Source organism: Mesoplodon bidens, assembly GCF_964165515.1.
Source record: "Mesoplodon bidens genome assembly, contig: HAP1_SCAFFOLD_854, whole genome shotgun sequence".
Lineage (NCBI taxonomy): Eukaryota > Metazoa > Chordata > Mammalia > Artiodactyla > Ziphiidae > Mesoplodon > Mesoplodon bidens.
The window spans coordinates 61361-133449 of NW_027671622.1; the positions used below are offsets into that span (position 1 = coordinate 61361).

Below are 72089 nucleotides of genomic sequence, written 5' to 3' on the forward strand. Positions count from 1 at the left end.
CTCCTCTAGAGACCCCTTCTCCTCAACACACACACTCTCTCTCTCTCTCTCTCTCTCTCTCTCTCTCTCTCTCTCTTTCTCTCTCTCTCTCTGTCTCTGGGGATGTGCCTTCTCACAGAAGCTCAACCACAGAGATGCTTTAGGGACTGTGCCCAAACTCCTTCATCCCCAGCCTCTCAAGTTTTTGCTCTGATCCCTGGCACCCCCTGGAGCTGTTCCACCTTTGGAACCTTTCCCAGGTGGCAGGAGTGCCTAGCACAGGGGTAGTGACCTAAGTCTGAGCACTGGCGACCCTAGAAATCTGTAACACACAAACATTTTATTGAGCAGTAAGGGACCCCAGTGGGGACAGAAAGGGCTGGCAGTAAAGGAGCATGTGAACCTCGGGGCAGGGTGCATGCTGCTTGACTCTCCATCCTGTTCTTGCTTCAGGGAGCAGGTCCACCATGCTCCAATCGCCGGTTTTTGGGTCTGGAGCAGCCCAGCTCTTCGTCCGAACTTTCTGAAGAGTGCTTTCGTTTGGGAGCACGTCTGGGGACTGGCTTCACTGCTTCCACCTTTGCTGGTGGGGCCAAAGGGACATCCCCGTAGGCCCGGTAGCCACCAACCAGGCAGTATGTCTCCCCATGCCAGCCCAACTGCGTTTCTCCACACCCTCGGTAGAGGACATGGTAGTGCCCGGGTGTGGGAGGAGAAACGGGAGCCACTGCTGCTGCAAAGAAAATCAGAACTGATCAGTCACTTGTGCTGTGCACAGTCTCCTGCCACAGTTTCCCCCTCTCATGTCTCTCCCAGTTTCTGGCTGAAGACCTTTAATGTACTTGACATCCAAAACACAGCCTTGGCCCATCACCTCTATGAGTCCCTAGAGAAGGGACACTGGCTGCAAAAGCAATCCCTAGAGCCTACGGCTGCAGCAGATGAGGAAGTCTCTTCACCGTTTCCAGGGAAAACAGTAGAACCCGAAAGAAATTGCACTCATGATGCTCTCCATCTCTGCCTTCCACAACAGAGAAAACATTTCTTGCCGTCTGTCACTTCTGAGGCTTTAATGGAAATGTCTTTCAAGTTTTGGAAAGAAATAATCTAATACAAATCTGTTAAGAACCCCTCTCACCTTGGCAACCCCTCTTGGGCCCCAGTTATACTGCCTGTTTCAACCACACTGAACTCTAGCCCTCTGGTACTTTTATCTAGATGAGAACAAGGCTAAATACTGAGGCCGAGTGATCAGGAGACTCAGAACCGGGGTCTGGGTACCAAGTCTAGGCTCACATCAACGCAGCCTCCTGGGACACCATCTCCTCAGCCCTCCAGTCTCATTAGCACTTCACCACCCCCCCCTTCATTCTTCCGGTCTTCCCATCAATATGGCACCACCCTGTCCCCGAGTACTCAGCAACTCAGTACGGGATGTGTCTGAGGGGACCGCTAGAGATGTCTGCATGACAACACAGAGGTGCCTGGGTTTGAAGGTGTGCTTCTAATTGTGGCCCCTCTTCCTCAAACTGCTCCATTTACCGTCTGCCAACAAAAATGCACTTGTCTTTTGCTGAGAGGCCACTCAGGAAAGGGTCTGAACGGAAGCATCCTGTAGCCCAAAGGGGAAGGCTACATTATAAAGCTTAGAACCGTCCTGCACACTTGTCCAGGGATGACCTTTCACTTGTCCTCAGCAGTGAGCCCTGTGGGTCCCTGAAGGTGTCCCAGGTCACTGGTATTACTTACATGTGGGAGTGTGCTCAGTTGTACATAGTTGGCAGGCCCCACAAAAACATGTGCCAGCCAGGTGAGGTGGATTGTATCCCACACCTCCTGTGGAGGTGGCCGGTCCGGGTGTACCTGCTGCACTGCCCACCCAGGGAACAGAGCACAGGGTTGAGTATCTATAGCCTATGACGTCAGACATGGGCTCTGACCGTCAGAGAAACTTCCCACCAGTTCTCCACCAGGTACGAATCTGCTCGGTTGTCAGTTACCATGGAATCTGTTACCATGGAATCTGTGAGAAGGCCTGCGAGGGCATCACTACCCAGTGAGGTCATATATGGAACCTGTGACTTGAGGGGCAGGCTTCAGGAGGAGGGGCAGTTTTTTGGAGGAGAACAGGGTAGAGGCAGAGGTACTCTGCCTGGCCCCTCACAGCTGGGCCTCCCCACCAATGCCCTAGTCTAGTAGACACCCCAGGTGGGGCGTGCTGGTGGTCTGGCACAGCCCCAGGGGCCACAGGAGGGCAAGAGAGACCCGCATTCTGTGATTGGCTTGAGAGGCAAGATTAACGTAAGAGACAGCTAGGTTGTATGGCGCTTACCCTAAGAGGCAGAGATTTGTGTGGACTGGGGAATCAGGGAAGGCTCCTTTGCAGTGGGCCTGAAGGACAAGTGAGATTTGGACCCATGGGGAAGAGAGGGAAGACATTCCAGTTTGGAAGAATAAAAGCAAAGACACACTCTTCTCGACCTTGTCCTGCCCCCAATATAAATTCCTAGCACCCTGAAATTTTTACAACTGAGGACTTAAAAAAACCAAGAGGTTAAGGGGCCTTCGCAGTGGTACACAGGTAGTGGAGAGGTGTTCTGCTCAATGGTTAGGTTCATGTCGGGGCTCCAGGTTTACAGCTGATAGGAATGTGAGGACAAGCTCCTGCCATTTCAAACATTTCCAAGTGATACTGAGAGAGATGTTAAAGGTGCAAAATGCGGGTGCTGAATGACCTCACAGAGTGGGAATGGTGGGCCCATTTGAACATGAAATTGAAAACAAATTCATGACAAAAGGACATAATACAAAATGACAACATAATTACTACAGGCCCCTCTCCCCTAGAAGTAAAAGTCATTAGAATCCTCTCTCTCTCCACCATGAAAGAATGAGATAAAGACTCAGCAGCAGCCCCCGTGAGAAACATGGTCAACAGTGTGAAGAGGTGTTACTAAGACGATTTGGTCCACCTCAGAGAAGGAAAGAGACAACTCTGCCCTTAGCCTGATCAGGCCCACAGGAAGCAAGCACATTTGGGGCAGCCTCTGATAGTGTGGCAATGAGAGAGAACCTTCTTTAGGAGGGGACTCCCTGTTGCCGACCCTGAAAAAGCAAAGATGGGACATTCGTTTAATGGGACTGTTGCAGAGGCGTTGTTCCCAGGAGGTAGAGACTGCTTCGACTACCATTTTAGAGGTTGGGCCACCGTGGTTGAGAAGCACAGCACCTTCTCTTCCTAAACTGCTTGAATCAGCGGGTACACGTTAGGACAGACGAAGTCAGGCCTCATTGGAGCGGACTGCCTCTGGGAGTGGTAGAATGTAAGCTGTGAAGGGGCATGCTCTGGAGGAGGTTTGTCATGGCAGGTGGGCCAGCATGAGACCATTCAGATTCTCCACGGCTCCAGAGATCACTTGACTGGGAGCATCCCTGTGATGTGGCGGGGGGACTCCTACCTTAACAGGACCTGGCTGGGCATCTGGGGAAGGCGGAATAAATGGTTTTATTAATTTACGAGAGCGAGAGACTCACAAAAGCACTGAAAAAGACTTGTACCTGGATTCTTGAGCCAACCCTAAGAAAACTTATCTAGATCTGGAGTAGGGCTCTGGAGGCTGCACTTTTAAGCTTCCTGGGCAGTCCCACCACAGTGCTCCATGGATAGAGTGACCAAATTATTGTGTGTTCTCGGTTGCTTTGGGGAGTCAAAGTGGGCAATATTAAAAACTGCAGCAGGCATACGTATAAACGGAATATTCAAGGCAAACAGAGGTGTATAGTTATTCTATGCATGAATCAGGTTTGGGAAAAGCTAGCCTGGTGGTTAAAAAACACAACCCTTACGACAGGCAGACCAGATTCTGTCCTACTTGCTTGTGTGATTTTGACCCAGTTCTTTTATCTTTCTGACTGTTTCTTCATATGGAAAAGAGCTATGGCTGTACATTTAGCACAATATTCTCTTTTGGCAAAAGTTGCTCTGGGTCCATTTGTGTTCTCTGCAACTGAATCCTTTCCAGTGTGCAAGCATTTTTAAGTTGTTTGGTGAAGTATTACATTTGACTTTCAACTGTTCATTACTTTGGGCAAAGCTTATGTAGTGCTGCAGAGACTAGAACCTATGCAGAGATAGTGAGAGGATGTTATAAGCTTATTCTGCCGGTTGATACAAAAGTTTAACCTTTTCTCCTCTTCCTCCACCTGCCGCTAAGACATGAGAAAGAAGGCAGAGCCTGGAAATGCACACCAGGCAATACTTCTGTGTCAGTTTGCCTTTTATTCCTCTGCCAGTACTTCCCAGAGAGATTTCACCAAAAGTGCCTAAGCTTGCCATGGCCATTGTTGGGAAGAAAGTTTCTCTCTATTGCTAGTCACATCCCCTTTTCCTTCTTCTGGGGGCTTAATGGATGTTTGGGGGCAGGAACTAAAATTTAAACTAAACGGTAAAAAAACACAGAAACAAAAAACAAAACAAAACAAAAAACATGTGTTCTTTTTTTTAACATCTTTATTGGAGTATAATGGCTTTACAATGGTGTGTTAGTTTCTGCTTTATACCAAAGTGAATCAGTTATACATAAGTTCCCATAACTCTTCCCTCTTGCGTCTCCCTCCCTCCCACCCTCCCTATCCCACCCCTCTAGGTGGTCACAAAGCACCGAGCTGATCTCTCTGTGCTATGCGGCTGCTTCCCACTAGCTATCTATTTTACGTTTGGTAGTGTGTATATGTCCATGCCACTCTCTCACTTTGTCATGGCTTACCCTTCGCCCTCCCCATATCCTCAAGTCCATTCTCTAGTAGGTCTGTGTCTTTATTCCTGTCTTACCCCTAGGTTCTTCATGACATTCTTTTCTTAAATTCCATATATATATATATATATATATATATGTGTGTGTTAGCATACGGTATTTGTCTTTCTCTTTCTGACTTCCTTCACTCTGTATGACGGACTCTAGGTCCGTCCACCTCATTACAAATAGCTCAATTTCGTTTCTTTTTATGGCTGAGTAATATTCCACTGTGTATCTGTGCCACATCTTCTTTATCCATTCATCCGACGATGGACACTGAGGTTGTTTCCATCTCCTGGCTATTGTAAATAGAGCTGCAATGAACATTTTGGTACATGACTCCTTTTGAATTACGGTTTTCTCAGGGTATAGGCCCAGTAGTGGGATTGCTGGGTCATATGGTAGTTCTATTTGTAGTTTTTTTTTTAAGGAACCTCCATACTGCTCTCCCTAGTGGCTGTACCAATTTACACTCCCACTAACAGTATAGGAGCGTTCCGTTTTCTCCACATCCTCTCCAGCATTTATTGTTTGTAGATTTTTTGATGATGGCCATTCTGACCGGTGTGAGGTGATACCTCCTTGTAGTGTTGATTTGCATTTCTCTCATAATTCGTGCTGTTGAGCATCTTTTCATGTGTTTGTTGGCCATCTTTGGAGAAATGTCTATTTAGGTCTTCTGTCCATTGTTTCATTGGGTTGTTTTTTTGATATTGATCTGCATGAGTTGCTTATCTAGTTTACAAATTTATTTATGTTTATATTTTTTGGAGATGAATCCCTTGTCAGTTGCTTCGTTTGCAACTATTTTCTCCCATTCTGAGGGTTGTCAGAGTCCAGAGTCTTCAGTGTTCCCCCAGTATCCAACTTGGACAAGTGTACAAATAGTGGTGGTCTAAATGATGTAGAGAGATGAATAGCGGAAGTAAGTATTGAAGGTAAAATTAATCGTTCAGTAACATCACATAATTAATTTTAAGTGTCCGTGTTATATTTGGGCAGAGTTGTTCAGTTGGCAATTAGTTAAGTTTGTAAGAGACTCAGGAGAGAGAGATGTACGTTTTAGGTCAAGATCTGTGATATATATGGTGGCTGGAATCACAAGAGTAGATGAGACCATCTATCAAGGGCAGAAGAGAGCTTCTGAGAAATACACATCTCTTGGCAGAGGGCAAAGTGAGAGTGCCCAATGAAAGAGATAAGGATGTCCAGAGGCAGGAGGAAGAAGTAGCAGGTTAAGATGCTACTGTTGTTAAGGTGAAAGATTTTTCTGAGATGACAAGTTTGATCAACAAAATCAAATATTGCTGAAAGGTGACAGAAGGACCAAACAATATTCACTCAATTTGATCACAAATTAAATGTTGGTGAATGCAATTCCAGTGCAGATAAGTAAGAAGAAAAGAGCAAAATTGTGTGAGTCACGAGGTACATAAAGATAAGAAAATACAGACAGTGAGAATAAATACAATTTTTGATAAACTGCACTGTGAAATTAGGAAGAGAGAAAAGGTAACTAGAGAATTACTTGGCATCAAGCAAGAGTAATTTTTAATGGGAGGGGGGCAGCTTTTTAATGGGAGGGGGCCAAAATAAAATCGCTAAAGAGGAAAACCTTAACAATCCCAATGAGGTGGGAAAATGAATGGAAGATACTGAGGAAGTGAGAATAGGTATTTATAAACTATGTCGAAAAGCTATTCTTGGACGTAAAGAGAAGAAGGTAGTTTGGGGTGTTTTTGCTTTATAGTCTGTGTTTTCTCTGTGAAATAAAAGTTTGATGGGAGGTGATGTCACCTCGAGATAGCACTCATCAAATATCCTATGTGCTTATCTACATTTTTCATCCTCCTTTGTAGTTCAACTGTTTTCCTTTGATTCGTTGTGGCCAGTGGCAAAGAAGCAGAATCAAGTGTATCACTTCTGAGCTGAGGTCATTAGGAGCCAGTGTCCCTCTTGTCTGGTCCTCTGCTATTGTGACATGGGAGGTCAGATAGTCCAGATGACGTGGCTGCAAGATGGATCAGGACCATGTGATCTGTAAGGGCTTTACTCAGTAGAGAAATAACGTACTCGTATTTTCCACTGAGATTCCTGTGTTCAATAGATCTGCCTGTGAGAGCTCAGAGAGCATAGCGAAGGCTGAAATGACAAAGACAGAGGGAGAGATGTTGGTAACAGATGGAAGGCGCCTGGCAGATAATATATTAAATGGTAAACAAAGCTGCTGGAGTAAGAGAGAGAGTATATAAGAGATGAGAAGAAGGCCAACTGTCTGTAGTATCTAACGCTAAGGAGTGAGGAGAGAAACAACTGAAAAATAAAAATAAAAAGAATGATGAGAAAGAAGCTAGGTGGTATGCCAACAGAAATCATAAGATTGCTATAAAACATAAAGGAAGGTAGTTTTCAAAGAAGCGCCATTTAATGGAGTCAGTTGTTTCCCAAAGGCAAAATGCTATGGGAACTGAAAATAAAGCATCTGATTGGATGGCTAAACTTTTATGAACAAAAGTGGAACCATTTCAGGAAAGTCATGGGAGAAGATGCTGTGTTACAGTGGGGAGAGTAATCAATGTATTGTGAGGAAAGTTGCCTTCATTTGCAAGAAATGCCAATTAAGAAGTGAAGAGAGCATTTAAAGGGAAGGGATAATGTAAGAAAATCAAAAAAAAATTTAAGGAAACTTGAATAATTCGTAGACAAAGAGGGAGGTATTAGTGAAAGACTGAAAATCAGAGAAAGCTATCTTAAGTTGTTGTTATGGACTGAATTGTGTCCCCCGAAAAATTATATGTTGAAGCCCCTCCTAATTTGACTGTAGAAGATAGGAGATAGGTCCTTTAGGGAGGTAACTGAAGTTAACTGAAGTCATAAGGGTGAGGTAATAATCTGACAGGGACTGATGGTGTCCTTATAAGAAGGGGAATAGATTCCAGAGATCTCTCTCCCTCTGCTCGTAGAGGAAAGGCCGTGTGAGGACACTGCAAGAAGACAGCCGTCAGCACGCCAGGAAGATTGTTCTCACCAGAAACCAATTCTTATGGTATTCAATACCTTAATCTTGGACTTCCACCCTCCAGAACTGTGAGAAAATAAATTTCTGCTGTTTAAGTCATTCAGTCTATAGTATTTCACTATAACAGCCCAACCAGACTAATACAGACCTTCATGTACACTGCAATATACAGAAGCTAAACAATGATTGTGAGCCTGAGATTCCATCTTGAACAGAAGTGTAATGACGCTTGTGGTACTCACAACTTCTCGAATTTTGTCAGAAAGATGTGAAAAAATGTCAGTCAACCAACGGTTCTGATAGTGGATATTTTCTTTATGTGTTTGACATAAAGCAGTGTCTGACAGCCTCCCTGATACCCATCAGTATCGCAGTTTTGATTCTGTGGCTCCAGTTCCACATGGCACCAAGGTGCTGTGTACTGTCCATTCTTGGGTTTTTGGGTGCTGTACCTATTGCCAATAGGTGGGTCAAACCACTGGGGCTCTTCTGAAGTCCTCCCTAAATTTGGACCCAGCTTCAGCTCCAAATCCGAGTCTTCAGAGAGCCCAGGCTGAGGCTCGCCTGCCACAGTAGACACATTGGCTAATGGGTTGCACTGCAGCACCCACTCGGACAAGGGCACCATCAGGATGCCACCGTTCTTCTTCTGCAGGGGTGGACCCGTGGACAGTCAGCTTGGCCCCCAGCACAACCAGCTGCCTGTTCACTCTCTCGGCCCCTGTGAGGAAGGTGTTCAGCCCTGGCTTTGAGGTCAGAGTCATGTCCTCTCTGGGTTTGTGTGAATGGAGGAGCCGCAGCCCTGGTCTGGGTGGTGTGTTGGCCCTGGGTTTCCGGGTTTGGAGGAGTATCTTACCACCTAGACCCCCACCTAGGGCTGAAGAGTTCAGGGGCTGTGGACCGTGGGTTTTGGGGGCAGAAGATATTTAACCTGGCGTTTGAGGAAATGGAGGGAGAAGAGGCTCAGGTTCAAGGGCTCCTGGTTTGAATCTCTTGCTTTAGGTTTGAGGGCCAGGGCAGTCTCTCACCAGAAGCTGCAGGATATCATCAGGAACATTGCGAGTGTTCTTGCACATACCCCGGGCAGCTGAGTGGGAGAAGATGACCGGTGCCTGTGACACTTGTAGGGCTCGCCGTGTCACAGCATCCGAGACATGGGCCAAGTCCACCATCATGCCCAGGCGGTTCATTTCTGCCACCACCTTCTGCCGGGACAGGATGGGGAGAGGGCATGAGGGCTGCATTTATCTTGTGTGTATTTATCTGTAGGGAACAGGCGGGGCTGTACATCCATGTGGGGCAGGGTATGGAAGCTGGGTCCTTACCTCGCCAAAGCCGGTGAGCCGACTGACATTGCTGTAGAAGGGGTGGATACCCTTTGCTGAGCTCTGTGCCCTGCAGGATGGCCAGGAGGCAGTCTAACTGGTGGCCATGACTTGGCTACAAGAGCGTAGAAAGAGGTTCTGTCGAACCGTCTACACCTGCAGCTCCCTGGTGCAAGAGGAGGGACCCAGACTGGACTGTGCCTGGCAGTAGGAGGGCCCTTCTGGGGATTCAGTCTTGTTCTGCAAACCTCCATTCCCCTCCCGACCCCAGGTTCAGGGCTGGATCCCAGGGGTAAACTTGCTTTGGGCCCAGCGTGATCTTGGGCAGACCCCTGCCTCACTGGGCCCTTACCACCTGCACTGTGCTCACCAGGGCGTGTTGCAGGTGTGGGTGAGTGTCACGTAGTGCACACCCAGCGCATAGAAGGTACGCAAGATGGAGAGGCTCCTGTCCAGTGAGTGGCCGCCCTCCACACCAATGAGGCTAGCCAACTTCCGGGTGTTGTTGAGAGCTGGGGGCAGGTAGGTCAGATGATCATTTTCAGAGGCAGGGGTAGCTAACTGAAGTCCCTAACACCTACCACCACCAGTCTCTTTACCATTTTTTTTTTGTTTTTTTGGCCGTGCCGCGCAGCATGAGGGCTCTTAGTTCCCCCACCGGGGATCAAACCCGAGGCCCCTGCAGTGGAAGCGTGGAGTCTTCACCTCTGGACTACCAGGGAAGTCCCCCGTCTGCCTTTAACTGAGGTCACAAGCTCCAGCTCAGAATAGGAGGCACACATGAGGCAGATGAGGTGAACTTGCTCCAGGGTGAGGCGCACAGCATCGCGTTCGTGGGTCCGGCATGGGACGTAGGCTCACCAGAAGTGAGGGAAGGCAAGGGCTTAGTTTGGGCTTTGGAGCTCCTTGGGCTTCTCATAGCCTCCTCAGCTGGCACAACACTCACTGTGCCCAGAAGTCACATGTAATGCGTTGCTTTTTCTGTGGTACTTGGATGCCCGTCAGGTTGGCTCACTGTGACCCCTGTTCCCCCAGCATCCATGGCATGGCACTTTCTAGGTCACTATGGTAACTTAGTTCCAATGTGACTAACCTGTGGTCTCTGAGGCCCCCAAACTGCCCCACATTCCCCAGCAGCCATGGTGGCACCTTGTGTGTCCCTTTGGTACATGGGCACCCACGAGATCATTTTTTCAGCCTGTCCAAGCTGGTCTGGCCATGGCTGAAATTGCACAGATTAACATCCTGTAGCCCGTGGTGGTAAAACTGCCTCAGGACCAGGGGCATGTCGTTGTGGCTGGAGGGAGGTCAAGGCAAATAGGTGGGCTCCTTAGGTCTTGGGATCAGGCAGGACACATTGCCTGGCCTGGGCCAGCCTGTGGGTCCCCCACCTCCCACTGTCACACAGACTATACTAGGAGCAGCTGAGGCCTGGGCTGAGGGGTTCCCACCAGGGAGGGGATGACAGAGAAGGGGAAGGGCATCCATAGATGATGGAGAGGACATCCAGGGGTGGTGTGAGGGAGCCTCCCCACTAGCTCTGCATGCTCCGGACCTCCTGCCCTCCCCGGGGCCAGGCTAGGCACCCAGCGGCCCCCAGCAGCCTGCACACACTGCAGCCACCCGTCCACAAGCGGGAAGTCCCGCATCAGGGCCCGCGTGCGCTCCCGCGGACTTGGGGTGCTGGAGGTGCCCGGCGTGGTCTTCACCGGTAACCGGCCGCAGCAGCAGACCCAGCAGGAGCAGCAGACACAGCAGAGGCCGCTGGCTGAGTGCGCGGGGACCATCGAGGCGGGCAGAGGCGGGTCTGAGGGGGCGGGCAGTGGGGTTCTGCCTGTCGACACAGGGCACCCAGCGGCGCGGCCTCGCGAGGGGGGCGGTTTGAGGGAGGGGATACAGAGTCACAGGACCCTGCAACCCGTGCGCAGAGAGCCGCGATCCGGGAAGCCCAGCAGCCACAGGGCGGCAGTGCCCTCCCGCCCCCTGCTCACAGGCAGCTCCTGCGGGCTAAGCTAAGTGGCCACTAAGAGGCTAAGTGGCCTCTGCGGAGAGCCCACTCACCTCCCATCGCGGGTTCCCTCCACCCCTGCCCCTCTTCCCACTCTCACTGCTCCGAGGGGGCGCCCTAGGTTGCCCTCCCCGGCCTGTAACCCTCCTGTCCAAGCTGGGGTGCTTCTCTCAGAGGGCCACCTTCAGCCCGAGGCCTCCCGGGAGCACACCTTGTCCCCATCTGCCTGCAGCCGGCCCCGCCCACCCTGAGGGCTGCGTGCCAGTGTCTCTGTGGCCACAGGTGCTCTGGGCTCCCGGTTTCCCGGGACTGGGCCATGAGGGCTTGTGTGGGGAAAGAGAGAGTTTCTGGAAATGGGGGGGTAACCATGTGAGCTGTGGATTCAGGAAGGGGCCCTCTGCCCCCGACCTTCTCTCTCCACCTACTTGACTCCCCAACCTGCATGACCATTCTCTGGGGACTTCAACCAGCACCTGGGAACTATCAGGAACCTCCCCCACTTCTGTCAGCCAGCCTCAGGAAAGAGAGCCCTCAGGAGCCGCTACACCTCCCCAGGGCCTGAATAGAGGGACTTTGGGGATGTGAACTGAACGACCTTCTGGGGAGAGTCAGCGACCCTTTTACTCAACAGAGCAGGAACCCAGTCAGCAGGCTATTTGACTGGAAGGAAATGAAGTGATTTCCATGGCAGCAGAGCCCCCACCGCAGCAACCTTCCTCCCAGAGCTGCTGGCTGACCTTCTGGCCAGGATCCCTCCTACCTCAGCGTGGAAGGCCCGGCCTCGTGGAGAAGTATAGGTTCTGAGGAAAGACCTGGCACCTGGGTTCTGCTGCTACACTTGCCTTATCTCGTGGCCCTTGTGGCTCTAGCTTTCCCAGAAAGCTCAAGGGCTTAAGTGCCTGTGCTTACTCAGAGGCCACACGCCATTCCCCATTTCCAGCCTCAGGCCCTCCCCCTAGCTGCCTCCTCTAGAGACCCCTTCTCCTCAACACACACTCTCTCTCTCTCTCTCTCTCTCTCTCTCTCTCTCTCTCTCTCTCTCTCTCTCTCTCTGTCTCTGGGGATGTGCCTTCTCACAGAAGCTCAACCACAGAGATGCTTTAGGGACTGTGCCCAAACTCCTTCATCCCCAGCCTCTCAAGTTTTTGCTCTGATCCCTGGCACCCCCTGGAGCTGTTCCACCTTTGGAACCTTTCCCAGGTGGCAGGAGTGCCTAGCACAGGGGTAGTGACCTAAGTCTGAGCACTGGCGACCCTAGAAATCTGTAACACACAAACATTTTATTGAGCAGTAAGGGACCCCAGTGGGGACAGAAAGGGCTGGCAGTAAAGGAGCATGTGAACCTCGGGGCAGGGTGCATGCTGCTTGACTCTCCATCCTGTTCTTGCTTCAGGGAGCAGGTCCACCATGCTCCAATCGCCGGTTTTTGGGTCTGGAGCAGCCCAGCTCTTCGTCCGAACTTTCTGAAGAGTGCTTTCGTTTGGGAGCACGTCTGGGGACTGGCTTCACTGCTTCCACCTTTGCTGGTGGGGCCAAAGGGACATCCCCGTAGGCCTGGTAGCCACCAACCAGGCAGTATGTCTCCCCATGCCAGCCCAACTGCGTTTCTCCACACCCTCGGTAGAGGACATGGTAGTGCCCAGGTGTGGGAGGAGAAACGGGAGCCACTGCTGCTGCAAAGAAAATCAGAACTGATCAGTCACTTGTGCTGTGCACAGTCTCCTGCCACAGTTTCCCCCTCTCATGTCTCTCCCAGTTTCTGGCTGAAGACCTTTAATCTACTTGACATCCAAAACACAGCCTTGGCCCATCACCTCTATGAGTCCCTAGAGAAGGGACACTGGCTGCAAAAGCAATCCCTAGAGCCTACGGCTGCAGCAGATGAGGAAGTCTCTTCACCGTTTCCAGGGAAAACAGTAGAGCCCGAAAGAAATTGCACTCATGATGCTCTCCATCTCTGCCTTCCACAACAGAGAAAACATTTCTTGCCGTCTGTCACTTCTGAGGCTTTAATGGAAATGTCTTTCAAGTTTTGGAAAGAAATAATCTAATACAAATCTGTTAAGAACCCCTCTCACCTTGGCAACCCCTCTTGGGCCCCAGTTATACTGCCTGTTTCAACCACACTGAACTCTAGCCCTCTGGTACTTTTATCTAGATGAGAACAAGGCTAAATACTGAGGCCGAGTGATCAGGAGACTCAGAACCGGGGTCTGGGTACCAAGTCTAGGCTCACATCAACGCAGCCTCCTGGGACACCATCCCCTCAGCCCTCCAGTCTCATTAGCACTTCATCACCCCCCGCTTCATTCTTCCGGTCTTCCCATCAATATGGCACCACCCTGTCCCCGAGTACTCAGCAACTCAGTACGGGATGTGTCTGAGGGGACCGCTAGCGATGTCTGCATGACAACACAGAGGTGCCTGGGTTTGAAGGTGTGCTTCTAATTGTGGCCCCTCTTCCTCAAACGGCTCCATTTACCGTCTGCCAACAAAAATGCACTTGTCTTTTGCTGAGAGGCCACTCAGGAGAGGGTCTGAACGGAAGCATCCTGTAGCCCAAAGGGGAAGGCTACATTATAAAGCTTAGAACCGTCCTGCACACTTGTCCAGGGATGACCTTTCACTTGTCCTCAGCAGTGAGCCCTGTGGGTCCCTGAAGGTGTCCCAGGTCACTGGTATTACTTACATGTGGGAGTGTGCTCAGTTGTACATGGTTGGCAGGCCCCACAAAAACATGTGCCAGCCAGGTGAGGTGGATTGTATCCCACACCTCCTGTGGAGGTGGCCGGTCTGGGTGTACCTGCTGCACTGCCCACCCAGGGAACAGAGCACAGGGTTGAGTATCTATAGCCTATGACGTCAGACATGGGCTCTGACCGTCAGAGAAACTTCCCACCAGTTCTCCACCAGGTACGAATCTGCTCGGTTGTCAGCTACCATGGAATCTGTTACCACGGAATCTGTGAGAAGGCCTGCGAGGGCATCACTACCCAGTGAGGTCATATATGGAACCTGTGACTTGAGGGGCAGGCTTCAGGAGGAGGGGCAGTTTTTTGGAGGAGAACAGGGTAGAGGCAGAGGTACTCTGCCTGGCCCCTCACAGCTGGGCCTCCCCACCAATGCCCTAGTCTAGTAGACACCCCAGGTGGGGCGTGCTGGTGCTCTGGCACAGCCCCAGGGGCCACAGGAGGGCAAGAGAGACCCACATTCTGTGATTGGCTTGAGAGGCAAGATTAACGTAAGAGACAGCTAGGTTGTATGGCGCTTACCCTAAGAGGCAGAGATTTGTGTGGACTGGGGAATCAGGGAAGGCTCCTTTGCAGTGGGCCTGAAGGACAAGTGAGATTTGGACCCATGGGGAAGAGAGGGAAGACATTCCAGTTTGGAAGAATAAAAGCAAAGACACACTCTTCTCGACCTTGTCCTGCCCCCAATATAAATTCCTAGCACCCTGAAATTTTTACAACTGAGGACTTAAAAAAAACAAGAGGTTAAGGGGCCTTCGCAGTGGTACACAGGTAGTGGAGAGGTGTTCTGCTCAATGGTTAGGTTCATGTCGGGGCTCCAGGTTTACAGCTGATAGGAATGTGAGGACAAGCTCCTGCCATTTCAAACATTTCCAAGTGATACTGAGAGAGATGTTAAAGGTGCAAAATGCGGGTGCTGAATGACCTCACAGAGTGGGAATGGTGGGCCCATTTGAACATGAAATTGAAAACAAATTCATGACAAAAGGACATAATACAAAATGACAACATAATTACTACAGGCCCCTCCCCCCTAGAAGTAAAAGTCATTAGAATCCTCTCTCTCTCCACCATGAAAGAATGAGATAAAGACTCAGCAGCAGCCCCCGTGAGAAACATGGTCAACAGTGTGAAGAGGTGTTACTAAGACGATTTGGTCCACCTCAGAGAAGGAAAGAGACAACTCTGCCCTTAGCCTGATCAGGCCCACAGGAAGCAAGCACATTTGGGGCAGCCTCTGATAGTGTGGCAATGAGAGAGAACCTTCTTTAGGAGGGGACTCCCTGTTGCCGACCCTGAAAAAGCAAAGATGGGACATTCGTTTAATGGGACTGTTGCAGAGGCGTTGTTCCCAGGAGGTAGAGACTGCTTCGACTACCATTTCAGAGGTTGGGCCACCGTGGTTGAGAAGCACAGCACCTTCTCTTCCTAAACTGCTTGAATCAGCGGGTACACGTTAGGACAGACGAAGTCAGGCCTCATTGGAGCGGACTGCCTTTGGGAGTGGTAGAATGTAAGCTGTGAAGGGGCATGCTCTGGAGGAGGTTTGTCATGGCAGGTGGGCCAGCATGAGACCATTCAGATTCTCCACGGCTCCAGAGATCACTTGACTGGGAGCATCCCTGTGATGTGGCGGGGGGACTCCTACCTTAACAGGACCTGGCTGGGCATCTGGGGAAGGCGGAATAAATGGTTTTATTAATTTACGAGAGCGAGAGACTCACAAAAGCACTGAAAAAGACTTGTACCTGGATTCTTGAGCCAACCCTAAGAAAACTTATCTAGATCTGGAGTAGGGCTCTGGAGGCTGCACTTTTAAGCTTCCTGGGCAGTCCCACCACAGTGCTCCATGGATAGAGTGACCAAATTATTGTGTGTTCTCGGTTGCTTTGGGGAGTCAAAGTGGGCAATATTAAAAACTGCAGCAGGCATACGTATAAACGGAATATTCAAGGCAAACAGAGGTGTATAGTTATTCTATGCATGAATCAGGTTTGGGAAAAGCTAGCCTGGTGGTTAAAAAACACAACCCTTACGACAGGCAGACCAGATTCTGTCCTACTTGCTTGTGTGATTTTGACCCAGTTCTTTTATCTTTCTGACTGTTTCTTCATATGGAAAAGAGCTATGGCTGTACATTTAGCACAATATTCTCTTTTGGCAAAAGTTGCTCTGGGTCCATTTGTGTTCTCTGCAACTGAATCCTTTCCAGTGTGCAAGCATTTTTAAGTTGTTTGGTGAAGTATTACATTTGACTTTCAACTGTTCATTACTTTGGGCAAAGCTTATGTAGTGCTGCAGAGACTAGAACCTATGCAGAGATAGTGAGAGGATGTTATAAGCTTATTCTGCCGGTTGATACAAAAGTTTAACCTTTTCTCCTCTTCCTCCACCTGCCGCTAAGACATGAGAAAGAAGGCAGAGCCTGGAAATGCACACCAGGCAATACTTCTGTGTCAGTTTGCCTTTTATTCCTCTGCCAGTACTTCCCAGAGAGATTTCACCAAAAGTGCCTAAGCTTGCCATGGCCATTGTTGGGAAGAAAGTTTCTCTCTATTGCTAGTCACATCCCCTTTTCCTTCTTCTGGGGGCTTAATGGATGTTTGGGGGCAGGAACTAAAATTTAAACTAAACGGTAAAAAAACAAAGAAACAAAAAACAAAACAAAAAACATGTGTTCTTTTTTTTAACATCTTTATTGGAGTATAGTGGCTTTACAATGGTGTGTTAGTTTCTGCTTTATACCAAAGTGAATCAGTTATACATAAGTTCCCATAACTCTTCCCTCTTGCGTCTCCCTCCCTCCCACCCTCCCTATCCCACCCCTCTAGGTGGTCACAAAGCACCGAGCTGATCTCTCTGTGCTATGCGGCTGCTTCCCACTAGCTATCTATTTTACGTTTGGTAGTGTGTATATGTCCATGCCACTCTCTCACTTTGTCATGGCTTACCCTTCGCCCTCCCCATATCCTCAAGTCCATTCTCTAGTAGGTCTGTGTCTTTATTCCTGTCTTACCCCTAGGTTCTTCATGACATTTTTTTCTTAAATTCCATATATATATATGTGTGTTAGCATACGGTATTTGTCTTTCTCTTTCTGACTTCCTTCACTCTGTATGACGGACTCTAGGTCCATCCACCTCATTACAAATAGCTCAATTTCGTTTCTTTTTATGGCTGAGTAATATTCCACTGTGTATCTGTGCCACATCTTCTTTATCCATTCATCCGACGATGGACACTGAGGTTGTTTCCATCTCCTGGCTATTGTAAATAGAGCTGCAATGAACATTTTGGTACATGACTCCTTTTGAATTACGGTTTTCTCAGCGTATAGGCCCAGTAGTGGGATTGCTGGGTCATATGGTAGTTCTATTTGTAGTTTTTTTTTAAGGAACCTCCATACTGCTCTCCCTAGTGGCTGTACCAATTTACACTCCCACTAACAGTATAGGAGCGTTCCGTTTTCTCCACATCCTCTCCAGCATTTATTGTTTGTAGATTTTTTGATGATGGCCATTCTGACCGGTGTGAGGTGATACCTCCTTGTAGTGTTGATTTGCATTTCTCTCATAATTCGTGCTGTTGAGCATCTTTTCATGTGTTTGTTGGCCATCTTTGGAGAAATGTCTATTTAGGTCTTCTGTCCATTGTTTCATTGGGTTGTTTTTTTTGATATTGATCTGCATGAGTTGCTTATCTAGTTTACAAATTTATTTATGTTTATATTTTTTGGAGATGAATCCCTTGTCAGTTGCTTCGTTTGCAACTATTTTCTCCCATTCTGAGGGTTGTCAGAGTCCAGAGTCTTCAGTGTTCCCCCAGTATCCAACTTGGACAAGTGTACAAATAGTGGTGGTCTAAATGATGTAGAGAGATGAATAGCGGAAGTAAGTATTGAAGGTAAAATTAATCGTTCAGTAACATCACATAATTAATTTTAAGTGTCCGTGTTATATTTGGGCAGAGTTGTTCAGTTGGCAATTAGTTAAGTTTGTAAGAGACTCAGGAGAGAGAGATGTACGTTTTAGGTCAAGATCTGTGATATATATGGTGGCTGGAATCACAAGAGTAGATGAGACCATCTATCAAGGGCAGAAGAGAGCTTCTGAGAAATACACATCTCTTGGCAGAGGGCAAAGTGAGAGTGCCCAATGAAAGAGATAAGGATGTCCAGAGGCAGGAGGAAGAAGTAGCAGGTTAAGATGCTACTGTTGTTAAGGTGAAAGATTTTTCTGAGATGACAAGTTTGATCAACAAAATCAAATATTGCTGAAAGGTGACAGAAGGACCAAACAACATTCACTCAATTTAATCACAAATTAAATGTTGGTGAATGCAATTCCAGTGCAGATAAGTAAGAAGAAAAGAGCAAAATTGTGTGAGTCACGAGGTACATAAAGATAAGAAAATACAGACAGTGAGAATAAATACAATTTTTGATAAACTGCACTGTGAAATTAGGAAGAGAGAAAAGGTAACTAGAGAATTACTTGGCATCAAGCAAGAGTAATTTTTAATGGGAGGGGGGCAGCTTTTTAATGGGAGGGGGCCAAAATAAAATCGCTAAAGAGGAAAACCTTAACAATCCCAATGAGGTGGGAAAATGAATGGAAGATACTGAGGAAGTGAGAATAGGTATTTATAAACTATGTCGAAAAGCTATTCTTGGACGTAAAGAGAAGAAGGTAGTTTGGGGTGTTTTTGCATTATAGTCTGTGTTTTCTCTGTGAAATGAAAGTTTGATGGGAGGTGATGTCACCTCGAGATAGCGCTCATCAAATATCCTATGTGCTTATCTACATTTTTCATCCTCCTTTGTAGTTCAACTGTTTTCCTTTGATTCGTTGTGGCCAGTGGCAAAGAAGCAGAATCAAGTGTATCACTTCTGAGCTGAGGTCATTAGGAGCCAGTGTCCCTCTTGTCTGGTCCTCTGCTATTGTGACATGGGAGGTCAGATAGTCCAGATGACGTGGCTGCAAGATGGATCAGGACCATGTGATCTGTAAGGGCTTTACTCAGTAGAGAAATAACGTACTCGTATTTTCCACTGAGATTCCTGTGTTCAATAGATCTGCCTGTGAGAGCTCAGAGAGCATAGCGAAGGCTGAAATGACAAAGACAGAGGGAGAGATGTTGGTAACAGATGGAAGGCGCCTGGCAGATAATATATTAAATGGTAAACAAAGCTGCTGGAGTAAGAGAGAGAGTATATAAGAGATGAGAAGAAGGCCAACTGTCTGTAGTATCTAACGCTAAGGAGTGAGGAGAGAAACAACTGAAAAATAAAAATAAAAAGAATGATGAGAAAGAAGCTAGGTGGTATGCCAACAGAAATCATAAGATTGCTATAAAACATAAAGGAAGGTAGTTTTCAAAGAAGCACCACTTAACGGAGTCAGTTGTTTCCCAAAGGCAAAATGCTATGGGAACTGAAAATAAAGCATCTGATTGGATGGCTAAACTTTTATGAACAAAAGTGGAACCATTTCAGGAAAGTCATGGGAGAAGATGCTGTGTTACAGTGGGGAGAGTAATCAATGTATTGTGAGGAAAGTTGCCTTCATTTGCAAGAAATGCCAATTAAGAAGTGAAGAGAGCATTTAAAGGGAAGGGATAATGTAAGAAAATTAAAAAAAAATTAAGGAAACTTGAATAATTGGTAGACAAAGAGGGAGGTATTAGTGAAAGACTGAAAATCAGAGAAAGCTATCTTAAGTTGTTGTTATGGACTGAATTGTGTCCCCCGAAAAATTATATGTTGAAGCCCCTCCTAAGTTGACTGTAGAAGATAGGAGATAGGTCCTTTAGGGAGGTAACTGAAGTTAACTGAAGTCATAAGGGTGAGGTAATAATCTGACAGGGACTGATGGTGTCCTTATAAGAAGGGGAATAGATTCCAGAGATCTCTCTCCCTCTGCTCGTAGAGGAAAGGCCGTGTGAGGACACTGCAAGAAGACGGCCGTCAGCACGCCAGGAAGATTGTTCTCACCAGAAACCAATTCTTATGGTATTCAATACCTTAATCTTGGACTTCCACCCTCCAGAACTGTGAGAAAATAAATTTCTGCTGTTTAAGTCATTCAGTCTATAGTATTTCACTATAACAGCCCAACCAGACTAATAGAGACCTTCATGTACACTGCAATATACAGAAGCTAAACAATGATTGTGAGCCTGAGATTCCATCTTGAACAGAAGTGTAATGACGCTTGTGGTACTCACAACTTCTCGAATTTTGTCAGAAAGATGTGAAAAAAGTCAGTCAACCAACGGTTCTGATAGTGGATATTTTCTTTATGTGTTTGACATAAAGCAGTGTCTGACAGCCTCCCTGATACCCATCAGTATCACAGTTTTGATTCTGTGGCTCCAGTTCCACATGGCACCAAGGTGCTGTGTACTGTCCATTCTTGGGTTTTTGGGTGCTGTACCTATTGCCAATAGGTGGGTCAAACCACTGGGGCTCTTCTGAAGTCCTCCCTAAATTTGGACCCAGCTTCAGCTCCAAATCCGAGTCTTCAGAGAGCCCAGGCTGAGGCTCGCCTGCCACAGTAGACACATTGGCTAATGGGTTGCACTGCAGCACCCACTCGGACAAGGGCACCATCAGGATGCCACCGTTCTTCTTCTGCAGGGGTGGACCCGTGGACAGTCAGCTTGGCCCCCAGCACAACCAGCTGCCTGTTCACTCTCTCGGCCCCTGTGAGGAAGGTGTTCAGCCCTGGCTTTGAGGTCAGAGTCATGTCCTCTCTGGGTTTGTGTGAATGGAGGAGCCGCAGCCCTGGTCTGGGTGGTGTGTTGGCCCTGGGTTTCCGGGTTTGGAGGAGTCTCTTACCACCTAGACCCCCACCTAGGGCTGAAGAGTTCAGGGGCTGTGGACCGTGGGTTTTGGGGGCAGAGGATATTTAACCTGGCGTTTGAGGAAATGGAGGGAGAAGAGGCTCAGGTTCAAGGGCTCCTGGTTTGAATCTCTTGCTTTAGGTTTGAGGGCCAGGGCAGTCTCTCACCAGAAGCTTCAGGATATCATCAGGAACATTGCGAGTGTTCTTGCACATACCCCGGGCAGCTGAGTGGGAGAAGATGACAGGTGCCTGTGACACTTGTAGGGCTCGCCGTGTCACAGCATCCGAGACATGGGCCAAGTCCACCATCATGCCCAGGCGGTTCATTTCTGCCACCACCTTCTGCCGGGACAGGATGGGGAGAGGGCATGAGGGCTGCTGCATTTATCTTGTGTGTATTTATCTGTAGGGAACAGGCGGGGCTGTACATCCATGTGGGGCAGGGTATGGAAGCCGGGTCCTTACCTCGCCAAAGCCGGTGAGCCGACTGACATTGCTGTAGAAGGGGTGGATACCTTTACTGAGCTCTGTGCCCTGCAGGATAGCCAGGATGCAGTCTGACTGGTGGCCATGACTTGGCTACAAGAGCCTAGAAAGTGGTTCTGTCGAACCGTCTACACCTGCAGCCGTCTACACCTACCACCCGCCCTGGTGGCCAGCAGGCCCGGGGAAGCGGCCCCGGCCCCCGCTCCCACTCCCGCCCCCGGCCATGGCGAAACGGCGGAGGGGGGCCTTCATCCGGAGGGAGCTGTGGAGAGCCACACCGGCGGACAGGTGGCGGCGCCGGGGCAGGGAGCCGGAGGGGGCGGCCAGGTGCAGGTCGAGGGGCTCGCGGGCCGCACGGACGGCACCCGGGCCCGCGGCGGAGTCTGGGTCCGGGTCAGCCACCCCGGGAGCGTCTGGGGTGCGGCCGCCTTTCAGGGCCGCCTTCTGGCCGCATAGAGCGCCCCCTCTGGCGCGCTGTGGTGGGAGGGGCCGGAGGAGGTGGGGCCTGCAGCGGTGCCCGTCGGGGGGGCGGAGCTGGCGGCCACCGCCACGGGCGACTAAAGGAGAAGGCGGAGCCGCAGCGGGAGGCAAAATGCCTATGGCACCCGGTGTTCCCAGGCGGTCTCCCATCCAAGTACTAACCGGGCCCGACCCTGCTTAGCTTCCGAGATCAGACGAGATCGGGCGCGTTCAGGGTGGTATGGCCGTAGACGGGGGCGGGGGATCATTTGAAGGGGGTCTTGAAAGGTAAGAGTTCCACAGTGGCGACAGGGCATTCTGTGCAGAGGAAACAAGACAGACAAAGATCTCTATCCATTGACCTTGCTCTATTTTCTTCCAGCATTTAGCACCATCTGAAATTATATTTTTGTCTAGCTTCTCGTTGTTTATTTTCTGTCTCCCCCATGCACTCTAATTCTCCGAGTGCAGGAAGCAGGTCTATCCTATGTGCCCAAAAGAATTCCTGGCACATGGTGGGTGCACAGTACATATTTGTAGCATGGATGAATCAGTAGGCAGTCCAAGCAAAAGGGAGAGAACGGGATTTGATGAGATCTATAAGTACTTATGTGGTTTCATTTCAACCTCACAATTCTCCTTCCTAAGAAAGATGTCATTATCTCCGTCTTACAAATAAGGAAACTGAGGTAAGACAAAGGCAAGCAACTTGACAAAGGTCACACACCCAGTAAAAGGTAAAGCTGGCATTGAAGCCTAAGCTAGCAGGTTCCAAAGTCTGGACTGTACCACAGGAAGAGGCTAACAAAGGCCTGAACTAAGTAAAGCCGTGGGAAGGGAGTCAGAGAGAAGAGTTCATGCTTAAGAGTTGCTGGGCTTAATAAAATGGACCAGACGTGGCCACAGACTGAAAGAATCCCCTGCAGATTCATCTCCATCTGAGCCGCTAGTCCTGACCTCCTTCTCAATCTCATGGGGATGACAGAAAAAACATGCAGCATTGGCCGCTAACTAGCTGTTTAACTTTGGAAGCCTTAGATATCTAATTTCTCCAAGCATGTTTCCCCCACATGAAAAAAATGGTGACAGATACTAGGTTTATGGTTGTTATGAGATGATGCAGATGAAGCACCCAGGACAGTTCCTGGCCCATAGTAGGTGTTCAATAAATATTAACTTACTTCTCTTTCCCCATGGCCTCCTGCTATCTTTTGGTCTGGGAAATACTATTCCCAGGAGGAGGACCAAAGAGGGAGGAAGTGTTAGGAGGGCATCTGCTCTGGGGCAGGTATGGAAATGGATAGTCTCAAGAAGGTAGTGAGTGACAAGCCAGGCCTGGAAGAGGTGGGTGGATAAGAGGCTAGGAAAGTACCCAGCAGTTTTCTCTGTGAGGAAAACTCTGACCCCCCCCCCCTATAATGAAGGTTCAGACAAGCAACCAGAATTCCAAGTCATGTGCCCAGTCTTTTCTCTGCACAAAAGGTGTAGCCAGAGCTTGGTGAAGGGGAAGCAGGGGACCATTTGACTTGGGCCTCATACGTACAAATTTGGTTGGATTCCCAAAGGAAGTTATTCATCAAGTTATTATAATTTGGGGTGTTTAAAATGTTAATTTTTAACAGTTATCTGTGAGTTTAATTATGGATTGCACCTAGTAGTGATTTTCCATTTCTTAAAACATAATGTACACTGCTCTATACAAACTGTTTCCTGAAATAAACATGTTATTTGTGGACTCATTTTTAAAAGGGGTTAACTTATAAACAATTAAATTATACCACAAGTTTTTGTAACTGTCTTTGAATTTTCACATTTCCTATGTGTTGGAATTGTTTCAAAAAGAAGAAGAAGAGAAAAAGAGGCTTGGGTTTCTGGGTCTCTTCAGCTCAAGAGGGCACAGGGCAGTGGCAGCCCAGAGGCAGCCAGAGGGGAGGTGAAGAGCCTGTTACTGAGCTTGTTTACAGCACCACCTGGTGTTTATAACTCATTAAAATGTCACACTTCCTTGTCCTTAAGCCCTGGAATTTGCTGAGTAAAATCCCCACAGCTATTTTCTGAAGCCCTCTCTCTCAAAATTTCTTTTTCACTCACTTAAAAAGAATAAGGCTTATAGACAAGAATAACCCAAAACAGAAGTTGATGCCCCACGACTTTCCTTTGTTTTCTTTTAGCTTTGTGCTGTGGGACGGAAGGTCTGTATGTAATACTAGTTCAGACTGACTGAGCAGTGACTATGTGCCAAGCAGTTCTAAGTACCCTGCATGGATTAAGTAACTTAATTATTATAACAACTCTAGAGACAGGTATTACTATTACCATAAGCCCATTTTACAGATGTGGCTGCTGAGACACAGAGAGTTAAAGGAATTTCATAAAAATCACTAGAAAGTAGCAAAGCAAAGATTTGAACCCAGGCCTGAAGCCTTGCTTCAGTGTCCATGATTTTAAACACTGTTATGCTGCTTTTCCGTGTAGGTGCATGTTTCAAGAAAAGGTATCTTCTTAATTTTTATTTGGCCTGATATTAAGAATTTAATTTCCCTGGGTAAAGCTCGATGGACCAAGGATAAACAGAGCAGCAAACAAGTTAAAAATATGCCTTCAATAATCATCTGCTATATGAGGCATTAAGCTTCTCAGAAGCCTAGACCGCCCTTTAGAATGTCATACAATCCAGAAGGATGGCATACAAAACAACTTAGTGTTTGTTTATAACAAGGCTACCACCACCAAGAAAGCATTATAATCCTCTGTCTTTTTAAGAGTTCAACAATTTCAGATCTCTCCTTTTAAAGGGGTAGTAATAATAATGGCTACAATCTATTGAGTGCTTTTTTGTTTTTGTTTTAGAGAAGCATCAACTAGTGAAAAACAATGTGGGTTTGGGGGAATCATACTACCTGGGTTCAGATCCTGTTATTTTTTTTAATGAATTTTTATTGGCATATAGTTGCTTTACAATGTTGTGTTAGTATCTGCTGTACAGCAAAGTGAATCGGCTATACATGTACATATATCTCCTTTTTTGGATTTTCTTCCCATTTAGGTCACCACACAGCAATGAGTAGAGTTCCTTGTGCTATACAGTATGTTCTCATTAGTTATCTATTTTATACATAGTATTAATAGTGTATATATGTCCAATGGAATATTACTCAGCCATAAAAAGAAACGAAACTGAGTTATTTGTAGTGAGGTGGATGGACCTAGAGACTCATACAGAGTGAAGTAAGTCAGAAAGAGTAAAACAAATACCGTATGCTAACACATATATATGGAATCTAGAAAAAAAATTTTTTTAAATGGTTCTGAAGAACCTAGGGGCAGGACAGGAATAAAGACACAGGCATAGAGAATGGACTTGAGGACATGGGGAGGGGGAAGGGTAAGCTGGGATGAAGTGAGAGAGTGGCATGGACATATATACACTACCAAGTGTAAAACAGATAGCTAGTGGGAAGCAGCCGCATAGCACAGGGACATCAGCTCGGTGCTTCGAGACCACCTAGAGGGGTGGGATAGGGAGGGTGGGAGGGAGACGCAAGAGGGAGGAGCTATGGGGATATATGTATACATACAGCTGATTCACTTTGTTATACAGCAGAAACTAACACACCATTGTAAAGCAATTATACTCCAATAAAGATGTTTAAAAAAGTATTAAAAAAATAGTGTATATATGTCAATCCCAATCTCCCAATTCATCCCACCACCACCCCTTCTCCCTTGGAACCATACATTTGTTCTCTACATCCGTGTCTCTATTTCTGCTTTGCACATAAGATCATCTATACCATTTTTCTAGATTCCACATATGTTAATATATATTTGTTTTTCTCTTTCTGACTTACTTCACTCTGTATGATAGTCCTGTTTTTATTTTTAACATCTTTATTGGAGTACAATTGCTTTACAATGTTGTTAGTTTCTGCTGTATGACAAAGTGAATTAGCTATTCATATACATATATCCCCATATCCCCTCCCTCTTGCTTCTCCCTCCCACCCCTCTAGGTGGTCACGACGCACTGAGCTGATCTCCCTCTCAGAGACAACCTATAGGCGACTCAGGGGTCAAGCAGCAGATTGGACCACAAGACCTCTAAGTTGCTGCCAAACTGGGGATCTGGACCCATTTCCTAGTTTTGCTTTGAAATACACCTGAAGAAATGAAAAACAGGTGGTCGCCAACTTTCAGAGAATTGAAGTCTGTTTTCTTGCCAGTTATTTTTCTGCCACCATCAGTTTCCATAAACCCTATGAGGAGACATATGTCCTCCCTCATTCTTACAGATCCAGTTGGGTTGGAGATGACGGAAGTGATGGCACAAAGCCAGACACGTCTTAGCGCTCACTCCGCACTGTCACCAAATGGCCAGGCGTCAACCTTGAAGCACAGTCTCTATGCTGGTTCCTGCAGAGACAAGAAGAAAGAAGAAAGAATAGGCAGAGCCTTTGGACTTCAGGACTTGTGATCCCATTTTTGTCCTCTGTAGCCGTTAGGACTTGGCAATACAGCCTGAGGCCAACAATACTGCCTGGCCTCAGTGGCTGAAACAAATGAGGGATTTAGGTTTTCACAGAAAAGTGTGAAGAGAGACCATGCAGAGCTGGGATGCAGCTTCAGGATATGACCTGAGAGCCAGGCTCCTTCTGCCCTTTGGCTCCACCATCACTTCTGTGTTGCAGGCAGGAAAAAGGGAAGAACAAGAGGAAAAAGTGGTGTTCCTACCAGTTTCAAAGAGCTCTCCTAAGAGTCTGCCCCAAGGTTAGTGCTCTTTTCCCTGGCCACACCCTACCGCAAGGGGGACTGGGCACTTTGTCACCCAATAAAATCCAGGGTCCTCTTACTAGGGAAGTAGGAGGCGAGTACAGGGCAAACAACAGCAGTCTCTTCTACTTTCTCTCATGTCCCTCTGTCAGGATAGTGGAGATTGTACCCCGCTTTCTAAAGATGAGAAAGCTGAGAGGTGGCCAGGAGGACCTGCACAGAGCCACAGTGGGTTGGTGGTAATGTTGGTGTCAGCACCCAGCTCAGGGCCGGTTTTGAAAAATGATGAACACAAAAGGCAGAAATCCATGAACCTCTGTGGGCAAACAGCAGCTGTGAGCCCAGGGCCATCTCTGTGGGGAGTCAAACTGACAGATGAGAGGGGCTGCAGGGTGCAGTGAGAATGAGGGCTGCAGGACACAGGGCTCCATGTCATTCCCTGGGTTGGCAAGAGCTAGACAGCTTTGGCCTTGGCTCAGTTGGGAGAACAGATGGGCAGGAATTCGGCACAGCTTCCAAATCAGCCAAGCAGCAAAGACTGCCTTCTTTGCCCTTGTCAGCTGAGGCTACAGCTCCCACCAGTCCCAGCCAGCTGCAGAGGCCCAAGCCTGAAGACCATGACAACTTGGCCCGGCCTGTGCCATGCCCCGCCCACTGTGGGAGCCAGGAGGACAAGCAAGTGCAGGTGTTCCGCCCAGCAGTGAGGGTGACACCTAGGTGGAGCTGCCCACCAGGTTCAGATTTCTCTGTGCAGGGCGAGCAAGCCTTGTAGCAATCCAGTCTCAGCCCTGACTCCTTTGGCGCATAGGACTCTTAACTATTGAGACAGCCAGCCCGTTTGATTGACGTCCAGACCTCTGTTCTTTCTCATGCTCTCACCTCCCACAGGAATGATGGCAACGTGGCCAGAGGTGAAAGGCAAATCCAGGAATTATACCGAAATGCAAGCAATGCAGAGAGAACTCCTTCCCACATCTGAAGAAAGGAGGGTCCTCACAGAAACAAGGCAATCGATGAGGGGATAGGAACGCGTGTTCAGCTCAGAAACAGGACATAAAATACATAGAATTTTACTGCAGCTCTGGCTAGAGCATATGGTATAAGAGGAAGAAATACAAGTCTTTAGAAAGAAATGCACCTTGTGCTGTCAGCTAGACGTGGTAGGTTCATTCTCTCTTTCTCCCTCCAAAGACTACATGAATCTTGGATTATCTGTGTATCTACTCCCAATTCACTGACTCTGGTATTAAAAGCAGACTGAAATTTGTTTAGAATTCTACTTAGCTAGAAAAGTTCTTTTTTTGAATGAGACTGAAATTTGTTTAGAATTGTTTAGCTAGAAAAGCCAGAAAAGCTTTTTGTGAATGGTGCAAGGATGACTACCATGACTCCTTTAAAGAGAGAAGCTGGGAAAGAGATGGGAAGGAGAGGCCGGGCCGGCTGTGAGGGCCCCACCCCCAGGAGGATGCTCCCTGAAAGCAGCAGTCTCTGCAGTGCCCACCACACCCCTCCTCCGTGAGGCTCTGGCGCCCTGCAGCCACCTGCAGGTTACACGATGAGGCTCTTCCAATGAGTATAAAGAACCCCCAACCCTGCTCCCTTACCCCAGGACTTCTATAATCTTGAGACCCTAGACTCATCAAAGCTACACTCTGCAGCCTGAAGATCTGTCCACACAGCCAAGGGAAGGCTGGGCAGGAGGCAGCCAGCAGGCTCTCACACCACCTGCCTCCCCTCCTTCCTCAGTGGCTCCCACGAGGGCACAATCAGGGCGGGGAGGCTTCATGAGCCCCCCTTGGCCCTCTGGGATGTGAGGAGTCAGCAGGGATTCATACCCATCCTGCCGGGACCATCTGCACTCAATTATAAGCCCTTTGGAAGCCAGCAGAGGGCTGTTAAGCTGCCGCTGGTTCTCTATGATTAGCTAGTTCTTGTCTTTTGAATACTGCATATGGTGCAGCCAGCTGCAGAAAGCATTCATGACTCAAAGCTTTTTTCCCCTCAAAGAGAAAAGTGCTAAGTTGTTATTACTATGGGAAGAAAAAAAAAAGTTTAAAACTCTTACTTTCTGGTTAAGTTCCTCTTCCTACCTTAAAATTCTACCTCTTCCCAGGATTGGGACCATTCCTTTGTCTGTTTTCTACCAGCACTATATAGGTACTTGCTTGCTGAAGATGAGCCTTGCTAAGAAATATCAAGATTGTGTATAATTCCAGCTCAGGTGTTGTTATCCGTGGTCCAGTAGACCCTCTTCTCTCCCTTATTTTGTGTGAGAGACCTGACGTTAAGGCATGCTTTTGATGAAACCACTCCAAAAAGTCAACTCTTTGCAATCAACTCAGGAGCCAGCGCCACTGCTGAGGCTTACCTTCTTTCCCAGGTGCTGAGCCAGGAACAGAAGCAATACTGCTTGGTTCGCACTTGAAACCCTCAGTGTTCTCTGTAGGCGAGAAGCAGTTAGCTGGCTACAAGCTAGCATTAAAATCAGTAGGGATGCTTAAAAAAAAACATGTATTTCTGGGGCTATACATAGACTTGAAATCCAGGCTCACATGTGAGTGGAGGTCCAGAGAAGATGGAGATTTGAGAGTCTTGTGAATAGTGATAATGAAAGCCATGAATTAGCTACAATTCACAGGGAAAAGAATATGGAAATAGAAGATGGGGGTAATCAGAGTCCCTTCTTCCTCATATCTCTGAACTAGGCAAATAACTCGTTTCTTTTCTCATAATACACAGGCTCTATGGTAAACACAGCACAAATATGCCAATAACCACAGGGCACTCTATGGATAAGACAATTCTTTGTAGAGTGGATACATGTATAACTGATTTGCTTTGCTGTACACCTGAAACTAATGCAACATTGTAAATCAACTATACTCCATTTTAAAAATATATATTTAAGAAAATGTTCTTTGTACCATGAGTTTGGCTGGCTTAAGCCTATAAATTTGCAAAACTTTAGGAACCCATCTATATATGGAATGAATAGTTCTACTCTCCATGTTGAGAGACAAATAAAAATGCCTATTTAAATATCTAGCAGGAAAAGTACCCCAAAAGTGATTTCACTTTTTTTTTTTTTGATGAGCAATTTTAAGCATGTCCAAGAGGAAGAAAATCTGTACCAATATGGGTTGTTCCACTGAGCCTAATGGGAGCCACATGTCTATCTGACAAGGGAGTTACAAGTTTGGAAAGGGAGAAAACAAAAGGAACCCTGTGTTGTTAGTCTGAAATTGGAGGTAAGGTATAAATTCATGGTTTTCAATATATGGATACAGAAATAAATTTAGATGTCATGGGCACATAGGTATGTGTATACATATACACACATGCAGATATTCCCAAACTCTGACCACTGAGATGGCCTGGGACCAGTGGCTCCACAACAGTACTGGGTACACTTAGCACTCAAATCTTCGCTTTAAGATAATTTTCCACTAAAGCAAGCAGGGCTGGAATAGGGAAAGTACAAGACAAACTTGGAATGTCTTATAGTGTCAGAAAATAAAGAAATGCCCAAGTTAAAGGGGGATGTGTCAAGACGACACAGGAGCCAGCTTGAAGGTGTTCCTGCTGGCCACATCTGAGACCATTTAAGCATCTAAAGGAATAACGATAATAACCAATTACAACCCACTGAATAAAAACTGAAGAATCCATACTTGTAATATTAATATAAATTAATAAAGGGGGAATAAGTGATTCTATAGTGGAAAAGTCTGGCAAGCACCACCTTAAACAAGTGGTCAGTTAGTGTCATAACGATGGGACAGGTGGAAATCATGCACCGCTTGAAGAGATGCAGCGAGGAAGACGCAGCATTGCTTCTATGCTGCTCCTGCCAAAGATGCATAAACTAAACCTAACCTAACCTAATCTGACAGGAAACACCACCCAAAGTAACTGGCCTGTAATCTTCTAAAGTGTCAACGTCCATTACTCAGCCATGAAAAGAAATGAAATTGAATTATTTGTAGTGAGGTGGATGGACATAGAGACTGTCATACAGAGTGAAGTAAGTCAGAGAAAAATACCGTATGCTAATGCATATATATGGAATCTGAAAAAAAAAAGGTTCTGAAGAACCTAGGGGCAGGCTAGGTAGACGGAGGCATAGAGAATGGACTTGAGGACACGGGGAGGGGGAAGGATAAGCTGGGACGAAGTGAGAGAGTACCATGGATTTATAATACACTACCAAGTGTAAAATAGATAGCTAGTGGGAAGCAGCCGCATAGCACAGGGAGATCAGCTCGGTGCTTTGTGACCACCTAGACGGGTGGGATAGGGAAGGTGGGAGGGAGACGCAAGAGGGAGGAGATACGGGGATATATGTATAGCTGATTCACTTTGTTATAAAGCAGAAACACACCATTGTAAAGCCATTATACTCCAATAAAGATGTTTAAAAATTTTTTTTAATTTAAAAATTAAAAAAAAGGTCAAGAAAGCCAAGAAAAAGCTGAGGTACCATTCAGAATAAAGGCCACTACAGAGATATGACAACTCAAAGCAGTATGTAACTCTGAACTGCATCCTTTTGCTATAAAGGTTATTATTGGGACATTTGGCAAAATCTGAATGGGGCCCAAGGATTAGTGGCAATTTCCTGATTTGACGGTTGTTTTGAGGTTACATAGAAAAATGTCCTTGTTTACATGAAATACATACTAAATTCAGGAGTGATTTTTAGGAGTGACAGGCCCAGCAACTTGGCAATTTATTTTCAGATGATTCAGGTTCTGAATTGGTAATTTTTCTGTCTGAGAATAGTTCAATTTTTTTTTTTTTTTGGCCACGCTGTGCAGCTTGCAGGATCTTTGTTCCCTGACCAGGAACTGAAACTGGGCCTCGGCAGTGAAAGCGCCGAGCCCAAACCACTGGACCGCCAGGGAACTCCCTAAAAATGTTTTTAAAAGTGTAACTTCTTTTCCTTTTTATGTTATATGACTTAAAAAATGACTATAGCAATGAAGACAGTGGTGTTGACGATGAATTTGCGACATCAAGAATTTCATAAAATTATTTCTTGAAATAAGGTAGAAATTCATGTTATTTTATATAATGTGACTTTTAAGTATATATTTTCATTAAAACATTTAGGAGTTAAAAAAAGATCAGTGAACGAATGTGCTCTTCTAGGTTGAATTAAAATAGAATATTTAAGGTTTAAAAAAGTTTGGCTGGGGAAAAATAACAGTTTTGCAAAACCTTTGCGATCCAAAACTAAGATGATATTCAACAGCAAGAAGTATTCCAATTTCTCATAACCAGTTCTCACAAGCAAAGAAATGCATGCTTCACTTTAAGAAGGTGTCAAATAGAAACAGGCAAATCTGAAAGAGTTCACCAAGTGTAATAAATTAGAGGTGAAATCACAACAAAAGAATTTATGGTGTACAAAAAAATTCACAAGTAGAAGATTCCTTCTATCAACTTCTCAGAGTTCCATGAGCTCTCCCCTGACCTCTGAAAGATGGGTTTTACCAAAATCTGGTTTACACGGAACTTTTCAGGTATATATGGTCTGAAAAGAAAGGAGTATCTGCTAAGAACCTGCCTGGTGCTCCTTCCTTGTTGCAGCCCTTCTTTGTGTAAGTGATCAGAATCAGGTCCAAGAGACACAGAATCAAGCATGACATATCACACCAAACACCATTTCCTGTCCAACCAATTCTCATCTCTCTCCAGTAATGAAAAGGTGGACGTTCTTCTTGGACTGCAGCATCTGTGCAGCCTGCTCCACCCCGACCACAGCAGACAGCCTCTGGGCATCGTACTTGGAGTAGGGGACAGTGCAGGTCCAGGCAGCTTCCTCTCCTCTGGTGGTGGCTTGCAGCATGTTACAGACTTCACTGTAGAAGTGGGGATATGTTGGCAGTTCATAGAAAATTAGGTTCCTGATGCCTTTTATTGTGTATCTGTTAGAAGGAGAAAGAGAGGCTATGTCTACATGAGAAAGTTTATGGAAAAGCCACCGAAGAGTTTTACAGGGACATAGTCACTCTCGCTGTTTCATGCAAGGAGAAAGACCATGGCACAAATAACACACAGACCAAAAGTTACTCTAATTTGAGCTGGAGGGGCTCATTTTTTGTGACAGTGTATTTGAATTCCTAATGTTTGGCTTAAGATAATGATAAAATGAATTTGCACTTCTTGAGCCTAATCTGAGCAGACTGAGGTAGGGTGGGGAAGAATAGTAGACAAGGATTAGAAATCTGTCGCAGAAAATTTGAAAAGCAGGCATTTCCAATTTAACATTATCCTAATTATAATCAGGCAAAACAGTGTTCTGTAATGGAGCTGAGGTCAGACCAGACCCAGTACATAAAATAAACAGCATAAACTGTAAATGCACTCCCATTAGTCTTTTCTTGTCATTCTGTAGACATGTTAACTCCATGGCAGATGTCCCAAGTTCACCCATTTACAAAATCCTGCCCGAGGACCCATTAGGCATTATGGGAAGGCAATTAATTTCAACAGCTTCCTCGCTTCTTTCCCTGCTGCACAGGGCTGCATGGTGTGGGGGGTTGCAGACCCTAGGGACGCGCCTTACGGTTCGGGTTGAGGTCAATCATTCCCTCTTGGGCTCCATGACCAAAGATTTTATACGTTGACAAGTTTCTGATTTTTCCTGTTAAGACTCTCATACAGGGCTGATGTCAGACTCCCTCGGGAATTTTATTTTATTCATGGACGGTAAGTTTTCCTTGTCTTTTTATCCCTTGGCTCATCCTGATCTCTCTGGAGACCCTCCTCTCCCAAAATATAACTGCAGTCCATTACTTGGATCAGCTTTCCACATCCTCTTTCCATAAAGGAATTTTAATGGCTAATGATGTTGAAAAAACACAGTTCTGCCTCAGTAGTTATCAAAACAGACACAGAGTTCCATTTCTGCTTAGTATGTAGAAAACTCAAGAGAATACTGCTCCCATGCTAACAAGAAAAAGATAATCTACAACAGTGTTCCTTTTCCTGAGCCTAGACAGCTGATGTCACAGGGCAACCAAGTGAACTGATTCAACGGTGCCCTGGTGTGTGTTTAACAACTGATTCTCAGTGGGGGAGGATAGGTGCTGATTTGAAGCATTTGCCAATTTCTGTGGTGTAAATACTCCATTTCAAGCTACCAGTGTCATGTTGCTGAACTTGGAACTGGGAAGAGATGTGCAACCATACCTTAAGAGCTGGTATGAGCCAGCTTCAGCCCATCACTGACTGAATTCCAAAGAGTGACACGATGGTCTGAAGAAAGACAGGACATATGAACCACTTCACCTTCGGCAGAGCACAGTGGGGAAGAGGGCAGCTGCTAAGAAAGTGGGTAGGAAGAAAAAAGCTACACTTTTAACAAGTTCTTAAAGGGCAATTATGGGCTTGCATGACAGTTCAGAATCCCTGGGATTCCCGGACACTCCTTTACTTCACAGTCATGATGGCTTTTCCAAAGGTCTCCACTGGGAGCCCTGGAAAGACTGGACGCAAGGCAGAAGACCTGAGAGACCCCGATGGTGGTGCAGACATGAAAACTCACTCTCTTCCCAGAGCCATGTTGTATATGAAGCTAAAGCCTGAAGCCAGTGAGGGGGCAAAGGTCAACTGCCAGGGTGGAGTCAGAAGCAGCAAAACTGTGTGCCCTAAGGGAGGAGCATTAACCCCTCACCCCATCCCTCCCCACCACAGGACTTACATCCAGTAGAAAGAGCAGTCTGGGGAAAGGGGAAAGGGCATGAAGACTGGGGAAAGGGCGTGAAGCCTGTTCAGCCCAAGATCCTGCACTGATGTAAGCAGATGTTTGCCACCACTGCAGAGATGCAGGGAACTCTTTCCCACCAAGACCCCTCGTAGAACAAGGCAGAGGCTGGCCACCATGGAGGGTGGTGCAGAAGCCCTGAGAAAGCGCCAGCTCCAAAGCCCAGGATGGACAGAACCTGCCTGCATCTGAGCTGGACCAGGAGGAGAACAACTGCCCCACTTCAAGCCTTAGGGGAGGAGCGAGCAGGAGCAGCCTGCTACTGGGGGAGGGGCCGGAGCATGGGAGAGGCTCTCCCTCGGCACAGGGGTGCAGGGCATGGTGAAAGCTGAGAGGGGAGCAGGACACTGAGACAAGGCCCTCCAGCACTGGGCCCCACAGTGGGCCACTGTCTGCTGGAGGAACTGGCAGTTTGTGGTAACTAGAAGGCAACGACGGTAACAACCAAATCCTAACTAGATTCACAACTGCCACGCTAGTGGCCTGACAGAAGAGGCGTCCAGGCCAGCTACTTACTCAGGCACTACGTTCAACTGACAATTACAAAAAACACAGAAAAGCAAGAAGAAGACATTAAAACCATGAGGTATCATTTTGACTATCAAGTCACTGGAAAAAAGGAGAATTTACAGAAATATTTACAGAATTTACAGAAATAGGCTAATGGAGTATAAATTATTGTGAGTGTGTATTTCACCGGGGAGGGGAGAAGATGGGAGTGGCAACACACAGCAAATTTTAAACTGGGTACAGCTTTTGAACAAATAAGTTTTCCTTTCCAAATTTATCCTAAGGAAATGCCTAGGCAACTATGCCATCAACTACGCATATGGATGCTCTTGGCATTATTGTATATAATAACAGAAAACAACAAATCAATATGCCCATTAAAAGGAAACTGGGTTAATTATATACCCATACAATGTAACACTATGCAACCATTAAAAAGGATGCTATACACACCTTAAAAGATTACTTATAATTACACAGAAAAGGTATTTTTACAATGTAAAGATTTAGCAGACCTACCTTGACCAAGTGATTACATTTAGTATCACCAAAAACGGGACAAACTGACACCCTGGGCCTCTTGAGGAGATGCAGGGGGAAGTACACAATATCCTCTATGTAGAATTCTTACTAAAATAATGTTTAAATCTTTGGTCCCCGAACTCTAATGCTCACTGAATCACCTATTTGTTTTTTAAACATACCTGTAATTGGTCCCCATCCCCAAACACCATGATTTAATTGATACTGGGGTATGACCAGGGCATTCAGATTTTTAAAAGCTCCCCAAGGGGATTCTAATATGTAGCAAAGTTTGGGAACACTGATCTAAATAATAAGAAAACAGCCAAATCCAGATGTGGGACATTCTACAGGAAACTGGACTGGACTCTTCAAAACATATCAGTATCACAGCAAGAAACAAAGGCAGAGACTTATTCTAGATCAGGGTTTCTTAACCCTGGCACTACTGCCATTTTAAGCCAGGTAATTCTTTGTTGTAAGGGCTGTCCTGTGCACTGTAGGACGTCTAGCAGCACCCAGGCCTTGACCCGCTTGAACCACTAGACCACTAGAATAACCCTCCAACTGTACCAACCAAAAATGTCTCCAGATATTTCCAAATGTCCCTTGGGGAGCAAAACTGCTCCTGCTTGAGAACTGCTAAAATAGACTAAAGAAACATGTCACGCAAATGCAATGTAGGATTCTTAACTAAATCCTGGATTGGGGTGGGGGGGGTGGTGAGAAACAGCTGTAATAGTCATTTTGGGAACAACTAGGAAAATTTGCATACAGACTAAATACTAGATGGTATTACTGCAGTAATGTCAAGTGGTATGTTAATGGTGTTGTGGTTAGATAAAAGAATGTTGTTTTTAAGCTCTACAGGCTGAAAGATTTAGGAGTTAAGTGTCATGAAGCCTCCCATAATTTACTCTCAAATGGTTCAGGAAGAAAAAATAAGAGATGTGAGTGGAAAGAGAGAAGGAGAGACAGAGAATGTGGGTGCATGAGAATGTGGCAAAATGCTAACAGCTGGTGAAGCCTAAGTGGAAGGAGTTAGAGATGTTCACTGGGATAGTCTTACAATGTCTTTTGAAATGAAATCTTCCCAAATAGAAAGTTGGAGCGGGGGCAGGATATAGTAGAACTATATATATATATAAACTAAAAAATACATCCATAACATACAAGTATATACCAAAATGCTAACTTATTTAAGCTTTTTTTCAATAAGCACATAAAACATTCAAGATAAAAGAAAAAAAAATCCAAATGTGTACACTGTGATCCCAATGTTGGTGTCGTTTTTAAAATGCCTGTGTCTGTGTGTGTGTGCACGTGCACATGTTTTTTACATCAAAGAGACAGGAAAGAAATACACCAAAATGGGTGTTTATATCAGTAAGATGACAGGTGATCCCATTTTTTTAACCTAGATTTTCTAGGTTCTCTACAATAATTGTGTAATACTCTTATAATGAGAGTATTTTTAAAGCAAAATAAAACAACAAAACCAATTCCAATAGGTATTATATTTAAAACCCAAGAAAATCTCTCTTAGTACCAATTCGTGCACAGTAGAGACTAGGCATCTCCTGGAAATAAGAGCACGTGACCAGAACCTCTTCAGAGGGGCAGTTAGTAACAATTCCCATGGTCTTCTGCACCTCTTCCCCTGCCTTCCTCCTCTCCTGTATGTGCTTTGGGTCTTCGGTGACCCCTACAAATATGGCGTAACACTGTGACAGGACCCAAAACTAAGGACATTCCCGATGTCTATGTTACCTGACAACTGTTAAAGATAAATGAGGCAACCACAACTGACTTGCAAGGCTGGCTCCTGCATACAGTCTATAAAGACGAGGTCTGTTACTTCTATAACTGGGGTTCTCCCTGGGGCAGGGAGCACTCAGAAACACCCCACTAGCGTTTCCCACCTCCAGAAATCCTACCTCCAGAGTTTCTGATTGCCCCCTGCTTAAGAATCCTTCCTGTGCTAACCCACTGATGATGCTCAGAGAAAGAACTGTGAACTGTCCTCCCCTCAGGAGGGCCATCATGACCAAATGCCCATCCCATCCTAAGATTCTACTGGTTTCATCCCCCCAAAGAAAACAAATCCTCAGGATGAAAGTTTTTTGCTAGCTCACAAATGAACTGCAATATGTCTAACACGGCCTACTTCCATAGAGAATATAAATACAGAATTTTAAAGCTGGATACTAAAGTGTAAAATACATGTACTTTTCCCAAGGTCAAATGAAAAAATCAAATCACAAAGACACTGCAGATCAAAATACCCATCATCACCTTGGTGACCTCTCAAGCAAAAAAATCTATAGCTGGGAACCTTGAGATAATTGGCAGTTGCAGATTATCTCCATTCAACTTAAACACCCACTAACCTGGTCCAGGGTACAAAGCTAATGGCACGTGTTCGGTTTGTCTTTATAGTGACTTTGGGGACAAAACAGTTTGGTCAATAAATGAACAGTGTAAGACAGAAGACTGTCCTGCCTACTTAAGAGAAAGGGCTCCTTTGACATCATGCCCTCTCCTTGAAAAGCTGCTACTTGAGAGCAGTCCTCATCCCAGCTTAGTTCACACTTGCTACAGACAATCACGCTGGGAAGTTTTCCAATCCATCCACTTCATTTAAAGGACTTGCTTTGACGTATCAAGCTTTTGGAAAACTAAGGGCTCTTTAGACCTGCTGAGTGCAAACTCCCCCAAAATACCATTTCCAACATGAATGAAAACAACAACTCACTGGAACAAAGCAAATAATGATGCCAGCAAGAAGCAAACCCTGAAGCCCTTAAATATTCACCTCTAAGCCCCTCACCTTTTGCTTCTCCTAAACTTCAAGGAGCCCCTTAGTCCTGGTTCTCCTTGGTGCAGAAGTGTGTGTGCACTGCCTCAGGACAAATGAGAGCTTTCTGAACACTGACCCTGTACTCAACTTCCATCTCCACAGACCACACAGTCCCCAGGTGTTTCATCTGTGCTTCTACGACAGGTTCCTCCCTTTCCTGTATTCAGTTGAGAGCTGCTCAGCTCTGTAATGTCCTTCTTGAGGGGTATACCCACAGCTACAGGAGGTACCCTAAGTATGGACCCACTCCAGATCTATATACAGGTTATGCTGTAGTCACTCATTCGTTTCTACCACCTTTTCCAACAATGCCCATTTTGAAAGAAAACCAACCAACCAATCAACAAAAGTCTGTCCAGCCCCCCAAACTCTGGCTTGTCTGCAGGAGGTGAAGCAAGGGAGGACCTTATAACACAGCAAAGCCCACCATGCACTTGGAAGCAGACCCTCCAGAGAGGACACTTGAAACCTGGCCCTATTTTACCTTTTGTAGAAATGGAAGCACTCTGTGAGGAGCAGGAACTGCTTCTCTCCTTGAAGGAAGAAGCGTCTGGCCCTGGAGACACCAGACTTCTGGGTGTACTCGCAGATATGAGTGAAGTTCAGTTCCTCCTTCTTGAGGTAATTTCGGAGACGCACGAAGTCAAAGTAGGAGGGGACATAGATAAGCGTGTGAGACATGACTGCATCACGATACTGAGGCAAAATCTTGTTGACGAAAAAGTCAAACCTGATTCGGAAAGGCGAAGGGCAGAGTCAGTGGTCTAGAGGTGAGCCATAGTGTCACTGCCAACTGCATGACCCTGGGCAAGTCACAATCTCCTTCTACCTCCCCTAAGAGGCCAATTTGGCCTACCTCATTGCAAAGAGATTCTGTAGGGATAAAACTTGTTAAGCGCATCAAAAAGTAAGTGCCAACACTATTCATCATAAAGAATAGATGTGATGCTGGTATATCCCAGAGAATTATTCTAGGAAGTACGTAACTGTATCATTCATTCATTCAGTTGTCAGTCAGTCAGTCAACAAATAATTACTGAACACCTACCACGTGTTAAGCACCATTCTGCTACCATGGGTCCCCTGACTAAACACAAGGAGAAGACGGGGAAATTACATAGAGAATTAGGAAAACAGTTCTTGCCCTGAAGGGCTTAGAATTAAGTTGTTGACATGAGGCATTAAAAAATTAATGTAATTAAAAAATGCCACAGTCTAGGGGAAAGTACCCTTGATTTACTAACCCTGGCACTATTGGAACTAGGACAACACACCATTTCTCTGGCCTTCAGTGTCCTCCTCTGTCAATGGCATGATTGGATTCAGTTATCTCATTTCATTTCGTAAATGGTAACTAAGAAAGCCAACGTGGAATACAATTCTAAATTTGAATGCCCAAGTAAAATCCCTCTCTGTGACCCCCAGGGATCCAATGGGACAGGGGAGGGTACCTGGCATCAATCACTGAAGCTAGGTTTTCAGGTTCCATCCTCGGGAAGACATGTGGGAGCTGCACCAGGACATGACTGATGCAGCCTGTCATCGGGACGTTCCTCACAGCCACCTGCCAGGTGTCAGTGAGAACATTAGGAAGTGAGCTATCCCCATTGTTGACCAAATGCTGTCCTCTCCTTCTGCCTCATGACCCAAACAATACACAATACTTCATGAAAATTCAGAGAAAGAAGGAGAGAACCCACCTGGCCTTGCACATTGACGCAGTACTTGTTGAACACAGAGTTGATCTGGGCATCCTGCAGGGCCCCAAACAGCAGTGTCTGACGATAGTACTTGGACCGATTATTGAGGTTCCACATGCGCACTCGAGAAAAGTCCACCCCATGTGAGTCCAAGGGCAGTAGGTTCATGTGGCTCATCAAATGCTTTGAGCAGAAGTAATACTCCATTAATACTTATTGAACACTTACCTGCTGGGCGTTGCTAACCTCTCTATAAGCCCATCATCTTATTTAACCCCATGAAGTAGATACTATCATCTCCCAAATTACAGCAAGAAAACAGGCTCAGATGGGTGAGTGACTTGCCCAGAGTCAAGCGAACAAGAAGAAAAGCTCAAACTGGCCACCTTGTGGATCTCTCAAAAAGGATCAAGATGCGACCTATACAGAGTATTTCTTTTCAAGGAAATTCTGAAATGCCACTCTGGTCACTCTGTAAGCAACTCAGTTCCAGACTTGGACAAGAAGGGAAATGACACGGAAAACAGAGCTGCTGTCCTTCCATGACTTGGTTCCCAAAACGTTAGAAAATTCCCTGAGTGACTACATGTGCCTTTTGCTCAAAATAAAGATGACTCAACCATCGACATGCCTGTTCTATTTTAATCATATTTTTACCTTGTAATGTATATTGAAGGGTCACAAGTACCATAAGTTTATTCCCTACTTTATAAATAAGTACTCCCCTTTATCTGTCCCAAACTTACTCCAAGTCCTGGGGTTGTAGAAAAGGTAAATGCTCACATGCCTTATAAAAATAAACCTATAGTTCTGTGATGAGGATTGTTCCAAAGCACAATCCTAAACCCCAAAACATTGCAGAGTATGTTGAGAGGGAGAAAAAAAATTATAGTACAAATTACAGTAGGGGGACAAAAACATCTTACGTTTCTCTGTAAAACATCACAAATTAAGAAATCATGAGCAATGTTTTCCCATCTCCACTGAAGACCAAACAAAAGAGAACGAGCATAAATAGGAGGAACTATTTTAGATAAAAACATTCCTGGTGAGGAGGGATTTCAGTCAGTCAACCAACCAACCAACCAACCAACCAACCAACCACACTAAACTGGTCTATTACTAGAAGCAACTTTTAAGGGGAAGAAATCTTTTCTGGAGATTTGAAAATGTTGACAAGAATTTTAATCTTTCTGGATACTTTACTGACCAACTTGTGGGTAGAAGAGGGGACAACATTTCCCGTTTTCAAATTGGAAAATGTGGAATATTTCCATTTCCAAGCTGAGTTTTAATCTGGACTTTAATAACCATTTCAGACTCAAACCACTGAGCTTCTTGTCTCTAAATGTTAATGACCAGCATTACCAAGACATGCTCCCAGTTCTGCATCAGGTAAATGTCAGCTTGATCAATGATGAGAAGCTCAATACAAGACAAAAAGTCAAAATCTCTCTTCTTCTCTCCTTCTCCACCAATGATGGTCCTCAAGCCCAGGGGGGAGGCAATGAGGATGTCTGACGAATAGAAGGGGGCATAAAGTCAGATGCTTCTCTGCAGTATTGCCACCCCTATACACAAAACAGCCAAGCACACATCAGTTCATAAGTCACCACCAAGCCATTAGCTTCCACCCTCTCCAACTGCAGCCTCCCCTTGTACCTTCCACATCTTCCCCTTTGCATGTAATTGTGCTCAAACTGCTTTAATTATTAAAATCATCATCGTCATCATCATCATCCCTCCTTTGCATCTACGGTCCCTTCTAGCTCCCACCCTCTTCTTTTCCTTCACTGGCAAACCTTCCAAAAAATTATCTCTACTTTAAAATCCCCCACTGACTCCTTAATGTACTGCAATCTGCCTCTGAGTCTCAGGACACCACTGAAATGACTCTTGCCAAGGTCACCAACAGCTCTCAGTTACCAATTCAATGGCACTTTAGTGTTTCTTGTCACGAATGCATAAGCACACCCTCCTTGAAATGTTCTTTTCCTTACTGGTGGTTTCTATCACTTTAACACTTACTTCTATTACTGACCTGGTTCTTATCTATTTTTCCATATTCAAAGAGCTCTTCAACAAATCCCTGGATTCACCCACAAGTTCTCTTTCACTCTACATAAAGCTTTGGATAAATATATTCACTAATTATGGCTTTAACATTATCATCACAAAAATTTATATTTCCTGCCCACATCTCTTTCCTAAGCAACAAGTAGCAGTCTGTAAAGAGCCCAGATCATATGTGAAGGAGATTCACTTGCTAATCTTAAAGCATCTACCAGAGGGGCAGAAGTTGGCTGGGACTCTCTCTGGGGACAGAATGCTGGCAGATGCCATTTTTACAAATTCCCTCTACCTTGATGGCACTGGTGGGTGCCACTTTTTTGCACTCTCACTCTAAGTTGCTAACAGTGGTGGTGGGTGAGTACCCCCTACCCCACGGCCCTGCACTGCCTGTGTGCAGCACTGACAAACATGGACAACGAGCAGCCACGCCTACCCCATCTCATGCCACTCGCGGGACATGACCTGAGGCAACAATCGCATGTAGCCCACACAGGGGACACTCCTTGAGCACCAGGCTCAGGCAGATGGGGGTGGGACTGCATTTCTAGACTCCATGGGAGTGAAACAAACAGAGAGAGTTTATAAGATGACCAAGAACTAGGAAAAAGTTAAAAATACAGTTCATCTCCCACACAGGGCCACTCCTTCAAGACGGGGCAGTAACTGTTTTGCATAATACACAGAAACAAAGACGGAGAGTCAAGCAAAATGAGGAAGCAGAGGAACATGTTCCAAATGAAGGAACAAGATAAAACCCCAGAAAAAATATTTAATGAAACAGATGTAAGTGATTTATCCGATAAAGAATTCAAAGTCATAGTCCTAAAGATGCTCACCAAACTTGGAAGATGAATGAACGAACACAGTGAGAAACTCAAGAAAGAGACAGAATATAAGCAAGTTCTAAACAGAACTCACACAGCTGAAGATTATAATAATTGAACTGAAAAATACACTAGAGGGAATCAACAGCAGACTAGATGGTAGAAAAGAACAGATCAGTGACCTGGCAGACAAGGTAGCAGAAATCACCCCAACAGAACAGCAAAGAGAAAAAATATTTTTAAAATATGAGGACAGTTTAAGGGAACTGTGGGACAACATCAAGTGTACTATCATCGGTGTTAAGGGGTCGCAGAAGAAGAGAGAGAAAGGGGCACTAACACCCACATTATAGGGGTCCCAGAAGGAGGACAGAGAAAGAAAGGGGCAGAAAACTTATCTGAAGAAATAATGGCTAAAAATGTCCCTAACCTGGTGAAGGAAACAGACATTCAGGTCCAGCAAGAACCAAGAGTCCCAAACAAAATGAACCCAAGGAGATTCATACCAAGACACATTATAATTAATACGTTAAAAGTCAAAGGTAAAGAGGGAATCTTAAGCAGCAAGAGAAAAACAACTAATTACAGACAAGGGAATCCCCATAAGAATATCAGCTGATTTTTCATCAGAAACTTTGTGGTCCAGAAGGAGATGGCATGATATGTTCAAATATGCTGAAAGGAAAAAACTTCCAACAAAGAAGGAAGGAAATAATAGAAGTCAGATGAGAAATACTGAATAAATGAAATGGAGACAAAAAAAAAGATCAATGAAACTAAGAGCTGGTTCTGTGAAAAGATAAACAAAATTAACAAACCTTTAGTCAGACTCAATAAGAAAAAAAGAGAAGGGGCCCAAATAAAATCAGAAATGAAAGAGAACCTATAACTGACACTACAGAAATACAAAGTATCATAAGAGACTACTACGAACAATTATACACCAACAAGTCAGATAACCTAGAAGAAATACATAAATTCCGAGAAACACACAATCTTCTAAAACTGAATCATGAAGAAAAAATGTGAATAGATCAATTACTAGTAATGTGATTGAATCAGTAATCAAAAAGCTCCCCAAAAACAAAAGACCAGGACCAGAGAGCTTCATGGTGAATTCTACGAAATACTTAAAGAAGATTTAATACCTATCCTTCTCAAACATATTTCAAAAAACTGAAGAGGCGGAAACACTTCCAAACTCATTTTATGAGGCCAACATAACCCTGATACTGAAACACCACAAAAAAAGAAATGTACAGGCTACTATGCCTGATAAACACAGATGCAAAAATCCTTGACAAATTATTAGCAAACTGAATCCAACAATACATTAAAAGGACCATACACTATAATCAAGTAGAATTTATTCCAGGGATGCAAGGATGGGTTGACAAAGTGGGTATAGAGGGAACGTATCTCAACCTAGCAAAGGCATATACGATAAACCCACAGCTAACATCATATTCAGTGGTGAAAAGCTGAAAGCATTTCCTCTAAAATCAGGAAGAAGACAAGGATGCACACTTCTGCCACTTTTATTCAACATATTATTGGAAATCCTAGCCACAGCAACTAGGCAAGAAAAAGAAATAAAGGATACCCAAATTGGAAAGGAGGAAGTAAAACTGACTATTTGCAGATGACATGATACTTTATGGAGAAAACCCTAAAGACTCCACCAAAAAACTGTCAGAACTAATAAATAAATTTAGTAATGTTGCAGGATACAAAATTAACAAAAATCTGTTGTGTTTATATACATTAATAAGGAACTATTAGAAATTAAGAAAACAATCCATTTACAATAGCATCAAAAAGAATAAACTACCTAGAAAAAATCTAACCAAGAAGGTAAAAAACTTGTACTTGGAAAACTACAAGGTATTGATGAAAGAAATTAAAGATGACAGAAACATGAAAAAATACACCATGCTCATAGATGGGAAGACTTAGTACTGTTAAAATGTCCATACTGGACACCAAGGGGGGAAAGTGGGGGTGGGGGTGGGGGTGTGATGAATTGGGAGATTGGGACTGACATGTATATACTAATATGTATTAAATGGATAACTAATAAGAACCTGCTGTATAAAGAAATAAATAAAATTCAAAAACAAAGTCCATACTACCCAAAGAAATCTACAGATTTAATGCAATCCTTATCAAAATACCCATGACATTTTTCATAAAACTAGAATAATCCTAAAATTTGTACAGAGGATCCTGGGGATTTGTGCAAAGGATCCTGAATAGCCAAACTGATTATGAGAAAGAAGAACAAAGCTGAAGGTATAACACTCCCTGATTTTAAACTACACTACAAGTCTACAGTAATCAAAATTGTACGGTAATAGCACAAAAACAGACACAGATCAACAGAACAGAGAGCCCAGAAATAAATCCATATTTATATGGTCACTTCATCTATGACAAAGGAGACAAGAATATACAATGCAGAAAAGACAGTCTCATCAACAAATGGTGATGGGAAAACTAGACAGCTACATGCAAAAGAATGAAACTGGACCACTAGCTTACACCATCTACAAAAATCAACTCAAAATGGATTAAAGACTTGAACATAAGACCTGAAAACCACAGAACTCCCAGAAGAAAACATAGGCAGTAACTTCCCTGACAACAGTCTCAGCAATATTTTTTTGGATCTGACTCCACAGGCAAGGGCAATGAAACCAAAAATAAACAAATGGGACTACATCAAACTAAAAAGCTTGTGCACAGCGATGGAAACCATCAATGAAACAAAAAGGCAATCTACTGAATGGGAGAGGATATTTGCAAATCTAGTAAGGGGTTAAGATCCAAAATATATAAAGAACTCATGTAACTCATTATCAAAAAACCCCAAACAGGGCTTCCCTGGTGGCACAGTGGTTGAGAGTCCGCCTGCCGATGCAGGGGATATGGGTTCGTGCCCTGGTCCGGAAAGATCCCACGTGCCGCGGAGCGGCTAGGCCCATGAGCCATGGCCGCTGAGCCTGCGTGTCCGGAGCCTGCGCTCCGCAATGGGAGAGGCCAAAACAGTGAGAGGCCCGCGTACTGCAAAAAAAAAAAGAAAAACCGCAAAAAAAAACCCCCAAACAATCCAATTAAAAAATAGCAGAGGGGGCTTCCCTGGTGGCGCAGTGGTTGAGAATCCACCTGCCGATGCAGGAGACACGGGGTCGTGCCCCGGTCCGGGGGGATCCCACATGCCGTGGAGTGGCTGGGCACATGAGCCATGGCCGCTGAGCCTGCGCGTCCAGAGCCCGTGCTCTGCAACGGGAGAGGCCACAACAGTGAGAGGCCCGCGTACAGCAAAAAAAAAAAAAAAAAAGCAGAGGACCTGAATAGACATTTTTCCAAAGAAGTCGTACTGATAGCCAACAGTCAAATGTAGAGATGCTCAACATCAGTCATCAGGAAAATGCAAATCAAAATCACAATGAGAAATCAAAACTACAATGAGGTACCATCTCACACTGGTCAGAATGGCCATCATTAAAATGTCTACAAATAACAAATGCTGGAGAGGGTGTGGAGAGAAGGGAACCCTCCTACACTGTTGGTGGGAATGTAAGTTGGTGCAGTCACTATGGAAAACAGTATGGAGTTTCCTTGGAAAACTAAAAATATAATTACCATATGATCCAGCAATCCCACTCCTGGGCATATATCTGGACAAAACTATAATTCAAAAAGATACATGCACCCCTATGTTCACAGAAGCACTATTCACAATAGCCAAGACATGGAAACAACCTAAATGTCCATTGACAGATGAATGGATAAAGATGTGATACATATATACAATGGAATACTACTCAGTCATAAACATGAACAAAATAATGCCATTTGGCAGCAACATGGATGCAACTACAGATTATCATACTAAGAGGAGTCTGTCAAAGAGAAAGACAAATACCATATGATATCACGTATATATGAAATCTAAAATATGGCACAAATGAACCTATCTACAAAACAGAAACAGACTCACAGACCTGTGGTTGCCAAGGTCAGGGGTGGGGAAAGGGATGGACTGAGAGTCTGGGGTTAGTTGATGCAAACTATTACCTTTAGAATGGGTAAACAACAAGGTCCTACTGTATAGCACAGGGAACTATATCCAATCTCCTGGGATATGCCGTAATGCAAAAGAATATAAAAAAGGATGTATATATGTGTATAACTGAGTCACTGCCATACAGCAGAAATGAGCACAACATTGTAAATCAACTATACCTACTCCAATTAAAAAAAAAAAGAAGAATGTATCAGGTGGCTAGTAAGTGCTGTGATCAAAATGAAATAATATAAAATGATAGGCTGTGATTTTGGAGTTATAAATTCTTACAGCCACCATGTATTATAAGTTGCTATTAACCAAAGCACAGAGAGAAAAAAAACCACAATGAGATATCACCTCAAACCTGTCAGAATAGGTCTTATCCAAAAGACAAGAAATAACAAATGCTGGCAAAGATGTGGAGAAAAGGGAACCCGTGTGCATTGTTAGTGGAAATGTAAATTGGTGCGGCCACTATGGAAAACAGTATGGATGTTCTTCAAAAATTAAAAATAGAATCACCATACAATTGAGCAATTCAACTTCTGGGTGTTTATCCAAAGAAAAAACCCACTAATTCAAAAAGATATATGCACTCCTACGTTCAATGCAACATTTATAATAGCCAAAATATGGAATATGGAAGCAGCCTAAGTGTCCACAGATGACAAATGGATAAAGATGTGGTGGACACACACACACACACACACACACACACACACACACACACACTCACACACACACACACACACACACACTCACACACACACACACACACACACACACACACACACACACACACACACACGAATATTACTCAGCCATAAATGAATGAAATCTTGCCATCTGCGACAACAAGGATAGACCTTGAGGGTATCACAGTAAGTGAAATAAGTCAGACAAAGACAAATATCCACAGCATGTGACTTCACTTATATGTGGAATCTAAAAAACAAAAAACCAGACGGATAGATACAGAGAACAGACTGGTGGTTGCCAGCAGGGAGGGCGGGGTTGGAGGGTGGGCAAAATGGATGGGGGAGATCAGGAGGTATAAAACTTCCAGTTATAAAGTGAACAGGTCACAGGGATCCAATGTATGCCATGGGGAATATAGTCAATAATATTGCATTAACTTTGTATGGTGACAAACGGTAACTTTACTTATTGTTGTGATAAGTTTGTAAGGTATATAGACATTGAATCACTATGTTGTACACCTGAAACTAATATGTCAATTATATATCAATTAAACAAAAGACTGATTTATCAGCTCCTTGTTGGCCGCCTGCATGTTTAAAACTAACCACAAGCTCTAATCCCCTTGCACTGCACACTCTGGCCATGCTAAAGCCTCTGAATCCTAAGTCATGCCGGTTTATTCACCCTGATGCCTCCACACTTGCCATTTCCTGTCTGAAACTTTTTCTTCCACTCTCATCGCTCCACTTTGTACCTGGCTAAATCTGACTCAGGTTTCAACTTAGTATGGATGGTACCTCCAACAGAAGGCCTTCCCTAACAGTCCTGAGCCCATTTTGAGTAAGGATATTTGCTTTAAATACTTTTAACTAGAACACCCACTATCCTCTAACAGTAAGACATCTCATCCCATACTGTCTGATTTGTCTTAAGGCTGGACTTGCTTAACAGTAACTTTTAATTCCATATCTCCAGCTTAACAGTGCCTGGCACATAGTAGATGCTTAATAAGTGGTAAATGGGCATACGTGACTAATAAATATTTTCCAGGAACTTTTTCAATGAACAAGCAACCAAGTACATGGGAGCTGAATGACAAACAAGCAAAAATGTGCAAAGCTGGGTGGGAGTCAGTAAGTCCAGAGTGGAGATAATTCAGGTGTGGGCACTCCACATGGCAGGCAGGAGGGAAGTCCATTACGTACAGATGCTCTAGTTTATTCATCTTCCCCAGACTGACCCACCCAGCCCCATCAGCTCCAACTCCCCCAAGAAGCCCTGTAGCATTGACTGTGAGCTACCAGCTATAGGCATGCTGAGACATTTGTTATAAACATGCAGGTGCCTTTCATACATGCCTTCACAGACACTCCATCCCATTAGCCAAGTATGTACCCCATTAGCCAAGGCAAGACTCTCCCCTGGCAGACGAGTGGTCTCAAATGCGTCCTGGTTCTGCTAGGAGGCTGAGACAGTGACCCTCTGAAAGAATGCCTAATTCCAGGCTTCTAGCTTCCAGCTATGTGCACCTCACACCTCAGGTCCCTCAGGGTCTCAGTTTTGACAAGGAGGAATTACCAGTCCTGAAGTGGTCATCGATGTTGCCGACAAATACAGCTTCATAATCCTCAGGCCTCTTCAGGTTGGGTGGTCTCTCCTTGGGATCTGAGCCATACTCTCCATTAAACCTCTTTTTGTTGCTTACAATTATTTTCTTCTTGCTGTCGCCCTCAAGAAGACTGATGAAGAGCTGTACCACCCGCAAAGCAGCTTCCTGGAATGGCACCACTATCGGCACCTGTGGAGGGAGTGATGGGCAGCCTTGGAGGGGCAAGGGGAAGGAAGGACAGCTCGAGGTGAGCCTGCTGGGGACCTAAGGAGCCCTCCGTTCCACAGCCCCTGGCCAAGGACCACATCCGTGTCACCCCCTTTACATAGGACCTGGCTCAGTACTGAAGGCTGAGCATCTTTCCGACCCACAGCACCATGTCCTATGGACTTCAATCTCATGGCTCCTTGGGGTGGGGGGGGTTAATTCTTAAGCAGAATGTAGAATTTTTTTTTTTTTTTGCGGTACGCGGGCCTCTCACTGTTGTGGCCTCTCCCGCTGCGGAGCACAGGCTCCGGACGCGCAGGCTCAGCGGCCATGGCTCACGGGCCCAGCCGCTCCGCGGCATGTGGGATCTTCCTGGACCGGGGCACGAACCCGTGTCCCCTGCATCGGCAGGCGGACTCTCAACCACTGCGCCACCAGGGAAGCCCAGAAATACTCTTTGAGGTAAGTCAATGCCGTTAACAGAGGTGTCCATTAGCAAAAACCCAAGGGCATAAACACACAAAGCTCTTTGAGGACAAGAAATGTTACTCATTTCTGTCTCCCACAGAACTTAGTTCAGTATTTTGATCCGTAAGACCCAAGGAATATGCTGAACAAATGAATTAGATGTATTAAGTAGAGAATAAAGTTAGTAAGGAAAGGACTAAAGCATCATTACTTTTCTAGTACATTTCCTAGTACATTTTTCAGAAATGATGATAAAGGATTTCTGAAATAAGATGATATTTCAATGGGAAATACAGGATTCAGTTTTCCAAACATTTCCAAAAGTGCTCAATTTTAACTGTTGAGGAAAAAAACAGAAGATGCTTAACAAATGATTACCTTCTAACTACCCTTGTGTAAACAATACAGTCAATGGATATAACCCCAGTCAGATCAGGCAGTTCACCAAATTCTGAATGTGATTCATGGGTAATCTACCTCATATTCTATTTTGCAATTCTAAATGGAAACAGATAATCTTATTATCCTGATGTTCAAGATTCTGAGATAGTTTCTCAGAAAGGCAACCAGCACAGCCAGAGGGGTGTAGTGATTCAGTTTGGTACAGTGCAGGGATGATGGATCAGTTTTGAAGAGGGCCAAGTTACTGTCCCGGCTGTCACACTAAGTAAGTGTCTAGGCTTTGGTTTCCCCAACTATCAAACAAGAGGGTTGGACTAAGAAATCTCTAAGAGCCATATCAGTATCAAAATCCTAAAATCCTATTAAGCCCAATGAGAAGAATCTAAGAAGATGAGGCTTCTTCAATATAGACACAGAGGCTAAGGGGTAAGGGGGTATGGGTGGCACAGTATCTAGCTCCAGCACATCATGAAAAATGTAGACAGAATTCAACGACGTAAGCTCCCAGTCCACTGGAGCTTAGGCTTATGAGCCACATAAATGTAATCATCACTTTAAGCAGTAATAAGGATACAATGCCAAAACAGGGATTTTGTTTTCCAAGGTTTACATATTTATGTGGCTTAGTGAAGAGAATCCTTGGTTCTAGTCCTGTCTCTGCTACTTTTTCTCTGGTTCTCTTTAGCAAGGTCCTCTAAGAATCTGGGTCTCTGTCCACAGGTGTAATATGTAGGGATTGAATAAAAGGCTCCTTAAGGTCCCATCCAGCTCTGACAATCACAAAGAAGACATTTATAGTGGAGTGTTACTTATGTAGGATCAGGGTTTATCTTTAAGGAGAGAATTATCATGGAGGTACCTCCTACTCCACTTTCCAGTTACATCTGCTGTTAGAGACGGTCCACTGAGCTGTCTGCAGCACTGCTGTGACATTACCTGGCCCATCTAATATGCTCATTCTTGGACTCATTCATGATTCCAATCATTAAACCGTCTGAGAACCTGCTAAGTGCCAGGACCCATATGTTAGAGCCTTACAGCCTCCTTGAGGGCAAAGTTCTGCTGCTGCCACTCACCTTGGGCCTCGTTAGCCCTTGGTCCCTGAAGTCATCATCATCACCCAACCCAAGTTTCTGGCTTCGGCATCTGCTGTTGTTGGCAAGCACCTGGGCATTGGCTTTGAGAACGTGATTTATCACATGCAGGCAGTACACGTGGCGGATCTCTTCCCCTTTCTTCAGGGCAGTCCTTTCTGGGTAGAACAGGTCCCGGTAAGAATTCATAATTAAGAAGAGCTCTTTCTGGAGGGGTGTGAAGGGGCTACTTGAATTTGGGGGACCAGAGAGGAACTGGCTGTTGGTCTTGATCCAGGTGGATTCCAGAGGCTTCTGGAGATGAAGTGACTTTAAGTCAATGTCCTTTGGGGGTTTAAAGGTTTCCAACTGTTGAAACCTGGATGAAAAGGCAAGCTGGCCCAGGATGGGCCACTGTGGGAGAAATGATCAAGAACTAAGTTAGAAATGAATTATACTACCTTACATTCATATAGTGCTTTATAATTTACCAAGGCCTTTCACAGATCCTTTTACAGATCCTCTCACTTTATCCTCACAACAACCTTACAAGCTAAACACTATAATGCTCTTCTTGCAGTTTAGGAAATGCTGAGGTTCAGAGGTTATAGGATTCAGACAAACAGGAGAACAGAACTAAGGGTTAGACCCCAAGGTTTCTGACTTTAGAAACCTTGTGAGCTCTTCACTAGATCAGTGGGTCACAAACTGTCCTGTGGACCACACTGTAGGAAGTCAAAATTTACTATAGACAAAAGAAAAGGGGGCCCAACGGTCAAATAACTTCGGTAACCACCACAAAACCTAATCCCCCTCAGGGAGAGTCACATGCAGATCGGACACTAAAGGTTCTGCTGAGTCCTGTAACAAGGACTCCGTTCCACTTCGTTTGACCCAGAGTTTTCCAAATTTACTTGGACGTGGAACAAGGTTTTTGTTGTTGTTTTGGATATTTTTTTGGGGGGGAGACATATATTAGAATTGAAAAGAATAGTATTTTGTGGAATACCAGTTTGGGAATTTTTGCACTGTAACAAAACTGCTGATCTTAGCAATAAAGAAAGGATGACCTCTGCAATAAAAAAGAATTAACTATTGATATATGCCAACAACTGGGATGAATCTCCAAGGAATTATGCTGCGTGAAAAAAGCCAACCTGTATGATTTTATTTATATAACGCTTTTGAAATAACAAAATTATAGAAATGGAGAACAGATTAGCAGTTACCAAGGGTTAGGAATGGGGGAAGGGAGGTGGGTGTGGTTATAAAATGGCACCAGGGAAGAGGAGGGATCTTGATGGTGCTGGAAATGCTCTGTATGTTGACTGTGGTGGTGGCCAGGGCAACCTACACGTGATAAAACAGTATAGAACTAAATAACACAAAGGAGCAGGAGCAAAAGTGAGGAAATCTGAATAAGACAGGTAGGTTGTATCAGTGGAAATTTCCTACTTGTGATATTGTACTACAGTTTTGTAAGATGCTACCATTGGGGGAAACCGGGCAAAGGGCACATGGGATACCCTTGTATTATTTCTTACAACTGCATCTATAATTATTACCTCAATAAAAATTTCAATGAAACAAGGATGACCAATTCTTATGAATAGCATCAGTGGTGAAAAAAAAATCACCGAAAAAAGAAGCAAAAACTGCTCCATACTGAATAATTTAGGTGTGAACTTATCTCAGATATTTCAAACAAATGAACAGCAGTAGCTACTGTCTGACTGAACACTTTGTACATGTCTTCCAGTAAACTAAATTACTTTATTTTGATGCAGGCATTACTGTCCCCCTCTAACAGATGAGAACAGTGAAGATTAAAAAGGTAGATTAACTTGCCTTAGGTCATGAGATAGCCCCTTGCAGACGTTGGTCTAAACCCTGGTGTACCTGTCTCCAAAGCATTCTTATCTTATTGGTCCCCACCTTCCAGCTTCCCAGTGCCTTTTCTAGCTATGCCTGTGCCTTACTGGGCTCTTCCAGTCTTCCTCTATCTTGCTCCCTATCAAGCCATCTGCCACGGGTGTGTATCATACATTCAGGGAGACCACTAAAACCCAAGACCACTGCTTACTTTTAGCTGGTGGGTAGTTTTGGGATTTGTGGCAACAGCCTGGATTTCTTTTTCTTTCAGTTCTTTGTTTACATGTTGTGCAAATGGATCTAATTCAGAAATAAAGAATATTAGAACACTTAGGGCAAATGACAGGGATTTTCCAGTCTTCCCCTATGAATGACATCCTGTTTTCATGATGTTAACTCATCTTTTTCCCCATCAACTTTCCCCATCATTTATCCCAGTCCAGAGCTTAAAAGTTTCTGACAGGTTCATCTCCCTAAAGCATTTCTTTAATCACATTATTCCCCACCTCAAAAACCTTTGAAGAAACTTCTTGGACTGAAATTCAACATACACCTCTAACCTACCTCTCTAATGTAATTTTTGAATTACATGGCTCTCAAATTCTTCTGCCACTGTGGCTTTCCTTCCTTTAACTGAAAATTCTATCCTCTTGTTCACCGCATTTCTATATATCCAAATAGTATCTGTTGAATGTTACCCCCTGACTCACAATAAATAACTATTTCCCAAGAGCCTACTGTGTCAGGCACAGTTCTGGCTCCAAAGAAGCCATCTCTGGTCCCCTATAGACAGTCATCACTTTCTCTCAAGCGCCCCACCCTGCCCTCAGTTATCCACACCAACACATATATGTGCATGTACTACCTCACCTAACTAGACTGCAAGATCCCTGAGGGCAGGTACCACGTCTGATTTAACCTGCACTGGAAGACAAATGTAAATGCTCAACACTCAACTGAGGTGAACAAATGATCAAAATGGCAGGGTCAGTGCTCTGCACTGGCCACCCAACCTTCTCTTCCAGCCCCACTCATGTAAGAAGCAAAGTTAAATGACCCATTCAGGGACCCAGGTAGTAAAACTTCAAATGCAGTGCACCTTATATTAAGACCTAAGATAAAGGTGAACAATAGGAAATAAGAATTCTAGGTGATAATATATCAGTACAGACCAAACAACCAGAGAAACTTTAGGATAGTCAAGCCTCCTAATGTTTCCTCCAGGGTTTTTTTTAACTTCTTTTGAGTTCAGAACGTGGTTTTTGCCCAAATTCTACCTGCTACTTCTTCCTCTTGTCTAGAATAGCTAACAGAACCAAATGAGGATTAAAATTTCAACTTCAGTGGCACCGCTGGTTGAAGAATGGCACTGGGACCAAAAAAGGCAGTCAGGACCCAGAATGAGACCAACCTGACGTGCCCACCCAGGCACAGGCTAAGACACAGGACCTGAGAGACAGCAGAGCCCTGCCTCAGCCTACCACAGGCTTGTCTAAGTAACAGTCATGGGGACAGAGGCATGGCCCAGTGTTCTGTATCTTGACTTTGGCGATGACAATATAAATATACACATTTGTCAAAACTTATCGAATTATATACTTAAAATGGGTACACCTTGTTGAATGTAATTCATACCTCAATAAAGTTGATTTTAAAGTTAAATTAAACAGTCGCCTATGGGGACTTCCCCAGTGGCACAGTGGTTAAGAATCCGCCTGCCGGGCTTCCCTGGTGGTGCAGTGGTTGAGAGTCCGCCTGCCGATGCAGGGGACACGGGTTCGTGCCCCGGTCCGGGGAAGATCCCACATGCCGCAGAGCGGCTGGGCCTGTGAGCCATGGCCACTGAGCCTGCGTGTCCAGAGCCTGTGCTCCACAACGGAAGAGGCCACAACAGTGGGAGGCCCGCGTACCGCAAAAAAAAAAAAAAAAAAAAAGAATCCGCCTGCCAATGCCGTGGAGCAACTAAGCCCATGCACCACAACTACAGAGCCTGAGCTCTAGAGCCAGTGAGCCACAACTACTGAGCCCATGTGTCACAACTGCTGAGCCTGCGTGTCACAACTGCTGAAGCCCGCGTGCCTAGAGCCTGCGCTCCACAACAAGAGAAGCCACCACCGTGAGAAGCCCACACACTGCCACAAAGACCCAATGCAGCCAAAAATAAAGAGAGAGACTGGGGAGACAGGGTGGAGCTTTCTGGCTTCTGAGGTGCTTCCTAGTAATAAGGACCAATCAGATTAGCCACTGCCAGGTCTCACAAATCTGTAAAATTACCGCTCCAGTAAGGAAGAGCAAGTGAAGGATAGACAGAAAAATGCAAAGTACTTTTCTCCTCTTTCTCTCCCTTCCCTGCTTGGGGAAAAAAATCAGAAGTCTTCCCCTGACCCCAGCTGTGGATCGTGAGCTTTGAGGAACTGGCCTTCCCTGCTATCATTGTTCAACTGTTTGTCCTCATGAACAGCCGCGCCCACTCGCAACACTGCCTAACCCTGAAAAACACAAAAGATCTCGGAGAAGCATTTCTTTCCAGCTCTACATCTAGCTGCTAAACTATCTGTTTCTATTACTGCTCATTCCAATAACAAGAGATTTAACAGGTATTAGACCACAACCACCCATACTAAGCACCAGCTGAATTCAAACAACATGAGCTGTGCTCTGACCTTGTGATGCTTTCAGAGAACAGTTGCCTCCTCTTTCCTCTTCGAGAAACTTGGTTTCTAGGCTAAAGAGTGACTCATGTTTTGCATCTGTAAACTCCTCTGGGGATTCCTCTGCTGTGCCAGGTGGCCCGTGCCCATCTTTTCCCTTAGGGTCAGCAGGTAAGGCCGCATCTGCAGTTTTGATAAAACATTTTGTGAAATTATTTACTACTCATAAATATAATTACACTTCTGTTGACAAATGAAATCTAATTCCTTAGGCTATCATTTACTTTTAAGCAAATTCAGGTAGAAGACATAAGTTTCAAAACTGAGCTTGACTGCTGACCTAGTACATGTAAAGATGTTCAAATCAGCGTTGATATAACAAATAACTAGAAAAAATGATTTCGTCATTTCTATCGAAGGGGTACTAATTAAATTACCACATATTATTTACAATGGAATACTATGTGATTAAGCTAATGTGAACCCACAGTTACACACGTTATATCATTAAAGAAAAAAGTAACTTACAGAAATGTATGAGGCCATTATGCACATACACACAAATATATATTCACTCATATATCCATAAAAAAGTAGCCTGGAAGGTTCTATAAAATGTTAAAGGTGTTCATCCCAGGGTGGAGGAGATATACGTTAACTATATTACCCTCTTAAATTTTTACAGTAAATATATATTACTTTTATAATTTAAAAAACCAAACTTTTCATTTTTAAAAACCTAAAACATGAAAGAAAAATGGAAAACCAACAAAATTTTAAAAGTCCCTAAGTCTGAGGCAACGATTTTTTTTATCCGAGTACAAGTGATGAATGAAAATACTAAGAATGGTGTGTGACACCTTAAAGTAGAGACAAAAATACAGTAAGGCAAATAGGCATTAAGATAACAGAATATAAAAAGTTACCCAGATATATTCAGACAATGGACTACTATTCCAGTAATAAAAAGAAATGAATTACTAATATGAACTACACGGATGAGTCACAACAACATGAGGAGCCAAAGAAGCCACATGCAAAAGGGTACTTATTGTGTGCTTCCATTCAAATGAATTTCTAGAATAGAAAACACTAATACATAGTGAAAGAAAGCATGTCAGTGGTTGCCTGATGCCAGGCCTGGGAAACTGACTGTAAAAGGACAAGAAGGAACTTTTTGCAGGTATTGGAAGTGTTCTGTATCTTGACTTTGGCGATGACAATATAGACAGACACATCTGTCAAAACTCATCAAATTACATACTTAAAATGGGTACACCTTGTTGAATGTAATTCATACTTCAATAAAGTTGATTTTAAAGTTAAATTAAAAAGTCACCTATGGGGACTTCCCTGGTGGCACAGTGGTTAAGAATTCGCCTGCTAATGCAGGGGACGTGGTTTCAAGCCCTAGTCTGGGAAGATCCCACATGCCGCAGAGCAACTAAGCTCGTGCGCCACAACAAGAGAAGCCACCACAGTGAGAAGCCGGCGCACCGCAACAAAGACACAATGCAGCCAAAAATAAATGAATTAATAATAATTTTTTAAAAAATAGTCACCTAGGGGCTTCCCTGGTGGCGCAGTGGTTGAGAGTCCGCCTGCCGATGCAGGGGACACGGGTTCGTGCCCCGGTCCGGGAAGATCCCACATGCCGCGGAGCGGCTGGGCCTGTGAGCCATGGCCGCTGAGCCTGCGCGTCCGGAGCCTGTGCTCCGCAACGGGAGAGGCCGCAGAGGTGAGAGGCCCGCATACCGCAAAAAAAAAAAAAAAAAAAAAAAGTCACCTAGATGTTCGAGTGAGACAGAGTTCCTTTAAGCTTTCAATCCCAGCTCTTCTCTGAAGCCTCCCCTCATGTACCCTGGCAGCATGTGACCACTTTGCACGTCTTTAACACCTTATATTTATCGGTTCCATTCAGATTTGATGCTTGAAAAGTTTTGTATATTTTATGTCTATCTTCCACTAAACTTGGTTCCTCTAAGGCAGGAACAATCATCTCTTTCATAAATTGAGACCATTACAAAAACATAATTATGTTCCCTTTCCTCTCAATCAGGGGAATTTGAAGTAGGATTGATGAAATCCTGGAAATCATAAGCAAAAACGTCATTTCTGCATTTTTATGGCCAGAGGGTCCTGTGTTTTCATCAGATTCTTGAAGATATCACAGAGCCCAACAATGTTAAGAATCTCTGCTTTGAATCCATGTGCTTTCACCCAGCTCTATGGTACAAGGCACCCTGCCCCTGGGGCAATCTGTCTGTGGTCCCTGCAAAGATGATAAACCCACATCAAAGACACTTACTCTTCCGCATGTCAGTAGACTCTACTGCCGTCTCTTCCTCCACAACGATGTCACTATCGCCGTCTTCAAGATTCATTTCTGTCTCATCTATAACACTGTCTTCTTCCTCTTCTTCCTCCTCATCTTCCTTGGAAACATCCTTTAACGTGGCAAGTAGTCTGTTGTAACCAGAAACTTGTTCTGGTTCACTCTATGCTTCACTTTCAGAACTTGGAAGTATCTAAACCCTCTGACTAAAAGGAAAATGGGGATTTTAAAAACAAAAATTATATTGTTCTTGTTGCTACCCCACGACTATCATCAGGCCCACAGTGGAACCAAGTTCAGACTTTTCTAAATAAAAACCAGCTTTTCTGCAAATATGCAATCCTATCTATTCAACCAAACCTAGCACCAAATTTGTTTAAAACAGCTAATCTAGCTATGATTCTAGAAGCTCTTCCTCTTCTTTGAACTGCTAATGTTCTACGTGGGAAGACAGCAAACTAAACACATGGAGCTTTAGGTTATAAGGCGATCTAACCTATGTGTCAGCCACTTGGCACCTTTAAAGGAGCAACAGGAAAACTTACAACAAAAAAGTGTACTTTATTTCTGAGTCCGTGGTAATGAAATAAGACCTTTGATGATTTTGCACTCTATTTTATGTTAAGCAAACATAACATTCCCTCTTAGGATTCACCAAGAGCCCTCTGGTAAGCCTCCTTAACAGGTTCTAACAGGCTACTCTCTCAGGACAGTTTCCTACTCTATACTATATTAGTTATCACAATGGCATCTTAACAGACATCTGCACTTAAAACTAAGCAATATTACTAAAATATAGCTTACATCTAAAATCAGAAAGAGTGGAAATGTAGCCAAACATTATTACCATATATAATCTTAAAAGTAACCGTCCAGAATCTACTATCATAAAGAAGGTATAAAGCATTACCAGTTGACAAGTCTGTGGTTTTGCTTCCTTTCTGGAAACCCTGAGAAGAAACAGGCAATGTTAAACTTTAACTGCTAGTATGTAGCAATTAGGAAAAGCCTAATGATACAACTTTAAATGAACACGGCAGACTATACCGTTATAAATACATTATATCTATTGTCAAGTTAAAAACTCCATATGCATTTGGACAGGTTTTGTAAGGATATGCCAAATAGATAATAATAGACGAATGAAAAGGTCTAACAAGACCACATGACAAATACTACAGTCACACAGTAACAGGCTCTCATCCAAAAGATGGGAAATTTTGGCAAATACAAGCCCTCGGGGTTCACCTTTTCTAGCAAATTTCTTAAGTAGATTATTCCTCTAACTGTTGATAAAGCAGCCCAAAGGGGTGGGATGAGCACTAAGATCATAACTGAGAGTCTGGACACTTATAGAGGAACCCACAACTACCCAAACATTAGTTTCCTCATGGTCACTGAATACATAGGTGATGTCGAGGGTCCCAAGCAATTCTATTTTTTTTAACTTATTTAATTAATTTATTTTTGCCTGCTATGGCTCTTCGTTGCTGCGCCCGGGCTTTCTCTAGTTGCGGCGAGCGGTGGCTTCTCTTGTTGCAAAGCAGGGGCTCTAGGCTCGCGGGCATCAGTAGTTGCACCACCCTGGCTCAGCTGCTGTGGCTCGCGGGCTCTGGAGTGCAGGCTCAATAGTTGTGGCGCATGGGCTTACTTGCACCGCGGCATGTGGGATCTTCCTGGACCAGGGCTCGAACCCCTGTCCCCTCCGTTGCCAGGCGGATTCTTAACCACTGCGCCACCAGGGAAGCCCCCCAAGCAATTCTTTAAAAGCATATAAAACGAAAACAAGCTTATAAAATCTCCGCCCAGTCGCCACACGGGAGGCGTGCCGTCTAGCATAAAACTACAGGCTCAACAAAGGGTAGGAAGTCCGGTGAAGAACCCCATCTCAGGCGGGAAGCCGTCAGGATCCCCGGGCGAGCTAGGCCGGCGCCGGGGCAGCGTGGGACGCGGCGGGAGCTGCCCTGTCACTACCCCCGGGGCACCGGTGGACCAAACGCGGGGACACGCGGGCTCCCACCGGGAAAGGACGCCGGCAGCGCCGGTCCCAGCCTTGCCTCTCCATACGTGTCATAGAAGGGATGCTCCTCGCCGAAATCCCTTAGATGCTTCTTCTGCTTTTTAGTTAGGGAGCTGAGCAGCTGGCTCTGGCTCCGGCTCCGGCTCCCGCGTTTGCCCATGGGGAAGACGGCAATTCAGCCAACCTCCAAGAATCGCGTTTTGCACCCGGAAGTAGTCTCGTCAACCCACTCACGCGGGCTTGCCAACGGCGCTTTACGGCGGAAGCAGGGTGCCATAAAGCAGACCCGCTTTACGTCGCGCTTGTACGACAGGCGTTAGAACTTCCTGTTTCCCATTCCGCCCCCTAGCGAGGCTCTTTGGAAGCACGTGCACGCATGCGCAGCTTTTCTCTGAGCCCCGTAAGGAAGGCAGGCAGGCAGGCAGGCAGGGAGGCTTCGGGCTTCCCCAGGTGGGTAAATGGGTGGGTGTACTTTGTGCGTCTGTTTTGGCTGTGAGAATCAGCCTGCATAAACGTGTAGTGACTGAGATGGTTGAATGCAGTGCCTTTATATTATGCCATAATACAAATACCAACTAACATTTAAGGCTGCCGGTGCATCTCAGTTCATCCTCACAACAACAGTAAACAAATAGGCCTTGTTAATAAGCCTGATATTGGAGATGAGAAAGCTGATGCTTACAAAAGGTTACATACACACTAGCAAGAGAGGAGATGGAAACCTAATTCTCTCTGATGCGAGCACAGGCTTTTCCCACTAGGATCTGCCACATGCGTGTGCCATGTGAAGAATGAGGACGCAAGGCTGAGATTCCCGCCCTTTACCCTACCCCCTCACTTTCTGAAAGGATTGCAAGGGCCCTTGGTAACAAATTTGTTCTGGCACTTTTCATGTTATAAAAGCAAAAACACATCCAGAGAGGTAAAGTGACTTTCCTAAATCACCTGGAGAGTCGATGTTACAGAAAGCAGTAAAACTCAATAAAGTGTCTCAAAACTGAATTGGGGCAAATTGGGATGGAAAACTTTTAAAGGGTAAGTAACTTTTCTATATCTGGGTCGTGGTGGTGGTTACACCTTGTATACAATTACCGAAATTAATCAAACTGTACCTTTAAAATTGGTACATTTTAATGCAAGTAAATAATAACCTCAATAAACAAAAGAGGGAAAAAACAGCGCAACTGGACTTAATACTCTAGAGACAGGCAGAGTGTGCAGGGATACTTAAAAACCACAGGATAGGGCTTCCCTGGTGGCGCAGTGGTTGAGAGTCCGCCTGCCGATGCAGGGGACCCGGGTTCGTGCCCCAGGTCTGGGAAGATCCCACATGCCGCGGAGCGGCTAAGCCCGTGAGCCATGGCCGCTGAGCCTGTGCGTCCGGAGCCTGGGCTCCGCAAGGCTCCGCAACTGGAGAGGCCACAACAGTGAGAGGCCCGCGTACCGAAAAAACAAAACAAAACAAAAACCACAGCATAAACACAGAGGCACTTTGTTTCTAATAGTAACTTACAATGTCAATCATAAACCACAGAATTCACCTGAATATTTAAGGTAAAATAGGAGCCATCAAAGATAGTGTTCACTGCCTCTGCTATTAGACGAGCGTCTGTGAGAGAACTGGACCTTTGTCCAATACCATGTCACACCTATACAAGTCACACTACAACTATTCAAATCCTAGTTTTCTCCTTCTGGGGACCATCTACTCCTAATTAGATTCTGGGAGCTTAGGGTGGGGGAGGGAGGCAAGGGGGAGGGAGGATCAAGAAAATATGCAAACAGCAGGTAGTGCCAGCTGATGGCCCAGCCAAGGAACCCAGAAACAAACACACATCTGTCTTCTGTCTCATTTCAACATAAAAAGTACAGTCACTTACGTAAACAAAAGGCTGCTTGCAAATCTCATCATACATACTAAGGCACTAACCACAGTATAACCTGGCTATGACAATAAAGTCCTACAATGTTTTTTCTCCTCCCACCCTATTCCAAGTGCCCCAGCTTCCCTCCCCAGAGGCAACCAGTTTCTTGGTGTTCTTCCAGAGATCTGCTATAAAAAGCTATACTCATGAGCACTTGATGTGACTCTTTACTCTCTCCTGCTTTCCATGTCATTGTAGTCCTATGGACAGGTCTAGACTGTTCCCAGGTTCAGACACAACTGTGCCCTAGCTCCACCCAAGTGGTCTCATCATTGGCTCACTGAGCCCGCTTCTGAAAATATTTATATTAGCCTTTGACAACATAAAAGGGGATGCTTTGTGAAATTTTAACCTGAGACTTCGCAATTTAAACATATTTTTCATGCCTCCAGTGAAAGTTCTCTTAGTAAAACCCACACAAAGAAGATGCATGTGCCAACTAGTGAAGGCCCTGGGAAAATTGTAATAAAGGCAAAATTTGTTCTTCCCTTTCTTCTTCCCATGCTCAGCCCTTCCTTTTCCATCCTGCAGGGTTTTCTTTGCCCTTTGCCCTCAGGGACTCAGTATTTTCAGGGGTAAAAACAATCCAGGAAATAATCTTTTATACTAGTTTGTAAAGAGAGGCTGATGAATTAATGTTACTTGGGTATTTCAATTCAGGGAGACTCCCTAGGATAACGATCTCAAGGGGTGGGAGGGCGGTGGCTGTCCCTTAAGACAAGATGGTCAGAATATTCAGAAAAGTGTTAGTTTTTCTTTATTAAAAACTTTTTCTTTGGAAAATTTCAAGTATATACAAAAGTAGACAAAAGAGTATAATGCACTCCCATGTTCCCATCCCTTGGCTTCAATGCAAGGCCATCTTGTTTCATTTATATGCCCACCCACTACCCCTAACTCCCGCCCCTGTATTATTTTTGAAGCAAATCCCAGACATTGTATTATTTTATCTGTAAATACTTATTTCTAAATATCTAAAAGATAAGGGTTCTTTCTTTAACATAGCTACAATGGCACTATTTCACCTAAAAAAAAGATGATAACAATTATTTAATATCATCATGTAACCAGTCAGTATTCAGATTTCTGATTGTCTCATAAATGTCGTCTTTTTTTTTTTACACTGTTAGTTGAACATGTTCTGCTATTCTCTGTGTTTCTCGCGAATACATTGTGGGATTTAGAACTTTGATCAGATTTCATGATAGCTGATATTTTATACTTCCATCAGGAGGCGTATACCATCTGGTTGCCTTTCATTTTGTGATGTTACCAGTCATTGGTAGTCAATGTCTAAATTCGTTAATTCATTAGAGGTCACATTCTAATTCTATCATGAGGTGATATTCTAATTCTATCATTTCTTCTTCACTTACTTGCTGGACTATTTCTATGAAAGCAAGCTTTTCCTTCCCCTAAATTTTGCTTACCCAGTGGTACTGTTTGTATAGGAAAAGCAGAAGAAATGCTTGATTCTCTCCCTTCATTTACTAATTTTCAACACAAGGAGTCAATTCACTGGATCTTCTAATGTTGACCAATCAACTTTTTTTTAATTTTTAGTATCATTATGAACTCATGGAATTACACAAATTGATGTGTTTTAATCCCTTGCAAATATTATGGTGTACATGATTGGAAAGAGCTTATTTGACATATAGTGATGTATTTGAAAAGACAAACTATGTCCTAATACAAACCACAGAAAGTAAACGGGAGTCTATCTGAGATTCTCAACAGAGCAGGAATGGGAAGGTGGGGAAGGAGCACAATTTGAGGATACAGATCAGATGCTGGGGAAGTTTGAGTTTTGAAATTTATGTGATAATATACGTGGTAACAAGGGCACATGTATTCAAGATATGTTGACAGGGAGCCATAAATAATCCAAAGGTATGACTCTCTAATTATGAAAGCTCCGACACCTCAGCTACTGATTTGGGAAGATTCTGGGGAAGGTGTGTGTGCACCCACACATCTGTCTCCTCCTAGATGCCTCAAATCAGACAGTCTCCTCCACCACATGTATGCATACATGTCTGTATACACCCCAAAGCCATCCAGCCTCTTCCTGAGAGTGCTGGCAGAAATCCATAAATGAATCTATCTCACTTTCCAACCCAGACAATGAAACAGACTTTGGCTTGGGACTTTAGGAGAATTCTCCACTAACATGTTCAGAATTACTTGTTTCTGACTCTCTTCTTATCCTTGGACCAAGCTGAGCACTGGTAAGTGTTCTCAGAGAAGCAGCTTTCTTTATTCCAAACTTGGATCTGTATAAGAGGAGGAGGAGGAAAAAGAAGGCTCACTAACTCCCTTGGAAGTACGCTGCCCACCTGGGGCCCTCCCTCCAAACTTCTTCCCTTCAGCACCAATCTAACAGCCCACTTCCATCTCCCCTGGCAAAGAAAGTTGTCACTGGACCTGCAGATAAAAGAGACAAACAAGAAGTTACAAGTACCATGAGCGTGAGGGTTCATAGTCCTGATTTCAAATATGTTTCCCTGTTGGGACAGAGCAGTGTCCTGATTTTGACTTTGGTCAGCACCAAACTACCTATCCTTTGATTATCTATGGCTATGATATGAGATCGTGGATATGAAAGCTCTCTGAAATTGGACAAGTGCTGTGTGGATGGGAGGGCTTCTCACTGCTATTATCGGCTTTTTGTTTCCTCCTGTAAATCATTCTCTCCAGGCCTCAGTCAAGTCCTTGAGGGCAGCAAGGCGCAGGCCAGACAGGAACTCCTGTAAGTCAGGAGCTCCTGGCACAGGGCTAGGGGCAGGGCGATCTCCACGAGCAATGGAGAATGTGTTGACTTCAGAAAAATGAGTTATCTGGGGATACAGGATCATTGGGTGTCAGTGAGACGAAAAACTGGACTTCTGTTCAGTAAGACTGATTGACCAAATGTGTTTTATCGTGTCTCCCTCCCCAGGCCATTCACGGGCCTAGCCGCTCCGCGGCACGTGGGATCTTTCCGGACCAGGGCACGAACCCATATCCCCTGCATCGGCAGGCGGACTCTCAACCACTGTGCCACCAGGGAAGCCCTGTTTGGGGTTTTTTGATAATGAGTTACATGAGTTCTTTATATATTTTGGATCTTAACCCCTTACTAGATTTGCAAATATCCTCTCCCATTCAGTAGATTGCCTTTTTGTTTCATTGATGGTTTCCATCGCTGTGCACAAGCTTTTTAGTTTGATGTAGTCCCATTTGTTTATTTTTGGTTTCATTGCCCTTGCCTGTGGAGTCAGATCCAAAAAAATATTGCTGAGACTGTTGTCAGGGAAGTTACTGCCTATGTTTTCTTCTGGGAGTTCTGTGGTTTTCAGGTCTTATGTTCAAGTCTTTAATCCATTTTGAGTTGATTTTTGTAGATGGTGTAAGCTAGTGGTCCAGTTTCATTCTTTTGCATGTAGCTGTCTAGTTTTCCCATCACCATTTGTTGATGAGACTGTCTTTTCTGCATTGTATATTCTTGTCTCCTTTGTCATAGATGAAGTGACCATATAAATATGGATTTATTTCTGGGCTCTCTGTTCTGTTGATCTGTGTCTGTTTTTGTGCTATTACCGTACAATTTTGATTACTGTAGACTTGTAGTGTAGTTTAAAATCAGGGAGTGTTATACCTTCAGCTTTGTTCTTCTTTCTCATAATCAGTTTGGCTATTCAGGATCCTTTGCACAAATCCCCAGGATCCTCTGTACAAATTTTAGGATTATTCTAGTTTTATGAAAAATGTCATGGGTATTTTGATAAGGATTGCATTAAATCTGTAGATTTCTTTGGGTAGTATGGACTTTGTTTTTGAATTTTATTTATTTCTTTATACAGCAGGTTCTTATTAGTTATCCATTTAATACATATTAGTATATACATGTCAGTCCCAATCTCCCAATTCATCACACCCCCACCCCCACCCCCACTTTCCCCCCTTGGTGTCCAGTATGGACATTTTAACAGTACTAAGTCTTCCCATCTATGAGCATGGTGTATTTTTTCATGTTTCTGTCATCTTTAATTTCTTTCATCAATACCTTGTAGTTTTCCAAGTACAAGTTTTTTACCTTCTTGGTTAGATTTTTTCTAGGTAGTTTATTCTTTTTGATGCTATTGTAAATGGATTGTTTTCTTAATTTCTAATAGTTCCTTATTAATGTATATAAACACAACAGATTTTTGTTAATTTTGTATCCTGCAACATTACTAAATTTATTTATTAGTTCTGACAGTTTTTTGGTGGAGTCTTTAGGGTTTTCTCCATAAAGTATCATGTCATCTGCAAATAGTCAGTTTTACTTCCTCCTTTCCAATTTGGGTATCCTTTATTTCTTTTTCTTGCCTAGTTGCTGTGGCTAGGATTTCCAATAATATGTTGAATAAAAGTGGCAGAAGTGTGCATCCTTGTCTTCTTCCTGATTTTAGAGGAAATGCTTTCAGCTTTTCACCACTGAATATGATGTTAGCTGTGGGTTTATCGTATATGCCTTTGCTAGGTTGAGATACGTTCCCTCTATACCCACTTTGTCAACCCATCCTTGCATCCCTGGAATAAATTCTACTTGATTATAGTGTATGGTCCTTTTAATGTATTGTTGGATTCAGTTTGCTAATAATTTGTCAAGGATTTTTGCATCTGTGTTTATCAGGCATAGTAGCCTGTACATTTCTTTTTTTGTGGTGTTTCAGTATCAGGGTTATGTTGGCCTCATAAAATGAGTTTGGAAGTGTTTCCGCCTCTTCAGTTTTTTGAAATATGTTTGAGAAGGATAGGTATTAAATCTTCTTTAAGTATTTCGTAGAATTCACCATGAAGCTCTCTGGTCCTGGTCTTTTGTTTTTGGGGAGCTTTTTGATTACTGATTCAATCACATTACTAGTAATTGATCTATTCACATTTTTTCTTCATGATTCAGTTTTAGAAGATTGTGTGTTTCTCGGAATTTATGTATTTCTTCTAGGTTATCTGACTTGTTGGTGTATAATTGTTCGTAGTAGTCTCTTATGATACTTTGTATTTCTGTAGTGTCAGTTATAGGTTCTCTTTCATTTCTGATTTTATTTGGGCCCCTTCTCTTTTTTTCTTATTGAGTCTGACTAAAGGTTTGTTAATTTTGTTTATCTTTTCACAGAACCAGCTCTTAGTTTCATTGATCTTTTTTTTTGTCTCCATTTCATTTATTCAGTATTTCTCATCTGACTTCTATTATTTCCTTCCTTCTTTGTTGGAAGTTTTTTCCTTTCAGCATATTTGAACATATCATGCCATCTCCTTCTGGACCACAAAGTTTCTGATGAAAAATCAGCTGATATTCTTATGGGGATTCCCTTGTCTGTAATTAGTTGTTTTTCTCTTGCTGCTTAAGATTCCCTCTTTACCTTTGACTTTTAACGTATTAATTATAATGTGTCTTGGTATGAATCTCCTTGGGTTCATTTTGTTTGGGACTCTTGGTTCTTGCTGGACCTGAATGTCTGTTTCCTTCACCAGGTTAGGGACATTTTTAGCCATTATTTCTTCAGATAAGTTTTCTGCCCCTTTCTTTCTCTGTCCTCCTTCTGGGACCCCTATAATGTGGGTGTTAGTGCCCCTTTCTCTCTCTTCTTCTGCGACCCCTTAACACCGATGATAGTACACTTGATGTTGTCCCACAGTTCCCTTAAACTGTCCTCATATTTTAAAAATATTTTTTCTCTTTGCTGTTCTGTTGGGGTGATTTCTGCTACCTTGTCTGCCAGGTCACTGATCTGTTCTTTTCTACCATCTAGTCTGCTGTTGATTCCCTCTAGTGTATTTTTCAGTTCAATTATTATAATCTTCAGCTGTGTGAGTTCTGTTTAGAACTTGCTTATATTCTGTCTCTTTCTTGAGTTTCTCACTGTGTTCGTTCATTCATCTTCCAAGTTTGGTGAGCATCTTTAGGACTATGACTTTGAATTCTTTATCGGATAAATCACTTACATCTGTTTCATTAAATATTTTTTCTGGGGTTTTATCTTGTTCCTTCATTTGGAACATGTTCCTCTGCTTCCTCATTTTGCTTGACTCTCCGTCTTTGTTTCTGTGTATTATGCAAAACAGTTACTGCCCCGTCTTGAAGGAGTGGCCCTGTGTGGGAGATGAACTGTATTTTTAACTTTTTCCTAGTTCTTGGTCATCTTATAAACTCTCTCTGTTTGTTTCACTCCCATGGAGTCTAGAAATGCAGTCCCACCCCCATCTGCCTGAGCCTGGTGCTCAAGGAGTGTCCCCTGTGTGGGCTACATGCGATTGTTGCCTCAGGTCATGTCCCGCGAGTGGCATGAGATGGGGTAGGCGTGGCTGCTCGTTGTCCATGTTTGTCAGTGCTGCACACAGGCAGTGCAGGGCCGTGGGGTAGGGGGTACTCACCCACCACCACTGTTAGCAACTTAGAGTGAGAGTGCAAAAAAGTGGCACCCACCAGTGCCATCAAGGTAGAGGGAATTTGTAAAAATGGCATCTGCCAGCATTCTGTCCCCAGAGAGAGTCCCAGCCAACTTCTGCCCCTCTGGTAGATGCTTTAAGATTAGCAAGTGAATCTCCTTCACATATGATCTGGGCTCTTTACAGACTGCTACTTGTTGCTTAGGAAAGAGATGTGGGCAGGAAATATAAATTTTTGTGATGATAATGTTAAAGCCATAATTAGTGAATATATTTATCCAAAGCTTTATGTAGAGTGAAAGAGAACTTGTGGGTGAATCCAGGGATTTGTTGAAGAGCTCTTTGAATATGGAAAAATAGATAAGAACCAGGTCAGTAATAGAAGTAAGTGTTAAAGTGATAGAAACCACCAGTAAGGAAAAGAACATTTCAAGGAGGGTGTGCTTATGCATTCGTGACAAGAAACACTAAAGTGCCATTGAATTGGTAACTGAGAGCTGTTGGTGACCTTGGCAAGAGTCATTTCAGTGGTGTCCTGAGACTCAGAGGCAGATTGCAGTACATTAAGGAGTCAGTGGGGGATTTTAAAGTAGAGATAATTTTTTGGAAGGTTTGCCAGTGAAGGAAAAGAAGAGGGTGGGAGCTAGAAGGGACCGTAGATGCAAAGGAGGGATGATGATGATGACGATGATGATTTTAATAATTAAAGCAGTTTGAGCACAATTACATGCAAAGGGGAAGATGTGGAAGGTACAAGGGGAGGCTGCAGTTGGAGAGGGTGGAAGCTAATGGCTTGGTGGTGACTCATGAACTGATGTGTGCTTGGCTGTTTTGTGTATAGGGGTGGCAATACTGCAGAGAAGCATCTGACTTTATGCCCCCTTCTATTCGTCAGACATCCTCATTGCCTCCCCCCTGGGCTTGAGGACCATCATTGGTGGAGAAGGAGAGAAGAAGAGAGATTTTGACTTTTTGTCTTGTATTGAGCTTCTCATCATTGATCAAGCTGACATTTACCTGATGCAGAACTGGGAGCATGTCTTGGTAATGCTGGTCATTAACATTTAGAGACAAGAAGCTCAGTGGTTTGAGTCTGAAATGGTTATTAAAGTCCAGATTAAAACTCAGCTTGGAAATGGAAATATTCCACATTTTCCAATTTGAAAACGGGAAATGTTGTCCCCTCTTCTACCCACAAGTTGGTCAGTAAAGTATCCAGAAAGATTAAAATTCTTGTCAACATTTTCAAATCTCCAGAAAAGATTTCTTCCCCTTAAAAGTTGCTTCTAGTAATAGACCAGTTTAGTGTGGTTGGTTGGTTGGTTGGTTGGTTGGTTGGTTGACTGACTGAAATCCCTCCTCACCAGGAATGTTTTTATCTAAAATAGTTCCTCCTATTTATGCTCGTTCTCTTTTGTTTGGTCTTCAGTGGAGATGGGAAAACATTGCTCATGATTTCTTAATTTGTGATGTTTTACAGAGAAACGTAAGATGTTTTTGTCCCCCTACTGTAATTTGTACTATAATTTTTTTTCTCCCTCTCAACATACTCTGCAATGTTTTGGGGTTTAGGATTGTGCTTTGGAACAATCCTCATCACAGAACTATAGGTTTATTTTTATAAGGCATGTGAGCATTTACCTTTTCTACAACCCCAGGACTTGGAGTAAGTTTGGGACAGATAAAGGGGAGTACTTATTTATAAAGTAGGGAATAAACTTATGGTACTTGTGACCCTTCAATATACATTACAAGGTAAAAATATGATTAAAATAGAACAGGCATGTCGATGGTTGAGTCATCTTTATTTTGAGCAAAAGGCACATGTAGTCACTCAGGGAATTTTCTAACGTTTTGGGAACCAAGTCATGGAAGGACAGCAGCTCTGTTTTCCGTGTCATTTCCCTTCTTGTCCAAGTCTGGAACTGAGTTGCTTACAGAGTGACCAGAGTGGCATTTCAGAATTTCCTTGAAAAGAAATACTCTGTATAGGTCGCATCTTGATCCTTTTTGAGAGATCCACAAGGTGGCCAGTTTGAGCTTTTCTTCTTGTTCGCTTGACTCTGGGCAAGTCACTCACCCATCTGAGCCTGTTTTCTTGCTGTAATTTGGGAGATGATAGTATCTACTTCATGGGGTTAAATAAGATGATGGGCTTATAGAGAGGTTAGCAACGCCCAGCAGGTAAGTGTTCAATAAGTATTAATGGAGTATTACTTCTGCTCAAAGCATTTGATGAGCCACATGAACCTACTGCCCTTGGACTCACATGGGGTGGACTTTTCTCGAGTGCGCATGTGGAACCTCAATAATCGGTCCAAGTACTATCGTCAGACGCTGCTGTTTGGGGCCCTGCAGGATGCCCAGATCAACTCTGTGTTCAACAAGTACTGCGTCAATGTGCAAGGCCAGGTGGGTTCTCTCCTTCTTTCTCTGAATTTTCATGAAGTATTGTGTATTGTTTGGGTCATGAGGCAGAAGGAGAGGACAGCATTTGGTCAACAATGGGGATAGCTCACTTCCTAATGTTCTCACTGACACCTGGCAGGTGGCTGTGAGGAACGTCCCGATGACAGGCTGCATCAGTCATGTCCTGGTGCAGCTCCCACATGTCTTCCCGAGGATGGAACCTGAAAACCTAGCTTCAGTGATTGATGCCAGGTACCCTCCCCTGTCCCATTGGATCCCTGGGGGTCACAGAGAGGGATTTTACTTGGGCATTCAAATTTAGAATTGTATTCCACGTTGGCTTTCTTAGTTACCATTTACGAAATGAAATGAGATAACTGAATCCAATCATGCCATTGACAGAGGAGGACACTGAAGGCCAGAGAAATGGTGTGTTGTCCTAGTTCCAATAGTGCCAGGGTTAGTAAATCAAGGGTACTTTCCCCTAGACTGTGGCATTTTTTAATTACATTAATTTTTTAATGCCTCATGTCAACAACTTAATTCTAAGCCCTTCAGGGCAAGAACTGTTTTCCTAATTCTCTATGTAATTTCCCCGTCTTCTCCTTGTGTTTAGTCAGGGGACCCATGGTAGCAGAATGGTGCTTAACACGTGGTAGGTGTTCAGTAATTATTTGTTGACTGACTGACTGACAACTGAATGAATGAATGATACAGTTACGTACTTCCTAGAATAATTCTCTGGGATATACCAGCATCACATCTATTCTTTATGATGAATAGTGTTGGCACTTACTTTTTGATGCGCTTAACAAGTTTTATCCCTACAGAATCTCTTTGCAATGAGGTAGGCCAAATTGGCCTCTTAGGGGAGGTAGAAGGAGATTGTGACTTGCCCAGGGTCATGCAGTTGGCAGTGACACTATGGCTCACCTCTAGACCACTGACTCTGCCCTTCGCCTTTCCGAATCAGGTTTGACTTTTTCGTCAACAAGATTTTGCCTCAGTATCGTGATGCAGTCATGTCTCACACGCTTATCTATGTCCCCTCCTACTTTGACTTCGTGCGTCTCCGAAATTACCTCAAGAAGGAGGAACTGAACTTCACTCATATCTGCGAGTACACCCAGAAGTCTGGTGTCTCCAGGGCCAGACGCTTCTTCCTTCAAGGAGAGAAGCAGTTCCTGCTCCTCACAGAGCGCTTCCATTTCTACAAAAGGTAAAATAGGG

General features: G+C 44.3%; 1 protein-coding gene and 1 pseudogene across 2 annotated transcripts in view; one reads left to right on the forward strand and one right to left on the reverse strand.

Moving 5' to 3' along the window:
* Positions 1–30846: 30846 nt before the first annotated feature.
* LOC308610482 (U3 small nucleolar RNA-associated protein 25 homolog) lies at positions 30847–60338 on the reverse strand (annotated as a pseudogene). The gene is made up of 12 exons: positions 60156–60338; positions 58999–59038; positions 58062–58294; positions 55766–55936; positions 53314–53402; positions 51234–51644; positions 49050–49269; positions 41169–41371; positions 39801–39983; positions 39552–39664; positions 38585–38830; positions 30847–32367 (listed from the first exon to the last, which is right to left on the reverse strand). The product of its transcript is annotated as a U3 small nucleolar RNA-associated protein 25 homolog (transcript).
* A 5910-nt stretch (positions 60339–66248) lies between these two features.
* Positions 66249–72089, forward strand: part of LOC308610481 (U3 small nucleolar RNA-associated protein 25 homolog) — a 6487-nt gene continuing 646 nt past the window's right edge. Inside the window, exons 1-4 of the mRNA XM_081259603.1 lie at positions 66249–69494; positions 70680–70862; positions 70999–71111; positions 71833–72089. The exon at positions 71833–72089 is cut by the window's right edge and continues 646 nt beyond it. Of these exons, the coding sequence (XP_081115729.1) occupies positions 69471–69494; positions 70680–70862; positions 70999–71111; positions 71833–72082 (570 nt within the window). The 5' untranslated portion in view covers positions 66249–69470 and the 3' untranslated portion in view covers positions 72083–72089. The remainder of the gene's footprint in view (positions 69495–70679; positions 70863–70998; positions 71112–71832) is intronic.